The sequence below is a fragment of the Zingiber officinale genome, chromosome 6A (assembly GCF_018446385.1).
Source record: "Zingiber officinale cultivar Zhangliang chromosome 6A, Zo_v1.1, whole genome shotgun sequence".
In the NCBI taxonomy this organism is placed as follows: domain Eukaryota; kingdom Viridiplantae; phylum Streptophyta; class Magnoliopsida; order Zingiberales; family Zingiberaceae; genus Zingiber; species Zingiber officinale.
In genome coordinates, this window is record NC_055997.1 from 36,481,920 (window position 1) to 36,554,008 (window position 72,089).

Here is a 72,089-nt window from a genome sequence, read left to right on the forward strand (position 1 = left end):
AGTATTATGTTGATTATTCTCTTGGCATAGGTATATATATATGTTAGGTGAATGTTGTTTGAGGTGTATTGTCGATTATACCTACGTTGATATATGCACACGGGTTCGGAATGTATTTTTGGAGAATGTATTTTTGGAGGTATCACGTTGAATTATATCTGTGTTATGAGTATGTTTGGTATGTACTAATTGGAGGATTATGTCGAGCATACCTATGTTGTGTGTGCACATGTGCCAGATGTATTGTGGGTATCATTATGATGATTCTACCTATGTTGAGTGTTTACAATATGTCCTTTGTAGTATTGCTCTGTCAACTAATTCTACTATTAGTGGGTGGCCCACTACGATGTTGATAGAGTTAACGATGGATTTGATATGCTTATTGGATTGTGATACCCTTGGCTGTCACAGTGATATGTGGTAGAGTGATCTCATGCAGTCTCTAGTTGGATAGTTAGGTGTCTTGGTCACTTATGAGATGTTTGTGGTGGAGCGTTGCTCCCACTTATTGTGGATTGCTTGTAGCGGAGTATTGCCCCCATATATATATTGTAGATGCATATTACGGATTTGGTTATGGTGGAGCATTGCTCCCACATATTGAGGATTTCTTGTGGTAGAGCGTTGCTCCCACATATGTGGTATTTCCTGTGATGGAGCGTTGCTCTCACACTGGAGGATCTATTCTTTGGTGATTTTTATTGTTGGTGATTAGATTTCAGATTTATTGTCAGGGATCTTATGGTTAGAAATGTCTTTAGTACGGACATTGTGAGTTCTTGATTTTACCATTAGAGCTTGCAGAGCCTTAGATGTTTTCAGGGACTTGATGATTTTGGTATTCGTAGGATGTTTGGATCGGTTTCCATTGTCCTTGTTGACGATGTTGTGATCTATTTCAGATACGAGGTGAGTCACGTACACTATCTTTGCATAGTTCTAGAGATGTTTCGATGGGAACATCTATATGCGAAGTTCAGTAGTGCGTTTTGGGGTTGTCTTCTGTGAGATGTTTGGGACACACGGTCACCAGTAGGAGTATACCGTGGTTCCACAGGAGATAGAGGTTGTTACCGTTGGGAGTAGCCGAAATCAGTGCAGGAGATCTGCAGTCCTTGGGACTGGTAGGATATTACAGACCTTTCGTCGAGGGTTACTCCTGCATAGCTATGTCACTGACACGCCTGACCAGGAAAGGTGTGAAGTTCATGTGGTCCGAGGATTGCGAAACTAGCTTTCAGAAGCTGAAGCGGAGATTAGTGTCGACTCCAGTTTTTGTTTTACCTTCTAGAGAGGACGGATTCGTGCTCTATACCGACGCGTCTTTTCAGGGTTTGGGTGCTGTTCTGATGCAACACGGCAGGGTAGTCTCTTATGCTTCTCGACAGTTGAAGGAGCATGAGAAGAACTACCCAGTTCATGATCTGGAGTTAGCTGCCATCATCTTTGCTTTGAAGATTTGGCGACATCACTTATACGACATTACATTTGAGATTCTCACTGATCATAAGAGTCTCAAATATATTTTCACCCAGAAGGAATTTAATCTCCGACAGAGGAGATGGATGGAGTTCCTGAAGGATTATGATTGTACCATTAGCTATCACTCGGGGAAAGCTAATGTGGTTGCCGATGCACTCAGCAGGAAGTCCAGAGGGACTTTGGCTTGCCACCAGACTTCAGTCACAGACTTGATTCAGGGTTTCTCCGGGTTAGACCTTGAGGAGCAGGGACAGACAGAGCAGGGTATTCTTGTTACCATGGTTGCTCAGTCGTCGATCAGGACGAGGATCCGAGAGGCCTAGGCTGGTGATCAGCATTTGCAGTTTATTGGCAGCCAGGTAGCTTCCGGGCAGCAGACCGAGTTCACACGAGACGAGGAGGGTATTATATACTTCCGAGGTAGATTATGCGTACCTTAGCCTCACCCGGTCTTACAGGAACTACTTCAGGAGGCTCATCGTTCTCGATTTGCGATCCATCCAGGTGGGACCCGCATGTATCGAGATTTTAGGCGTTCCTACTGGTGGAACGGTATGAAGAAAGACATCGCGGAATTCGTAGCTAGATGTCTTGTCTGTTAGCAGGTGAAGGCTGAGCACCAGAGACCTGTCGGCTTACTTCAGCGGATTCCTATTCCCGAGTGGAAATGGGAACACATTACCATAGACTTTATGGTGGGTTTGCCGAGGACACGACGAGGTCATGACGCGATTTAGGTAATCGTTGATCGATTAACCAAATCCGCGCACTTTTTAGCGATCCGGAAGACCGATTTCCTGGATCGATTGGTAGATCTATATTGCCGGGAGATCATCAGATTACATGGTGTCCCTTTGACTATTATTTCGGATAGAGACCCCCGGTTCATGTCTCATTTTTGGCAGAGTCTGCAGCAGGCCTTGGGCACTCAGCTCCGTTTCAGTACAGCTTTCCATTCGCAGACAGATGGACAGTCAGAGCGGACCATACAGACTCTAGAGGGCTTGCTGAGGTCATGTGTATTTGATTTCGGAGGCAGTTGGGAGGACCATTTGCCATTGGTAGAGTTCGCCTACAATAACAGCTTTCATTCGGTTATCCAGATGGCACCGTTTGAAACGTTGTATGGTAGGCATTGTCGGACACCCACCCTCTGGGATGAGGTTGGAGAGGCCCAGCTGTTGGGACCTCATATAGCTCAGCAGGAGGCAGAGTTGGTCCGTACTATCAGACGGAGGATGTCAGAGGCGCAGGGCCGCCAGAAGAGTTATGATGATCGAAGACACATACCCCTGGAGTTCTCTACAGGCGACCATGTATTTCTACGGGTATCACCCACGAAAGGGGTGAAGAGATTTGGCCTTAGAGGTAAGCTAGCTCCGCGATACATTGGCCATTTCCAGATCCTGGAGAGGATTGGAGCAGTAGCTTACTGACTGGCACTACCACTGTCCTTGGCAGGCGTGCACGACGTATTTCACGTATCTATGCTGAAGAGATACATACCCAACCCGACACATGTGCTGATAGATATCTCAGTTCCCGTTCAACCTGACATCACCTATGAGAAGGTTCCGGTACGGATTTTGGACCAGAAAGAGCGTTAGTTGCGGAACAAGACTATCCGACTGGTTAAAATCGGATGGCAGAATCATTCGGACGAGGAGGCTACTTGGGAGCTCGAGGGTACTATCCGAGCTCGATACCCCCATCTTTTCACTTGAGGTATGTGATTTAATTTGTCATTCAGCATTTATACTCTTTACTTGTGGTTAGTATTTGCTGATGGTAGATAACAAAATTTAGGGACCAAATTTTTATTAGTGGGGGAGAATATAAAATACCAGAAAATGGAGAATAATGATAAGGGAATTTTTCAGAATTTTTAAAAAAATTTTGGGAATTTTTTGGAGCTTGTATGGACGAGATTACGGGGATAAAAGTGGGACCCGGGAAAGCCTGTTTAGGCTACCCATTTAAGCGAGGAAAAGATTTATTTATTTATTTTCTTTTCCCTTTTTCTTATTTATTTTCTTTTCCTCCCCGTTACTGTGTCGTTCCTTCTTCTTCTTCTCCGCGCGCCCGACGCCTCACTCGGCGCCATCTCCTCCTCTGCCCTAACCGCACATGGGCGGTTTCTTCTTCCCCCTTTTCTTCCGTGACGCCAAAGCATTCTCCTTCTTTCTCCTCGAGCCGAACCCTTCTTGCCTCTGCCTCCGCCGCTGAGATCAGGACGCGTTGCTCGCCAGTGTGTGTCGCGCCCCCTCCACCCGACGACATCGCCACCCGCAGTGCCACCGGCCGAGCCTTCCTTTGATTACCGAGCAGAGCCCCTTTCTCTCTCCCCTACTGTCATCCTCCTTCCTCTTGTCTCTGCCCGATGAGGCCACCCTGCCCTGTTGCCATTGTCGATTGCCTTTCACCGTCGCCTCGTCGCCACCTCGGTCGGAGGTGACTAGCCCGCGGCCAAGCACGGCCATCCCGCGACCACTGCAACCCTCCCTTGTGCGCTGCCTGGTTGATCGCCGCCTACTTCCTGTTCTTGAGCCGTGCCCTAGATCCGAGCCAACAAGGTGAGTTGGTTGTACTTGGAACGCTTGATTGAACTCTGGATTTTTCCTTCTGATCGGGTCCGACAAGTGTAGGGTTTCAGTGGATCAGTGTTCTGGGTAGTGAGGAGGGTTTCCAGCAATTGCCCTATTCCGGCAGCCCTCATTCCAGCAGTAGACCATCTTTTCGACAGCGAACCCTTCGGACCATATTCCACCAGTAGTTACTTGGTTGTGAATTGAGGTAAGGAGTAGGTAATTGGTCTTGGTTGTAGATCATAGTGAATTTGGATTATTTGATTAGTTGATATTATGTGTTGAATTAGGACTAAATTGGGTAAGTTGCCATGATTGATTATGCTTATTGCAAGTCCTAATTCGAATGGATTAATTAGAATCAATTGAGGAGTTAGATGATCCAATTAGGGTTTATAATTGGATTTGGATTTGTGTTAGCTTCTCGAGGATTTGATTTAGCTAATTTATTTATATGTAATTAGCTAAATCTAGATACCATGTACTACAGGACTTTGATTCGAGACGATGTCTCGACGAGGGATTTGGACCGGATACAATCCTTTCTATTGGAGGCGGATACTTTGACTTTATGTCAGTTGATATGCATAGTAATGTTTTTAACAAATAACAACGATTGTGTTTTTCTTATCTGCTTCGGTTGGTCACTACCTAATCTGTTACATGCTTGTTTGTTTATTTGTTATGCACATTATGTTAGTACCTACCTGATTATACATGCTTATAGGGTCGAGCACATCGCCAGTGACATGTATCTGTACACACCACAACTCATGGGTTAGTGGTATATCAGACAGGTGTGTGGCAGTTCTGCTGTTTGACTCTGTTGGTCTGGTGACTCAGCGTGGTAGCCGGCAGACGGTTCTGCTCTGTTTGGCTCCGCTAGTTTAGTGTAGCAGCGTGGTAGTCGGCAGGCGGTTGGACTCTGTTTGGCTCCATTGGTCCGCTCATGGGTAGTGTGACGCAGCGTGGTAGCCGACAGAGATTCTTCCCTGTTATCGTATACCGGGAGATGAGAGCATTGAGCTCCCCCATTTATGATTTGGGGTAGGAGGATAGGTGTACTCCGACAGCATCCCGTCCACTCGGTCACTCATCAGGAGCAGTGATGGCAGAGTGCACGGTTGTCACAGCCCTACCCACTCGATCTCACCATTGTGTGTGAGATGGCTGACTGACGTCAGGGGTGACCATGACATTGACATCATATGCATGATACATTTATTGCTTGTGTTTGCTGCATTTACTTGCTGCATTTATATGGATGCATATAATTGACATGCATATAGGATTTATGACACTCTCGGTCTGACAACTCTATTGTACTTATACCCTGGTCCTAATTAGTACAGTTTTCTCCTGCTTATTTCAGTTGCATTTACCCTTCTTGTATCAGGAGACTGTACGCATGATTAGTACTGGTTGTTATTTTCTTTATTATGCATATCAGTTGTTACCCGCTGAGTGTTGGACTCACACCCTCCTACGTTGCTATTTTCAGGTTGATGCTGTCCGGAGAGTTCCAGTCGCTAGTCCCCTGCAGTCCACGAGGACGTGTGTTGATCTTGTGGTTTTCTTTATTAGACTATGTTTAGACTTATTCTGTTTTGATACTTTGCATCTTGTATGGATTTTTACTTGTCGATGGATTTTTATTCGATATGATGCTCTACATGCCTGCCTAGACGGCAGAAGAGGTGAGTTGATTTTATCGTCGGATTTGAGCTTTATGGGTGTAGTGGAGTAGGACATCAGTTTTGTGCTTTATGAGTGTAGTTGAGTAGGGTTGTTTTTTAGTCTTCTTATCACTGCTCTAGGTTGTTCACTATTAAACTGCGTGGATGTCTGTGTGATGTATTATTATTATTATTATTATTATTATTATTGTTCCGGCTGTGTTGGCCGATGTATATTTGGCCCTGGGGGCAATGTATAAAGTTTCAGATTGTCATCCGTACAGGGGAGATGTTGTACAGGGGAGATGCTGTCGAAATTTCTTCTGGCAGAGACTCTCTCGGGGCGTGACATACAAACATCTGTCAAGCTTAGTGATCCTGTCCAGAATCTGAGTCAAACGGACCGCTGGGGTGAGGTGGATAGAATGTTGACCGAATCGCGACATCCCGAAGGGGCATATGTTGAGATGAGTTCTATGTAGACCAAGTCGTCAGAAGTCCTCTAGTCAACGCTACCTACAACCAATGACCGGATTGCCCCCGGTCCCTGGAACCCCGATGCTCGAGGCAAATCCAACGAATATATGAGTAACAGGCTAATAATATAATATAATAAAATAAATGAGAGGCGAGTACGAAAAACGTACCATGGCCTAGGGGGGTGCCTTCGGATGGGACGTTGCTCGAGTGGTTGTGACCCGGAAGAGCAGATGACGCCGAGCCAGATGAAGAGCTGGATCTAACGATGAGGAGCCGGACGCGGTAGCACAAAACCTGATGCGACCTCGGCACGCAGGGCGAGTTATGACATCGGCGCGCAGGCCAAGATAAGACATCGACACGCAGGCCAGGATAAAATATCGATCCACAGGTCGAGTTATGACATCGGCGCGCAGGCTGGGATAAGACATTGCCACACGGGTCGGGATAAAATATCGGTCCGCAGGCTGGGATATGAAATCGGCACGCAGGCTGGGATACAACGGAAACACCCAAATAAGACAACGGTGCGAGGATCGGAATGTAGCCTCGGCTCGACGGCAGGAATGCAACAAAGATGGAGCATGATCAGATCGGAGTCCATTGGCGGCGAGGGCCCGAAGGCCCAACTCACACCGAAGGCACACGACAATGCGGATGGTCCGGAGGTGGCCTACGACGAGGCAATAAAAGAGGCAGCACTACAGTGTCCTCGAGGAGATCACCCATGGGTGGCTATGGACGTCGGAAAAAGGGGGGATGGAGGTAGCGCTTGGTTGTCGGCGACTCGTAAGGCGACGACCGATGGAAGCGGCTGGAGGTGCTGGTGCGCTAAGGGGAGATGGAGACGGCGGCAGCCTGTTGGAGACGAGGGAGAAGGCGGTGAAGGCAGAGAAGTCCCCCTCTACTGGTGTTGGTGTCGATGATGCCAGCGACGGTAGAGGCGTGGAGAGGGAGAAGGGGTTGGAGGCGGCTTCGGCGGGACGGGAAGTAGTGAGCCGCTGAGGCATCGTTGGTTGTGTTGGCAGTGTGTGCGACAGATGAGGCTGCGGGGAGAGAGGCAGACCAAAGGTGGGAGAGGGAGGCGACAACCTCCTCCCCTTAACGGCAGCGTGGTCGTTGGCGGCGAGGACTTGAGGGAGAGAGACGATAAGGGGGAGAGGATGATGAGGCTGCTAGTGTGCGTGAGATGAGAGGAGCTGACAGATGATCGGCGGCGAGGGGCTCGCCTGAAGGCGTGCTCTCCTGGCGGCGACCAAATCCTACGAGCACTGCGGCGAGGGGCTCACCTGAAGGCGTGCTCTCCCTTTGGCGGCGATGGCGTGAAAAACGCAGAGGAGAGACATAGAGAGAGAGATGGAGGAGAAAAAGAGAGGAGGGTTGTGCCGACGATGAGGGAGAAGGCGGCAACAGTCGTGACGTGAAGAGGAGGTGGTGGAGTTGGCGTCCTATCCTGGCGGCGGAGAAAACCAGGAGGAAAGAAAGAAATGGCGTCGAGGAGAAGGAAAGGAGAGGAGTGGCCATCGACGTCAGCGAGGAACGGAGTGCGATGAATCCTCCCTTCTAAAGTCTCTTGGTGGCAGATGATCGAAGCCTAAAAAAGGAAAAAAAAACACAGCCCCCCCTTTCTTCAAGGCCTAAATAGTGATTTCCCCAAATTGCCCCTCTCTTCCCTTATAATTCCCCTAGGTCCCTCTCCACCATATCCACATCATAAGCCTCCCCTTCAAGTCTAGTGAAAGGAGGTGCAAGTCCGACTGACTAGACCTAGCCAAATGAAAAATAGAATTGTTATTGACTGCAGAGTCCTATCGCGGGACCTATCATATAACATTGAACGAGTAGTTGTGGCGATGCCGAGTTGAACAGGGGATAGAAAGCTAAGCAGGCGACCGAGCGACCGCTTAAGGGGCGATCAATCGAATAAAAGTGTGTGAAGCTGAACGACGTACGAAATGTCGAGCTAAGTGACATATCAAACGCATGCCAAGTAAGCGATCGATCGAATGCCGAGGGAAACCGAGTGATATTGAGAAGACGATCAAGCGATGCTGAGCAAAGCGATCAGGTGATTATGTAAATGCCAAGTAAAAATAGTTGTCCACTGGGCAGCGAATGCGGGGCAGAACGACGAGTAAACGACGAGTGCCAAACAAAACGACGATTGAGACACGAACGATGAGTGACGGGCATAGCGACGAATGAGGTGTGAGTGATAAGTGAGATGAATATCGACCAAGCCCTATGAGTGTCGAATTGAACGACAATTGAGACCCGCACTTGACCAAGGAGAGAACCCGGTCGGCTAGTCGTTGTGCCCGAGCGAGATCCAAGAAATGTCGACTGAGCACTCAGGAGAATGTCAAGCGAGTGGAAAGACGACGGGGCGCATGGTATGACCGCGTGACCGAGAACATGTTGAATAAGTGACAATAAATCACGACTGAGAAAATATCTACCGAGCAACAATAAATTGCGACTAGGCAATCGAAAAATGTCAACCGGGCTGAGCGGGTCGAAAGTCGATAGGCAAGTGGTGTCAAGCGCACGAGGAAGAAAATGTCGATCAAGCGACAATAATCACGACCGAGCGACCGAAAAAATGTTGACCGGGCCAAGCGGGTCGAAAGACGACTAGCAAGGGGTGCCGAGGGTTCTATCGAAAAAATGTCGACTGAGCGACAATAAATCGTGACTGGGCAATATAGAGAATAATGGGCGAGCAAAGCCATGAGCGTGATCGAGAAAAATATCGACCGAACGACAATAAATCGCGACCGAGCAATATAGAGAGAATGCCGAAGGGTCGAATATAAAGGGTGAGTAGTGTTAAGCGCGCAACTGAGAAAATGTCGACCGAGTAACAATAACCGCTATCAGGTAATAGAGAGAACGCCGAGCGGCTTGCAATCTAATTGCGAGCAGTGTCAAGCGCGTGACCGAGAAAATGTCAATCGAGCGACAGTAAATCGCGACCGAGCAATATAGAGAATGATGAACGAACAAAGCCATGAGCGCGACCGAGAAAAATACCGACCGAGTGATAGTAAATTACGATCGGGCCATCGAATAATGCCGACTTGGATCAAAAAATGCTGAGCGGGTCAAAAGATGATGGGTGAGTGAAATTAAGTCACAATCGAGCAATAGAATAATGCCGACCTGACAATTGAAAAAAAATGCTGACCTGGATCAAAAAGTGTTGAGCGGGTCGAAAGATGATGGGTGAGCGGTATCGAACGCGCGGTTGAGAAAATGTCAACTGAGCGACAGTAAATCGCGACCAGAAAAAATGCCGACTGGTACAAAGCAAACACCCGAGTAGATAGCCAAGCGATACTAATCGGTTGACTAAGAGAAGACCAACCTATTGATCGAAAGAATGTCAAGTGGGCGCGAAGCCTATGCGCTGGATAGACATGGAACCTGAGACCAAATGAGAATGGGGGCATAGCCCGTGGATCAAGCGTGAACACGAGTAGAGCCTGTGGATGGAGCACAAACGGGAGTAGAACAATCAGGCGGTTATGCGAATGCCATGCAAGGAGGAAAGCGGGTATCGACCAAGCATCAAATGTGGGGCAAAGTGATGAGTGAGATGAGAGGGACAAGTTCCGGGCAAAGCGGCAAGTGAGGCAGGAGCAGTGAGTGAAGGGCATAGCAGTGATCGAGACGCAAATGGTGAGTGTCAGGCAAGCGAGTTGCGAACGATGAGTGCCGGGCAGAGCGGCAAGTGGAGAAAATGTGATGAGTGCCGGGCAGAGCGACAAGAGGAGCGAATGTGATGAGTGTCAGGCAAAGTGGCGAGTGAGGCAAGTATGGTGAGTGCCGGGCAGAGCGGAGAGTGAGCAGATAGCCAAGCGATACTAATCGGTTGACTAAGAGAAGACCAGCCTAGTGATCGAAAGAATGTCAAGTGGGCGCGAAGCCTGTGCGCTGGATAGACATGGAACCTGAGACCAAATGAGAATGGGAGCATAGCCTGTGGATGGAGCACAAACGGGAGTAGAACAATCAGGCGGTTATGCGAATGCCATGCAAGGAGGAAAGCGGGTATCGACCGAGCAGCAAATGCGGGGCAAAGCGATGAGTGAGATGTGAGGGACAAGTTCCGGGCAAAGTGGCAAGTGAGGCAAGAGCGGTGAGTGCAGGGCATAGCAGTGATCGAGACGCGAATGGTGAGTGTCAGGCAAGCGAGTTGCGAACGATGAGTGCCGGCCAGAGCGCAAGTGGAGCAAATGTGATGAGTGCGGGGCAGAGCGGCAAGAGGAGCGAATGTGATGAGTGTCGGGCAAAGCGGCGAGTGAGGCAAGTATGGTGAGTGCCGGGCAGAGCGGAGAGTGAGCAGTAAGTGCCGACCGAGCACCAGCGGTGAGCAAAAACGCGAATTGAGAGTGTCGAGCAGAGCTGCAAGTGAGGCAAGCCCCTGGCTAGGGAGTAACCCGATCGACTAGTAGTTGAGCGTGAGAACCTGACCGGGAAGCCGTTGGTCGTGAGAGCACACTCACTTATAACTCACCCTAGGCGAGAGTCTGGAACCCGGCCGGGAGGTCATTGGTCGTGATAACATGCTCGTTTATAACTCGCACTGGGGCGAGAGTCTGGAAGCGTGAGGGCATGCTCACTTATAATTCGCGCTGAGGCGAGAGTCTAGAGCCCGACCGGGAGGTCGTTGGTCGCGAGAGCATGCTCGCTTATAACTCGCACTGGGGCCAGAGTCTGGAGGCGTGAGGGCATGCTCACTTATAACTTGCGCTGGGGCGAGAGTCTGGAGGCGTGAGAGCATGCTACTTATAACTCATCCTAGGGCGAGAGTTTGGAACCCGACCGGGAGGTCGTTGGTCGCGAGAGCATGCTCGCTTATAACTCGCACTGAGGTGAGAGTCTGGAGGCGTGAGGGTACGCTCACTTATAACTCGCACTGGGGCGAGAGTCTGGAGGCGTGAGAGCATGCTCACTTATAACTCGCACTGGGGCGAGAGTCTGGAGCCCAACGAGAGGTGATCTGGAGGCCTGACCAGTACTTGATCTGGAGACCTAACCAGGAATTGATCTGGGATCTGGAGACCTGACTAGGAATTAATCTGGAGGTCTGACCAGGACTTGATCTGGAGGTCTGACCAGGACTTGATCTAGAGGTCTGACCAGAACTTGATCTAGAGACTTCACCAGGAAGTAATCTAGAGGCCTGACCAAGAAGCAATCTGATGTTGGTGCAATATCCCTTAGGTCAAAGTTGACCTGGTTGACCAAGCTTGAGTCTTGGTTTAGGTTTCGATGTTTGACAATACAAGACTTCGATGATATGGACAAGTGCAGGTGCAGTTGTTTATTTGGGGAGATTGTTTGGTGCAATTCCCCTCTGATCAGGGTTTGATCAGTTTGGCTGGAGAAGAGTCAAGTAGGTCAAGGTTGACCAGATACTTGACTGGGAAGTCCTAACTGGGATGTTAGGCAAAATGGAAATCCTGGTGAGTGAAGCCAGGTGAAAATCCTAGTGAGTGAAGCTAGGTGAAAGACCTAGTGAGTGAAGTTAGGTAGAGTGAAAGTCCTGGTGAGCGAAATCAGGCAGAAGAAAATCCTAGTGAGTGAAGCTCGGTGAAAGTCCTGGTGAGTGAAGCCAGGCAGAAGAGAAGTCCTAGTGAGTGAAGCTAGGCAAAATGGAAGTCCTGGTGAGTGAAGCCAGGCACGGGGGAAATCTAGATGGGTCAAGGTTGATCAGTATCTGGTGAAAGTCCAAGTAGGTCAAGGGAGTGAACGGGTACTTGCATGATGAGGAAAAATCCAAGTGGGTCAAAGGAATTGACCGGACACTTGGTGAGGGAGTCCTAGCAGGTCAAGGGTGACCGGATGCTAGGCATGATGAACCAACAGGTCAAGGTTGACTGGATGTTGGTTTGGGGGCTTGGGACTTGGTTTTGGGCAAAAACCAGCAGCTGGATCGATCAGCTGATCGATTGGCTGGAGCCCAATCGATCGACCGATCGATTGGGGTGTCCCCGCGAGAAGCCTTTGTCCCGATCGATCAATGGATCGATTGGGAGGAAATCGCGAGTGTACAGTAGCCTACTTGATCGATCAGTCGATCGATCCAGAGGTCCCAATCGATCAATGGATCGATTGGGAAGCTGCGATTTGTCGCGACAAGCCCTGGATCGATCAGCCGATCGATCCAGGCAAATTCCCAGAGCACAGAGGCGCTCTGGATCGATCAGCCGATCGATCCAAAGCCTCCCCGATTGATTGGGAGCAATTCAATCGATCGGGATCCGACCGTTGGCGTCGTTTATAGCTGCAGGCGTTTGAGAACTTCAGCAAGCACTTATACGACTCATCTCAGATCTTTACCAGTGACTCCACAACATCTCTTGAGGTTCAGATCGCCAGTTCTTGAAGGATCTTGGAGAGACATCCAAGTCAAGAGGCGAGAACACAAGAAGAAGGAAAAGCTAGGGTTAGGGCTTTTAGCTGTAAAACCTGTAAGATTTCTTGTATTTGTTGTTCCCTTTGTGTTCTTCTTGTATTGAGAGATTGTAGAGCTTCTCCGCCTTTGGTAGTTACCATAAAGGAGTGTTATTCATAGTTGAGGGTGTGTGAGTGTGTGGATCCTTGGATTAGTCACCTCCTTTGGAGGTGGATACCAAGTAAATCTACTTGTTAGCTTTGTGTGAGTTGTTTCTTGTTCATTTCCGCTGCACATCATTGAAGAAACAAGCAACGCCGACCACGAGCACGCGACGAGCTATTCACCCCCCCTCTAGCTACTTTTCGGTCCCAACAAGTGGTATCAGAGCAAGGTCACTCTTCACCGGAATCATCGCCGGAAGGGGCAAACATAACAAGCAAAGCTAGAGGGTGAAGAAGTTGGAGCAAATTCATCAAAGTTGAAGAATTCAAAAATCTCAACTTCAAGATGCAATTCCAAGATGGACTTGGATTTGACACAAGGGTGGCTCCACCGTACACATCCACAAGCTTCGATTCTTGGAAATCAAGAATCAAAAACTTTCTTATGATGGAGATAGAGCAATGGTTTGCTCTTATGGAAGGCTTCGAAACTCCAACGAACTCAAAGGGAAAAGTCCTCAAGAAGAGCAAATTGAGCAAAGAGCATATTCAAAGGAGCGAGGCAAATGATAAAGTGACCAAGCTTTTGGTCAACTTATTGCCTAGCCACATTTTGGCTCAAATCGGAAAATTCAACGATGCCAAGGAGCTTTGAAGCAAATTGGCAACAATCTATGAAGAACCCTCCATTGTACCAAATCAAGAGGAATTCAAAGAGGGCGACGCATTGGAGCAATATCAAGAGGAAGAGGACTCCGAGGTTGAGAGATGCTCAACTTCCGAAGAAGAAGTCCAAGAAGCCTCATCTTTAACGGAATGCAATGAAGAGGGCAAGGAGGGAGCATATTCCTTGTTCCATGTACAAGATGAAGATGAAGAAGTCTCCGCCTCTAGGATTGAGGGGGAGCAAATTTCGGTGACACCGGATCAAGGAGAAGAAGAAGAAGCCTCCACATCTGAGTCAAGAAGAGAAGAGGATAAAGGAGCTTCCACCTCCACAAGTCAAGTTAAATCAAATGGAGGAGCATCACTATCGGATCCAGAGGAAGCCTCTACATCCACATCACATGGAGGACCAAGTGCCATCCCTACATGTGAAGGTATAAACATCTCAATTAAAAATAAAAATAATATTATATGTTTTGAGTGTAGGGAGAATGGACACTACAAGAGCAAGTGTCCTAAATTGGCCAAGAAGAAGGGCCAAGTGGCACAAAAGAGCAAGGAGAAGCCCAAGGAGACCATCCCCGGAACAAATAAGAGCAAGGAGCACATTGTGTGCTTCTTGTGCAACCAAAAGGGGCATTACCGAAGTCAATGCCCTAAGGGGAAGAAGGTGGTCAAGGCTCAAGGAGGAAGCTCAATTCAAGGGGGAGCCTCCAAGGTAAAAAAGAAGGTAACTTTTATTGAGCCTACTCCCTTGAATAATGGTAAAAAGCATGCTAACTCTAATTTATATCATTTTAATGCTATTTACCATGAAAATAGGAGGCATGATAAAATTAAAGAAAATCATGTAGCTTATCATGCTAAGATTTCTCAACCTAGGTTTAGAAAGGTAGATAGGAACTTAGGCAAGAACCCTAAGGATTCTAGGTATGTGCCTAAGGAGAAGAAAAATCAAGGTTTTAGTGAAAAACCTAAGGTTGAAGAATTATGGAAGGAGAATCAAGTCTTGAGGTCAAGACTTGATAAATTAGAGAGGAGTCTTAGAAAAATCACAAATATGACACAAGGGTCCAAGAGTCAGAACCTAGGTCTAGAAGTATCAAAATCATCCAATGGTCATAAGGGTTTGGGATACAAACCTAAAACCAAGAAGGATGCAATTTCTTACCATAGGGTTCCATATAGCTATGGAACCAACCCTAGGCCTAGTGGGCAAGCCAAAAATACTAGGGAAGTCATCGCTAAGAGTATTTTTGCAATAAATGTAACTAAGACTTCTAAGAAGTCCAAGAAAGTCACAAAGAATGTCACAAGGGAAGCAATCCCTAAGGTTGACCTAGAAAATGTGACCAAGGCTTCTAAGAAGCCAAACAAGGTCACTAGGAAGGTATCTAGGGAAGTTATCCCCAGTGAATACCTAGAGCATCCAAGGAGCACCAATAGAGTTTGGGTTCCTAGGAGCATCTTCTCTACCCCATAGATGGGTTAGAGAGTGTCAACTCTAAGAAGAAGGGTAGTTAACCCAACTTTGAAGAAATTGACACTCAAGGAGAATTTTCAAGGTTATTATTAACCTTTGAAAATGAAATGAATTTATGATTTACTCTTTGGAAGAGTAATATGTGCCAAAAATTGAGAAGTATTGATCTTATTTTAAAATGACACATATTAGGAAAACATAAGGAAATACCAAGTTGAGATTTTGGTATTTTCTTAGTGCTACTCTTGATGGAAGAACGAAATATGCCAATATTTGAGGAATAAGTTTAATTTCAATTGACATAAGTTAATCAAGAGAACTAAAAATGTCAATTTAGATTTGACATTTACTTGGCACGTTTAGAGGGCAATTTAGGTTTAATTTTTAATTTAGCTAAGGTTTAAGGATACTTAGATAGGTAATTTAGGTATTTTATTTATGCTAACTTGCCATGATTTGCTTGCCCATGATATGCCATGACATCATATTTAGTTTTGTATTTTGCATTCATGCCTTATTTTGAAAAAACACAAAAATATCATGTCATGACATACATACATTATGTAGTTATAGAAAATTTTCTTTCGAAAATTATTTCTTTTTGATGTATGCCATAACATTATCATGCATTATGTTTATTTCCTTAAAATTAATGACAAAAGGCATTTATCAACAAGTATCAACAAGTGACATCCTAAGTGGATGTTCAATATCCACAAAAATGCCTAGATAGATGTGCATGATCCCTAGATTAGGGCAAAACTAATTTTTACATCTCACAAAGACCCATAAGGTGACTTGTATGTGTTTTAGTGCACATTATATACAAGTGAGATGTTAGGATGATGAACAAAACTCAAGATGTTGATTTAGTGCATTCTTTTGAGTTTTAAGTTCATCAAAACACATAGTTATGTGTGTTCCCATCATTGGGAAAGCTAATGTACAAGTCATGTGCATTATGCCCAAGGAACATGGTGGGATATTGGTTTTAAAATGATTTTGGAAAACCTTGGTGAAGGCTATCTTTTGATAGTAATCACCATTGAATAGTAAGACACAAACTTGAAGAAAACACTAAAGTTTTTGCAAGTTTTCAAGTTTGTGTCAATCTTTGAAAATATGATGTATTTTCTTAGAAAACTATTTTTCCTTGAAAATGTATACCCTAAATAATGTCTACACAAATTTTCACGATTTTTGGAATTTTGTAGAATTTTCTAGGGATTTCTGAAGTTGACTGAAATGAAATTTCAGCAACTATCAGACCTTAATCGATCACCCGATCAATTGAAGGGTCTCAATCGATCGAGCGATCGATTGAGAACAGGCTTCTCACGAACAGAAGCCGTCTGGATCTATCCACTGATCGATCCAACCCTCCTGAATCGATCAGTGGATCGATTCAGCATGGTTCGATCGATTGGGACCCAACTCCAATCGATCGAAGTTGCTGATTTTGGCTGGTAAAACCTGATTTCAGCATTTTTGATCCATGGTTAGTCTAGGTAACCATTCCAAACCCTTAAAAGTACATTTGTATACATAGAAAGGATGTTTTTATGTTGAAAACAAGGATGGATTGGTCAAGGGAGACTAAGTAGAAGTTTAGGTTGAGGTTTGCTTCAAATATTGAATATTTGAAGCTCAAAACTTCTAAATTTGGGTTTCCTAAATGTTTAGGTATTCCAAGTCATTGTTGGTGCAATGACAGAAGTTACCACCATGTCTTTAGGGGGAGGGACTCTCTAAAGACATTAAAACTATTTTTCATGAACCTTGGAAGGTGGTTAACCTTCTTTTCAGAACATGCTCAAGGTTGAGTGTTTGAACTTTAATGGGGAGTGGATATCCTCATTGTTCAAGTGGTTTAAGTTAAAAATGCTCAATGATGGGCATTTAACTACATTAATGGGAGAATGTAGGGTTAAGGATAATGAAGGGTATGAGACTTTCATTATCGTGTTGATCACAACGAGTAAAGTTGTGAATAACGATGAGCAACCCTTCAGGGGGAGAGTCTCAAAGGGGAGAGTCTTCAACAAGTGAATTTGTTGATGTGTGCCCAAAGATGGGGCATTTGTTGATGTGTGTCAATAGGGGGAGAATGAAGGGTTTAAGTTAGGACTTCATTACCTAGAGAGAGTTTGCCCTCTTAGGAGGAGAATGAAGGGTTTAACTTATGCTTTCATTACCTAGTGGCATGAAAGAGGTTGAGGCTATGGGATTAGCCTAACTTAAATATGGTATTGTCAAACATCAAAAAGGGGGAGATTGTTGGTGTAATATCCCTCAAGTCAAGGCTGACCTGGTTGACCAAGCTTGAGTCTTGGTTTAGGTTTCGATGTTTGACAATTTAAGACTTCGATGATATGGACAAGTGCAGGTGCAGTTGTTCATTTGGGGAGATTGTTTGGTGCAATTCCCCTCTGATCAGGGTCTGATCAGTTTGGTTGGAGAAGAGTCAAGTAGGTCAAGGTTGACCAGATACTTGACTGGGAAGTCCTAACTGGGATGTTAGGCAGAATGGAAATCCTGATGAGTGAAGCCAGGTGAAAATCCTAGTGAATGAAGCTAGGTGAAAGACCTAGTGAGTGAAGCTAGGCAGAGTGAAAGTCCTGGTGAGTGAAGCCAGGCAGAAGAAAATCCTAGTAAGTGAAGCTAGGTGAAAGTCTTGGTGAGTGAAGCCAGGCAGAAGAGAAGTCCTAGTGAGTGAAGCAAGGCAGAATGGAAGTCCTAGTGAATAAAGCCAGGCACGGGGGAAATCCAGATGGGTCAAGGTTGATCAGTATCTGGTGAAAGTCCAAGTAGGTCAAGGGAGTGAACGGGTACTTGACATGATGAGGAAAAATCCAAGTGGGTCAAAGGAATTGACCGGACACTTGGTGAGGGAGTCCTAGCAGGTCAAGGGTGACCGGATGCTAGGCATGATGAACCAACAGGTCAAGGTTAACCGGATGTTAGTTTGGGGGCTTGGGACTTGGTTTTGGGCAAAAACCAGCAGCTGGATCGATCAGCCGATCGATTGGCTGGAGCCCAATCGATCAGCCGATCAATTGGGGTGTCCCTGCGAGAAGCCTTCGTCTCGATCGATTAGTGGATTGATTGGGAGGAAATCGCGAGCGCACAGTAGCCTGCTGGATCGATCAGTCGATCGATCCAGAGGTCCCAATCGATCAATGGATCGATTGGGAAGCTGCGATTTGTCGCGACAAGCCCTGGATTGATCAGCCGATCGATCTAGGCAAATTCCCATAGCACAGAGGCACTCTGGATCGATCATCCGATCGATCCAAAGCCTCCCCGATCGATTGGGAGCAATCCAATCGATCAGAATCCGACCGTTGGCGTCGTTTATAGCTGCAGGCATTCGAGAACTTCAGTAAGCACTCATACGACTCATCTCAGATCTTCACCAGTGACTCCACAGCATCTCTTGAGGTTCAGATCGCCAGTTCTTGAAGGATCTTGGAGAAACATCCAAGTCAAGAGGCGAGAACACAAGAAGAAGAAAAAGCTAGGGTTAGGGCTTTTAGCTGTAAAACCTGTAAGATTTCTTGTATTTGTTGTTCCCTTTGTGTCCTTCTTGTATTGAGAGATTGTAGGGCTTCTCCGCCTTTGTTAGTTACCATAAAGGAGTGTTATTCATAGTGGAGGGTGTGTGAGTGTGTGGATCCTTGGATTAGTCACCTCCTTTGGAGGTGGATACTAAGTAAATCTACTTGTTAGGTTTGTGTGAGTTGTTTCTTGTTCATTTCCGCTGCACATCATTGAAGAAACAAGCAACGCCGACCACGAGCACGCGACGAGCTATTCACACCCTCCCCCTCTAGCTACTTTTCGGTCCCAACATCTGGAGGCCTGACCAAGAAGCAATCCAAAGGCCTAACCAAGAAGCAATCTGGAGGCCTGACCAGGAAGCGATTTGGAGGTCTGACTGAAAATTGGTCTGGAAGCCTAATCGGAAATTGGTCTGGAAGCTCGACCGAGAATTGGTCTAGAAGCCCGACCGAGAGATGTTAGCGATACTCCGATCTGAGACTGGTGGTGATACTCTAGTCCGAGACCAGTGACGATAGCTCGATCCTGAATGGGGGAGGTGAAGCCTGAAGTCCATAGAAACGGATCCCGTAGCAATATGAGGGAGGAGAACGTTTATCATACCTGACCGCGGAGTGGTGTCGACCGACCGGGGATCTGTCTCAGTCCCTCAACTTCAAAATGGCCGTGAAGTCAGGGAGAGAAATAGTGTCGATCTTGTGACTCCAAAATGTTCGTAGAGCTAGGGAGAGAATCATCCTAACTGTCAAAGGAAGTGAAGCTCATAGCCATACAAGGGAGCAGAGTCCGTAGCATTAAAAGGAAGCCGATCACCATGGATGAAAGGAGCAGGACCTATAGATGTAAAAGGATGCAAAACAGGTGGAGGATGCAGAACATATAGTAATAATAGAGTGAAGCGCCTATAGCAGTAAGAGGATGCAGAGCCTCATGGTAAAGGGTGCAGAGCCTGTAGTAGTAAGAGGATGTAGAGCCTCATGGTGAAGGGTGCAGAGCCTGTAGCGGTAAGAGGATGCAGAACCTAATGGTGAAAGGTACAGAGCATATAATACACCTGATCGGGGAGCTAGGCCCCTAGTCCCTGATCGGAGAGTAAGACCCCTAGTCTGTAATCAAAGAGCGAGACCCCTAGATCCTGATCGGGAAGCTGTACTGCGAGTCACTGATCAGGAAGCTGTGCCCCTAGTGTATGAGCGGGGAGTTGTGCCCCTAATGTCTGATTGGGGAGCTGGGCCCCTAGTGTTCAATCAAAAATCGAAGGCCCTAGTATTTGATCAAGGAACTAGAATCTTACTCTCTTATTAGGGAGCTATAGCAGCCCCTATAATCGTAAAAAGGGAGCAGAGCCTATAACGTACCTGATCAGGGAGCTATGCCAACCGGCTAAGGGTTTGTCTCAATCCCTTGACTCCCGAATACCCGTGGAGTTAGGGAAAAAACATAATGGAAAAACTAACCTGTCGGCCAGTTGAAGCTCCAACTCAATCTCTCAACTCCCAAATGCCCGTGGAGTGAGAGTAGAAGATAATATGTTTGTCGGGATCCTCTGAGACTATGATAATGGTAGAGAACCTCCCGACGTCATCCATCTTCATGTTCTAGAATAGGTGGAGAAGATTCCCACAGAAGGCGCTAAATTGATCCTGTCCGAAATCTGAGTTAGACGGACCGCCAGGTGAGGTGGATGGAATGTTGACTGAATCACGACGTCCCGAAGGGGCGTATGCTGAGATGGGTTCTATGTAGACCAAGTCGTCAGAAGTCCTCTGGTCAACGCTACCTGCAACCAGTGACCGGGTTGCCCCCGGTCCTTGGAACCCCGAGGCTCGAGGCAGATCCAATGAATACATGAGTAACAAGCTAATAATATAATAATGAAATAAATGAGGGGCGAGTACAGAAAACGTACCCTGGCCTAGGGGGGCGCCCACGGATGGGACGTTGCTCGAGTGGTTGTGACTCGGAAGAGCAGATGACATCGAGCCAGATGAAGAGCTAGATCTAACGACGAGGAGTCGGATGCGGTGGCACAAAACTTGATGCGACCTCAGCACACATGCCGAGTTATGACATTAGTGCCTAGACCGGGATAAGACATCGGCACGCAGGCCGGGATAAAATATCGGTCCGTAGGCCGAGTTATGACATCGATGTGCAGGCCAAGATAAGGCATCGCACGCAGGCTAGGATAAAAATATTGGTCCACAGGCCAAGATATGAAATCGATAGCAGGCCGGGATACAACGGACACACCCAAATAAGACAACGATGCAAGGATCGGAATGTAGCCTCGGCTCGACGGCTGAAACGCAACAAAGATGGAGCATGATCAGATCGGGGTCCATTGGCGGTGACGGCCCGGAGGCCCAACTCACACCGAAGGCACACGACAATGCGGACGGTCCGGAGGTGGCCTACGATGAGGCAATAAGAGAGACAATGTTGCGACGTCCTCGAGGAGATCACCCATGGGTGGATGTGGATGCCGAAAAAACGGGGGATGGAGGCAGTGCTTGGTTACTAGCAGCCCGTAAGGCGGCGACCGATGAAAGTTGCTGGAGGTGCTGGTGCGCTAAGGGGAGATGGAGACGGCGGCAACCTGCTGGAGATGAGGGAGAAGGTAGTGACGGCAGAGAAGTGCCCCTCTGCTAGTGTTGGTGTCGATGATGCCAGCGACGACAGAGGTGTGGAGAGGGAGAAGGGGTTGGTGGCGGCTTCGGCGGGACGGGAAGCAGTGAGACGCTGAGGCATCGTTGGCTGTGTTGGCAGCGTCTCTGACGAATGAGGCTGCGGGGAGAGAGGCAGACCGAAGGTGGGAGAGGGAGGCGGCAGCCTCCTCCTCTTAACGGCGGCACGGGTGTCGGTAGCGAGGACTTGAGGGAGGGAGAAGATGAGGGGGAGAGGATGATGAGGCTGCTGGTGTGCGTGCGATGAGAGGAGCTGACGGATGACTAGCGGCGAGGGGCTCAGGCTCTCCCTGGCGGCTGCCAAATCCTACGAACGCTACGGTGAGGGGCTCTCCTGAAGGCGTGCTCTCCCTTTGGCGGCGACGGCGTGAAAAACGCAGAGGAGAGACATAGAGAGAGAGAGATAGAGGAGAAAAAGAAAGGATTGTTGTGCCGATGACGAGGGAGAAGGCGGCGACGACTGCGACGTCAAGAGGAGGTGGAGTTGGCGTCCTATCCTGGCAATGGAGAAAATCAGGAGGAAAGGAAGAAATGGCGTCGTCGACGGAGAACGGAGTGTGATGAAGCCTCCCTTCTAAAGTCTCATGGTGGCGGATGATCGAAGTCCAAAAAAGGAAAAAACACAGCCTCCCTTTCTTCTAGCCCTAAACAGTAATTTTCCCAAATTACCCCTCTCTTCTCTTCTAATTCCTCCTAGGTCCCTCTCCACTAGGGATGACAATTTTCCCCACGAATTTGGGGCCCCGCGGGGAAAACCCGAAATGGGGATGGGGATCCCCGATTTTTCGGGGATGGGGCGGGTTTGGGGTGGGTATGGGAATACTATCCCCATCCTCGAACCCGCCCCGAATATTATTATTATTAATATTAATAAATACTAATATGATTTTTTTAAAAAAATATTATTAATAGTGTTAATATTAATATTAAAATTTTTGAAAATATTATTAATAATAATATTATTGATATTGATATTAATATTAATATTATTATTAATAATTATTATTAAATAATAATAATAATAATATAAATTAATTTAGAAATGGGGCGGGGATGGGGAATCCCCGAATCCGTGGGTTCGGGTTCGGGGAATCTCCGAACCCGAAAAAATGAAAATGGGGCGGGGATGAGAATGGCAAACCCGGCCCCGCCCCGCCCCGTTGCCATCCCTACTCTCCACCATATCCACATCACTTAGTATTGAAGCTTTCTGCTACAATATACATTTGTACTCCTTATTTACTCATCTCTAGTCTACTGCTTCACCTCATTCTCTCAGATCTCATTTTATAATCCTTTTAAACTTTTGCCACAGACTAAAGTCAAGTCAGTATCATCAAGAATGTTGGCGCATTCTAGAAGATGGTAGATGTTCACGAAAGAAAGTTGATTTTCTCGTCATTAAAAAGTGTAGGTGGACACTCTCATGTAGAAGGTGCTAATTAGGTGAATACATAGTTGGCGGGGCAAACGAATCGCCTGTGCCACATAATTAGGTGAATATATTAATTTCATCACTAAAAGAAAATGATGTTTGGTAGCTCAGCTTAAAAGAAAAAGAAAAACCTTTATAGTAACAAAATACTACTACAGACCTCAGCAACAACAGCAATGTTTATGCCATCTATTCTGCAAGCCTCAGAAGGATGACTATTCAACGTGACAAAACAAGTTCAGTGATATGAAATCAATCAGAAACAGTTCGTTTTTTGAAAACTTGATGTCCTGCATAATCTCTAAAAAGCTCAAGCAACAAGATGACCAGGAACATGTTTATCGCCGCTTAACTGATTGTACAACCCGTGGGTTTCCGCACAATTGTGGTCAATAACGCTTCCCTTTGGGTTTAGTTTGTGTGGGCACCATACCCGAGATCTGGTGAACTTCATACAGAAGACCAGCTGAAAATAAGAAGCTGCAAAACATGAAACATAAATTAAACAATGTAAACATGCCTCAAGAGGGCGCAGTGTTCAACAACAGAAAAGGAGACTAGACTACACAAAAAGGTCAATGCTCAATATCAAACCACACAGCTCATGTCATCAACTCCAACTTTAGAGTTGAAAAAGTCAGCCCCGGGACGTACGCAAACGGTGGACACATGACATCTCTGACGTAATGGTCAGGATCGATTCTCAGGAATCTCTCTCTATATCTGTGGAGTCGACACTAAAGGGGCCGTTAAGGTAGCACATTTACCTTTTTTTGTTTTAGAGTTGAGCAAGTCTAACCAGTAAATGTTAGAATTGTTCATTAACTAAAGATGAAAGGAAATTTGCATCCAATACAACATCAATAACAACATATCTTTATCCCATTAGTGAGATAGATTATATAGATAGCTTATATGGAGCAGAGCTAATCTCCCTACTAAATGAATTTGTCATTAGAGTCAATCCCCCTACTAAATGGATTTCATCCTACTTTATCATTGTTAATTAAGTCTTTCTTTTTTAGTGTCACTCTTCCTCGATTAATGTATATATTTTTCATGATTTCACATCGCTTAATTGACATATTTATTAGTCACCTAAATACATCTCCATATCATCTTAAATGCATATCTCGAACCAACTTTTTCTCTAACTTTTTTATTTCTTATCTTGTCTGTCCTTATATGTCAGTAAATTCACCTTAACATCCTTATCTTTGCAACTAGTATTTTTCACTAGTGTTTGACTCATACCTCAATATTCGACTTCATATATTGTATATGGAGCTGCTATGTCATATATTCGACTTAAAGGTAAGTTCTATAAAACCGTAGTTAGACCTGCTATGTTATATGGAGCTGAATGTTGGGCTATGACTCGAGCACACGAGCAGAAGATGAGAGTTGCAGAGATGAGGATGTTAAGGTGGATGTGTGGACATACAAAGATGGACAAAATAAGAAATGAGAGCATTAGAGAGAAAGTCGGAGTTGCATCTATTGAGGGAAAACTCCGAGAGACACGTTTAAGATGGTACGGACATGTACTTAGACGATCAATAAATGCTCCAGTTAGGCGATGTGAAACTATGATAAATATGCATATCAAACGAGGAAGATGAAGACAAAAAAAGACTTGGTTAGTAACAATAAAACAAGATAAAATATATTTAAATATAGATGATGATATAATAGGAGATAGAGCTCAATGACGTAAAAGGATTCATACAACCGACCCCACCTAGTGGGAAAAGACTTGGTTGTTGTTGTTGTATATATTGTAATACATCCCTTTAAACTTTAAAGGTACTTTTTGATTATATAAAACACTTGGCACCCTCTCTCTATTTCAACCATCATTATTTTAAGCTAGCATCAGGTATCCAGGTGACTAATCCTAGGGATGACTAGCCTGGCCACACGGAAGAATTCCTACCAATCACCAATGTAAATCCATAAGTACTCGTAGCGAACAACCCAACAACCCGACATTCCAAGTTTATCATCCCACTAGAACCCTAAACCTTAAACCCATTTCAACCATTCTATTTGTACCATAAGTAAAAAATTGTACTATAAGTAAAACATTTCTATCAGCCTCTCCAACGTTTTGAAAAAAAATGATCTGAGATACTTAAAAATCTCAATTATAAATAAATCATTATCTCTTACGTCTACTACTACTAAATTTAAATTCCATTATTCTGTCTTTATTTTATTAAACTTAAAACCTTTTACTTCCAGTATTTTCGGCTAAGATTCAAGATTAGAATTTATTCTTTCACGTATCTTATCGACCAAATCAGTGTCATCTGCAAACAAGATACACCATAGCAACGTGAAGTTTATATCTACTAAAAGTAGAAGTTTCCATGCATACAAACTTAATTGATAGCAGCTATATTTTTTTACAAAATTATACGAGTCAATAGTACCATGTGGTGATGCAAACACGATGAACTGTAGCAGCAGCAACAAGAGCAACAATTTCCGCCAATGCAACTACAAAGTATGAATGTGTTATAAGACCCAAAAAATGATGTTCGGAGTGGTAAAAGAACAATTTAAACAGTTACTGAACTCACCAGCACCGCATCCTGTCCTTGTTCCAGATGATTCTTGATAGTTGCCAATGAACTGCAGAAACACAATTAAAGTGTCATTCCAAAAAAACACTAGCATAGTATACATGACTTCACACAATCCACAAAATGTTACCACTGAACAATATGCTAGAAGTATATTAACAACCATGGCAGGTCTACTCACATTCTCATCATGTAATTGTGCTTTCACTTATATGACCCTAAAACACTAATCATTAAAGCAGACACTTTACTAAGGTTTTTTAGTTGAAATTAATTGATGCAGCTTCTTCATGATGACATAGGTAAAATTAAGTTCCTTCAATACTCATTTAAACATACAACAACCATCAGTTCTTAGCAGATGATTAGACCATGAAAAAAAGAACAGTTATCCAGTATGCCTAATCACATAACAACAATTGACAAACAAACAAAAGTTCAGCTCCGTCAAGTGTACATCATTTCCTGCACAGAAGGAAAAAAATCCAAAGGTTTAATGCACTCAGGGGAACCTAAATCATTAGTTAGAAATCTACACTTAAAAGTTGAAACAATTTCACTGCTATTTCATCATAAAAGAAACATAAATTATTGTTCATATTCGATAAGAAATGAAACAACATTGCAGAGACACCTTGCATAATATCAAAAAAAAATGGAGTGTTTACCATTCTTAGTTTCTAGAGGCACCTAGCATTGCTACCTTATATGGTATCATAATATCATAAAATGAGAACTGCACAAATAAGATTCACTTCACTCTTCACAAATAGTTCCATGCCAAACATAAGATTTAAGATATTCACAGAAATCAGAATCTTAGTAGAAATATCTTACTGTACTATTAGAACACTGAATTAATCAGAATATTTATTTGGATATTATATTATGAAGTATAACACAAGAAATTTGAGGAATAGTAAGAAATAGTTTTAGGAGCATAGAATATATATTTTTCTATGTAAGATAGATCACTCTACACTTGCAAGCACTAAAATCCCTTCAATATCAAGTAAAAGGTACAAAACTCTCCAAATCTATTATGAACTAATCTAGCATATGAACGAGGAGATCAGCATGGTCATGCATATCAATGCCATAAAAGACAGGAAAGACCAAGACTAATACCAGGATGGCTTATCATAGAGTATTTTCATTCATGATATCAGGTAGTGAAAAGTAAATGAAGAAAACCACTTTGGAATTCTAAACAATAAACGAAAAATATATGAACTTCTTCACAGTTTTCTGTAGTAAAAAACAAAGACAATTTTTCAAAAAGAAAACTAGTAACTCACCGTTAGCATCAAAAGGAATAATAGGGAACTAACAAAACCCCCAAGAATTGTCAACAACTCAGAGGATGCCAATTTCTCTCTGTACATTTCCAGAAGTGAGAGAATGATGGCAAATGAAAGTAACGAGTAGAGCATAGATCTCCCCGTGGTGGCCATAGAGTCAATCCTTTCAAGAATAAGTTAAATGAGAGCAGGACGTAACAACATTTCATGTATAAACAAATGCATGGAGAACACTAATAACATCTAAAAGAGAATTTCAGAATTACATGTATCAACAACTATGATCTTGCATGCCTCAACAAGTTTAGATATCAAGAGACAGAACACATGTCAAGTTGCCAGCAGTGTTTAATTTGAAAGAAGGTCAACATTCAACTATCGTTTAGTTGAAATCATACTTCTCCTGATCTCTCCAGGGCTTTATGGCGTTAAAGAGATTTACTCCAAAACGAAACACGTCAAGCTCCTTTTCTTTTTCGTTACTGACATCGGTAAAGGCAAGCTCTTAGATGCTAATTTAGCGTTGGTCTGACCGATTAGTTAAATCTAATAAAAACGACGTAATGGCTCAGGAGAAAACTTGAGATATAAAGAGATCGAACAACTAGGTTGCGACACTAAACGCATCAACGAAATAAATTCGACAAACATAAAAAAATTGGATATGACAAAAAAGAAGAAGCATTTTTACAGGCAATTTGGATGCGCCACCAGAAAACATCAGCGAGGTCAGATCAGGAGCTGAATGAACACGAGGAAACGCATAGAGTCGGAAAACTCATCGTACCTTTGCTTCTTCGGCTGCCGCGATGGTGGCCGGAGGAAACCGAGAAGGAGAGGAGAAGCTCGATGAATAAGGACTTAGGGATTTTACAGGTTGATCAAAGAGGGATCGGATCTACACGGCAAAATTCAAAACAAAATTTTTCATTATTTAAAAAACTTGTCAGAAGTGGGATTTGAACCCACGCCCCGTTAGAGGACCAGAACTTGAGTCTGGCGCCTTAAACCACTCGGCCATCCTGACGAATTGTTTTTTTTCTTAACTAAATATAATATGAATGAAAACTTTAAGCTAGCCAACTAACCTTTTTTTAAACTTGCTACCTTCACAAAGCATCCGATTCTTCTTTGATTGCTCGCAATCTTCTTCCTTTACGATCTCCCTCATCATCTTCCTCCTTCTCCCATCGCCCAAATACTCGACTAATATGGATCTCCTGATCAAACCCAACCCCACGTCCAAGATCCACATCGAGGTTTGCATGATCTCCGCCCGCGGCCTCCGGCGCCGCCGCTCCACCTTCCTCAAGCCGCAGTGGTTCGCCGTCGGGTGGGTCGACCCCGACGAGAAGTACTGCACTAGGATCGATACCTCCGGCATCTCCAATCCCACGTGGAAGACCAAATTCTCGCTCGCCGTCGGAGACGCCACCATCTCTGGCGAACTGGCAGCCTCCCTGACGGTGGAAGTCTACAAGAGGGAGCCCATTTTTCTGAGGGAGAAGCTTCATGGTGTCGCGGTGGTGCCGTTGAAGGAGTTCATGGTCAGATTCTTGAGCCAAACAGAGTCGAATCCGATGGTGGAGAGTTTCCAGCTGAGGAAGAAGAATTCGGAGGAAAGCCGTGGATTTGTCGACATCTCTATCCATATTTACCGGAAAAGCGAGCAAAATTATCATCGAAGTATCCGTTGCAAATTTGCATTTCACTTTACCTTCTGGATTTTATTTTTCAAAATGTAAATTTAAAGATTGATCCTTTCTCAATTTGCAGCCACCGATGGAGATTTCCCATACGCAAATGATAGGGACGGAATCACAATCGCCATCGGAGATGGCCCGACCTTACCTTTCCCGGCCCATCCACAACCTCTGAGCTGCCGGCCTACCACTCCTCCACCGCCTCCGCCGCCTTCTAACGCAGGATATTTACCGTCGTTGTTCCCGGGAGCAGCAGCTCCCCCGCCGGAGACTTACGTCAGTCTGCCGCCGCAGGGGGCGGTGAGACATGGGGGTGGAGCGCCGTCGGGGTTCGGGATGGGACTCGGAGCTGGCGCCTTGGCAGCCGGAGCTGTGATCTTCGGGGACGACTTCATGTCGGGTTCCCCTTTCCCGGCTGGGCTTCACGGCAGCAGCTTGACTGTATCGGCTGACGGAGATGCTCTGTTCTGATGTATATCGAATTGATAGATTAACGGCTTCCAATAAATATTTATAAATAGAAGGCTGATTTTAGACAAAAGGTTCCATGGATCATTTTTTTTTCACAAATCACAAATTATATATATATATATATATATATATATATATATATATATATATATATATATATATATATATATATATATATATATATATATATATATATATATTTATATATATATAGGATATAATATTTAGATTAAATGAAATAAAAAAAAATACTATATATATATTTATATATATATAGGATATAATATTTAGATTAAATGAAATAAAAAAAAAAATACTATAGGTGCTCACCGATACAATGTATCATCTATATATAATATATATTGCACATCTTATCTTGCACACCCAGGAGCACTATGTGTATTTTTTATTAAAAGCTTATTTAGGGTGGAGGATATAGTATTTAAGTTGAAGTAAGTGAATATATATATATATATATATATATATATATATATATATATATATATAGTAAAAAGAATAAAAATAGTAATATCTTATAATGTAAATAGTATCGGTACATTACTGTTATCATTTACTATAATTCCGCACTTCCCTATTACTTACTTTTATTAACTATTTATTGTTACTATTCACTATTACTATTCACTATTAGTATTTAATTTTTAGTATTTACTTCAAACATAGTTCAGTATTTACTACTTAAGTTCTTACACAACTTCTAAGAAGAAGCATAATTTAAATAATGGTATCAGAGCCCTAAGATCCTCTAGGACCTTTTATGAACAAAATACAATTTAAAAATACTCATTATGAAGAAGCCATTTAATTCTCTCAACAATTTACCAAAAATAAAGACACCGATTACAGTAACGCGACACTAGTAAATCCAGGAAACCAAATATTAATATAACAAAATAATACGATATTGACACTACTTCCTTACATTATAGGCTCACGGTTTTAGAAACTCAACTTCTCACCCTGGAAAGCCATATCTATAAAAACATCCATACAAGTGATGTTAAAGAAACCCTAGAAAGTATAAATAAAGACCTTAGTAAATTATCTTTAGGAAAAATAATTACCCGACAACGACCTACTACTTATAAGTTCCTCACATACAAGACACAGGACCTCATTCCAAATGGATCTACGAACAAAAACACAAGTTGAAAGTTTTTCTGGATTATCACAAACTTTAAGACAATCAAATAAAAACTTATCTGTGATTCAAAGAAGATCATCAACAAATATTGCTACTTATCAATTAGAAGAACTAATAGATATTGAACATAATTTGGACACCTTTTCTAACGAACAACTAAATACCTTAAATCCAAGAAGAATATATAATCAAGGACTATTATCCTTTTCTACATCACTCTATAGACATCATAGGACACAACCACTTTATTTACCAGATGGAGGTGAAGAAAGATTTAATATAATGACTGAAGAATCGGCACGAACACTTCTACAAAGAAAACACCACTACATACATCTAGGACTAATAGTATTTGGACTAAGAGGACTTACTAGAAAAAGTATAAGAGCCAAAGTATTTTTAGTTCTTTACGACTCAAGATTTTCTGACAATGACAAGGCAGTTATTGGACTTATTGAAGTAGATATGAATAGCAATTTAGGAGTTACCTATTTCTGTCCAAACTTCAATATGACAATCCCAGACTTTATAGAACATATTAACATTTCAGTACAAGCCAGAGGATATGGAGACTTTCAAAGACATAATATCCAAATAGACATAATCTTTCTAGGAAAACCAATAACAAATATTAACAATAGTTTTAAAGTTCAAATTACTAATATCATTGAAACCCTTACTACAAAAGGAATTTATTTCTTAAAACCCAAGGACTTTTCATCTACTTTATTTGCCGGATTAGATTGGACTATTAATTTGGAGTTAAGCACTAAACCACAAATTTTGCAACCAACGGAATCCATTTTTATAAAGATAGACACGGTAGCTCCATAGTAAGATTTCATAATTACAAACCCTCAACATCACAAGAAGAAGATCATGAAGAAAATCAAGATAATATGAACTTAATGAACATAGAATATAGTACACTGGAAACTAATACCAACAACATTGCTGAAGATAATTATTTATTTTACAATGACCTAAATGAATATGTTTACATCCCATTTGAAATAGCTACTTATTTTACTAAAGAAGATTTAGAAGAATTAGAAAAATTTGACCTCCTACACCATAAATTAGAACCTGACTGGATGTTATATTTTGATGAAGATCACAATATAATTGCTAAAAAGCAAGATTACTTTTCAACAGTAAATTTAATGAATCCAACTGAATCTAGTAGTACTAGTAATTTCAGACCACAACCATTACAAGTAAGATACCCTGAAAGCTCTATGAGCACTACAAGAAAAATCCTCATAGACATCGGTGGAACAACAACGGTTTTAAGCAAAAACCGATGTCTTTGAGTATTTTACACCAGTTTTTCCAAAAACCGATGTTTATGAGCGCTGATTTTCGCTCATAGACATCGGTTTTTTAGCCGATGTCTATGAGCACTTTTTTTTTCGTTAATAGACACCGATTTTAACAACGGTTTTTAAAACCTGGTGTCTATGATAGATAAAATAATTTAATTTTTCCACCCATACTTAGCCAAAATGTAACGACCACCCTTCTTACTACTACTACTACTCTCTAAGAGTGACCGTTACTTATCTACTACTTTACTTAACCGGTTTATTAAGAATCTCTAGGAAAACCCTACCGAAAAATTTCGACAGAGTCTCCCCTGTACCGATGACCATTTCCCATAATACAAGCATAATATACTCAGCCACAGGCGGCTGGAACATATATCTTCACAACCACGCAGTATAATATCACAAATAAAAGAAAGAAACTACCCTATCAATAGCAAACATCAATATCACTCCATCAATCGAACCCAACTACAAACGCGGAATAAACTTAAATACAATATTGACTCATAATAGCATTAAAAGAAAACTAAAGAACTCTAAACAGAAATGTCTTAATAATTCCTTAGCAAACTCTTGATCTCCCCATAGTCCAGCCATCACACACCTTCATCACCACCACCTTGTCGCCTTTCTTGCTAAATCTTTTCCTTTCCTTTATCTGCAGTAGGAGGAAGTGCAGTCTATAAGCATAAAGCTTAGTGAGCGCTATCTACTCACAAAAACTCGATATGCATGTATATAAATAAAAACATGCTAAAACTGAATGCTAACATATAAAACTACTCATGCTCATATATAGCAAAGGAATCATGCTAACTGAAATACTAAACATGTGTAGTTTATCATGCTCATAAACTAATAAAAGAAGCATACTAAACATGTAAAACTACTAAACATGTAAAGATATTAAACATGTAAAACTACTGGACATGTAAATCTACTAAACATGTAAAACTACTAAACATGTAAAGCTAAACATGCTCATAAGAATAAAACTATAACAGCATGCTGAAAGCAAATAAAACTAAACATGCTGAATAATCTAATAGCAAGAAACAAATAGAACTACTACTGCATGCTTCAAATAACAAGAAACTAAACTTTCTAATTCTAAACATATTTGAAGCTTGTTTCATTTGTTTCAAAACTTATACTTTAATACTTCAAAATAATAATAAACTTCTTTTGGGCCCGGCATTGTACCAACTTTTTGTGCGCATCCTTAATAAGAGTCGAGGTAGCTAATCCCGAAACTACTAAGGAACTTCTAGGCCTTGTGCCTAGGGGCATCTTGGAGCCCATCCCTTGGACCTTGTGTCCGGTACATGCCCTTTAAAAGTAAAATACTTTCTTTTTAACTATAACTTCTTTATACTTGCCCTTACTTGGCATTTAAGCAAACACCTTGTGTGCGCTTTTGATATTCAATCTTCTGGAATTGAAATCAAGTCTAAACCTTAGTCTTTCTTGCTTATAGTTCTTAAAGATAGAAACTCATGCTTATGTAATAGCAAAGAAACTAATAATTGCATGCTCAAGATATACTATCTGTAATTAAACAGAAACAAACTGCTTTCTGAAAATTAGAGGCTGTTCGTGCTTAATAACTAGCAATGAAAACTTCATTCTTGCTGGAATAACAAATAGGAAATCTCATGCTTACTGGAATAACTTCATACTTCAAAAGAAATCCGAAACTCGACACAAATTGTTCATGCTTGTTAAAATGCAAGGTACCCAAAACTAAAATACTGATGTTAAGGACTATTCTTGCTCCTTAAGTGCAAAGACAAGAAAGCTGTAATGCTAAACTCATTCTAACTAAATAAAGATTGTTCTTGCCTTTAAAACAGCAATAAAAGATCTATCCAAATATATTAAGGTACCAAGTTGTGCATGCTCATTAAGGAAACTACACTGCTGTTCATGCTCAATTAATAGCAAGGAAGAAAAATCAAGAAAATCAACACTGCAAGCTAAAGGCCGGCTGCTCATTCTCATGCAATAGCAAAGAAAGAAATTTAAAGATATCAATGTTGCAAACTAAATGGTCAGCTGCTCATGTTCAACTAGTAGAAACCGAAACCACATGTTAAACCTAAACAACTTATTAATTTATCTCAGATTTCAACAAAACTAAATCTGCACTTGTAAAGGCTGTTCATGTTCGGAATTTACAACAAGATTTCAAAACTGAACTTTCAAATCAAGGTTACTCAAGCCTAATGCATGGCACAAATCCAAATCCGTACCAATCCGATTTGCACAGCAAGGTCACAAACCCGAATTGCACAGCAAGGTCACAACAGAAAATTCTAACTCTAACTTGAATTTCTAATTGCAAGGCATGAAGGAAATCCAAATCATATGCCTAAACTAAACAATTCATTCCTTTTTCTTTGAGATCCCCGGCAGTAAGCACAAAACCATAATCTTTACAACCTAAAATCCGAAAGTCATGAAAACAAATCAAAGCTCGGAACTACTCTTACTGCAGGTGAGAAGCAACTCACCTCGGTTCCTTGGACTCACAGCCGACGGAAAGAAATTCTAGGGTTCGGAGGAGCTTGATCTCGGCGGCTCCCTTGAGTTCCCGAGCTCCCTTCGTCGCGATGACCACGTACAGGTGAAGGCCGGCCGGAAAGAGCCCTTTTGCCGGCGCCGGAGACGAAGCCCTAACATGGCTCTGTTTCGCCCGAGCAGGAGTCGCGCGACGTCGCGTGTGAGGAGAAGAGGAGAGGGATCGCGTGATTAGGTCACGGGAAAAGGAAATATAAACTTATCCCATAAGTTATTCTCGGTTCCAACTATAACTTAAATATTATCCATTCTTTCCTTAATTAACAAAACTCGCTGGCACAGCTGGTTAACCGATTTTTAACCGAAACAAGAGGTCTCGGCTTCAATCCCTCAGCCGTGCATTTTTTCCAATTAATTCACTAATCCTTAACTATGCTATAAACTTAATTCTCACCATAAAAGATTAACAAAACCGTGTAGCTCAGCTGGTTGAGCCGGTTTTGCTTGGGTCAGTCCGACCCGAGGTCGTGGGTTCGAATCTCACCTTCAACGTTTTTTTTAAACTTCTTTCTTTTTGTCACCCTACTAAACGACCTCCAAAAATTACGTAAAAATACTCTAAAAATTTCTAAAAATCTCTAGAATATTTTAAAAGTATTTCCAAATATTTTCATGGACTTTTAGAACTTGAAATAGGGAAAATTGAGTCATTACAATTCCCCATACCTTATAAAAAGTTCGTCCTCGAACTTAGAATAGTTCTGGATACTTCTGTCTCATACTGTCCTCCCGCTCCCAAGTGACTTCCTCGTACTTCTGGCTCTGCCAGATGACCTTTACTAGTGGTACTTCTTTATTTCTTAGTCTCTTGACTACTCTGTCCACTATCTGTGTAGGTCTGCTCTCATAACTCAGATCCTCTTGGATCTGCACTGACTGAGGCTGAATCACTTGGCTCAGGTCGTGGAGACACTTCTTTAGCATGGAAACATTAAATACATTGTGTATTGCTGACATGTCTTGTGGTAAGTCCAGCTTGTAAGCTACTTTCCCAATCCTTTTTGTGATCAGGTAAGGTCCTACATAACGAGAACTTAATTTGCCCTTCTTGCCAAATCTCATCACTTCCTTCATAGGAGCGACCTTGAGAAAGACTGAATTCCCTACTTGGAATTCAAGTGGCCTACGGCGTGTGTCAGCATAACTCTTCTGTCTACTCTGGGCAGTCTCAATTCTCTGTCTGATCTTCTGAATAGCCTGAGTAGTCTCATCTATCAGCTCCGTCTGAATGCCCAGTTCCACTTCCATTTCTTTTCTCTCACCTGCTTCTTGCCAGCAAATGGGTGATCTGCACTTCCTGCCATACAATGCCTCATAAGGAGCCATCTTGATGGTGGCCTGATAGCTGTTGTTGTAGGCAAACTCAGCTAAGCACAGATACTTGCACCAACTTCCCTTGAAATCTAGTGCACAAGCTCTGAGCATATCTTCTAGAATCTGATTTACTCGCTCTGTCTGTCCATCAGTCTGTGGATGGAAAGCTGTGCTGAACTTGAGTTTGGTGCCTAGTGCATTCTGAACACACTCCCAAAAGTGAGAGGTGAAGCGCCCATCTCTATCAGAAACAATAGATTTAGGAACTCCGTGAAGTCTGATCACCTCTTTAACATACAGCTGTGCCAACTGCTCTATAGAGTGAGACACCCTGATGGCTAGAAAATGAGCAGACTTGGTCAATTTGTCCACTATCACCCATATCGCATCATATCCATTTGTGGTTCTTGGGAGACCTACTATAAAGTCCATGGATATGTCTTCCCACTTCCACTCTGGTATTGGAAGAGGTTGTAGAACTCCTCTCTGGTGTTCTGCTTTGACCCTCGACATGTCAGGCAGGTACTGACATATTTAGCTACATCTCTTTTGAGTCCGGACCACCGAACCTTCGTTTCACGTCTTGGTACATCTTGGTAGAACCAGGATGCATGGAATAAGGTGTACTATGAGCTTCTTCCAAAATTTTCTTTCTCACTCTTCATCATTGGGAACACAAAGGCGACTCCCGATAAAGAATTCCACCATCTGATACTCGAAACTCGAATTTCCTTCTTCCCGTATCCCTTGCTTGATCTTTTGGATATCGGGATCTCCACTTTGCTTTCTCTGTATATCCTCGAGTATGGTTGACTCTAAGGTCAATGCAGAATTGCCCATAAATAATTTCAAGTCCGAAATCTGATAACTCCTTACGAGTGGCAGGGCTAATGATGACAGGGACATCGGGGATGCACTGGATTTTCTGCTTAGTGCATCCGCCACTTTATTAGCTTTACAGGTGGTAGAGGATTTCACAGTCATAATCTTTGACCAACTCCAGCCACTTACGCCTCCTATGTCTCATGTGAGTGAAGAAGTACTTAAGACTCTGGTGGTCTGTGAAGATTCTGCACTGGACTCCATACAGGTAATGTCGCCAGAGTTTCAGTGCAAAGACCACAGCTGCCAGCTCAAGATCATGAGTGGGATAGTTCTTCTCGTAGTCTTTGAGTTATCTGGAAGCATAAGCTATAACTTTTCCTTCCTGCATGAGTACAGCTCCTAAGCCCATCTTGGAAGCATCACTGTAGATGTCAAAACTCTTGTCACTCTCTGGAACAGTCAGAATGGGAGCACTGGTCAGTCTCTTCTTGAGCTCTTGGAAACTCTGCTCACATTTGTCTGACCATTCAAACTTCTTGTTCTTCCTAGTGATGACTGTCAGTGGAGAGGCTATCCTAGAAAAGTCCTCCACACATTTCCTGTAGTACCCAGCTAAACCAAGGAAGTTTTTGATCTCCCTGGCATTTTTAGGTCTACTCCAGTTGTTGACCGCTTCTATTTTGGCTGGATCCACTTGGATGTCTTCTCTAGAAATAATGTGACCTAGAAATGCCACCTGATCTAACTAGAACTCGTACTTTGAGAATTTAGCATAAAGCTGCTTTTGCTGCAGAGTCTGCAGTACCATCCTCAAGTGCGTGTCGTGCTCCTCTGGGGTCCTTGAATAAACCAGAATATCATCGATGAATACGATGACAAATTTGTCAAGATATTCTCTGAACACTCTGTTCATTAAGTCCATGAAGACCGCTGGTGCATTAGTCACACCAAAATACATGACTACAAACTTGTAGTGTCCGTATCTGGTTCTGAAAGCTGTTCTGGGTATGTCTCTTTCTTTCACTTCCAACTGATGATACCCAGAGCACAGGTCTATTTTAGAGAACACTATTGCCCTTTTTAGCTGATCATATAGATCATCTATTCTGGAATGCGGGTACATGTCCCTAACTGCTACTTTGCTCAGCGCTCTAAAATCTATGCACATTAGCATGGATCCGTCTTTCTTCTTAACAAACAACTCTGGAGTTTCCCGGGGTGAATGACTAGGGCGGATGAAACCCTTGTCAAGTAACTCCTGAAATTGTTCTTATAACTCTTTTAGCTCTGCTAGAGAAATTTTGTACAGAGCTTTTGAAATTGGCTCCACTTCTCTGTTGGGAGGTAGTCCAGGTAGCCCTTCTGGAAATACTTCTGGATACTCACAGACTACTCGAACATCTTTCTGCTTGGGTCTTTCTTGTTATCTTTGTCCTTCCAGTTCTGATTACTTGATTGGGTTCTCTGTTTCCCCCCTGTCTTGTCTTCTATCTTAACTAGCTTGTGTTGCATTTGTTGTGCCTTGTTGCTGTTCAGATAGTGCTCACCAATGCCCTGCTGACCAGCTCTTCACCAATCTATGGTCGGTGAGTTTCACTACTCACATTAGGTGTTATTTCTGGTCTCAGCATTAGGAGCATCAGTCTGACTCGTTCTTTCACTGTACTTACTAACTCTAGGCAAAGGTGAGCTAGCCTGTTAAATCTTTTAACCGCTTCTTCTACTGGTAGGTCACCTGGTCTAAATTCTATTAACTGCTCATAATGTTTATTGGTGATCCGTTGGCGGAAGAACTCTTAGTACAACTCTATCTCAAAGTCAACCCAGCTCATCTGGTTGACTGCTCTCTTACTCTTAACTCGCTCCTACTACATACAAGCATCTCCAGATAGGCAGAAAGAGGCACACTTAATGGTATCAACCTTCTCGACTTCTGGTCAGTCAAGAAGCTCCATTGTGCTCTCAAATGTCTTGAACCAAGTCTGGGCATCCCAGGGCTCAATCGTGCCTGAGAATCTTTCTGGTTTCAGCTTCAGTCACTGGATGAGGTATGCTTATTGTCTTCTAGGTGTTGTGGCGACTTCTAGGACAACCGCTAGGACTTTAGCCACCACTGGGGTCTCCACATTAATGGTTGGGGAAGTGGGAGGAGCTGGCTTCTGATTGGTCATTCGATTGGCAATCACTTGCTTCTACTCGCTACTTGTCTCTGAAGTTGAGTAACAACTTCAGAGAGAATAGACCCAGGGGTTCTGGGCTCTTCGTTCTCCTGATCTTGGTTCTCAGTATAAACGGTACGGGGATGTCCTCTTCTTGACATCCAATTATGCAGAGGAAAAAGACTAAATAGCTTCTCTAACCCTTCTAATCATATATATATATATGAATAAAGAAAAGGGAAACAAAATCTTCTATCTTACTTAAGCACCAAAAAAAATAAGTACTCTATACTGCAGTTAATAATAATAAAAGCAGAATAAAGAAAGAATTTAAATACTTTCTTACTTGGAGACGGCAAGGATGATGCTGATGTGTGTGTGATGCTGGAGAATGGAACCTGCTCTGATACCAACTGTAACGACCACCCTTCTTACTACTACTACTACTCTCTAAGAGTGACCGTTACTTATCTACTACTTTACTTAACCGGTTTATTAAGAATCTCTAGGAAAACCCTACCGAAAAATTTCGACAGAGTCTCCCCTGTACCGATGACCATTTCCCATAATACAAGCATAATATACTCAGCCACAGGCGGCTGGAACATATATCTTCACAACCACGCAGTATAATATCACAAATAAAAGAAAGAAACTACCCTATCAATAGCAAACATCAATATCACTCCATCAATCGAACCCAACTACAAACGCGGAATAAACTTAAATACAATATTGACTCATAATAGCATTAAAAGAAAACTAAAGAACTCTAAACAGAAATGTCTTAATAATTCCTTAGCAAACTCTTGATCTCCCCATAGTCCAGCCATCACACACCTTCATCACCACCACCTTGTCGCCTTTCTTGCTAAATCTTTTCCTTTCCTTTATCTGCAGTAGGAGGAAGTGCAGTCTATAAGCATAAAGCTTAGTGAGCGCTATCTACTCACAAAAACTCGATATGCATGTATATAAATAAAAACATGCTAAAACTGAATGCTAACATATAAAACTACTCATGCTCATATATAGCAAAGGAATCATGCTAACTGAAATACTAAACATGTGTAGTTTATCATGCTCATAAACTAATAAAAGAAGCATACTAAACATGTAAAACTACTAAACATGTAAAGATATTAAACATGTAAAACTACTGGACATGTAAATCTACTAAACATGTAAAACTACTAAACATGTAAAGCTAAACATGCTCATAAGAATAAAACTATAACAGCATGCTGAAAGCAAATAAAACTAAACATGCTGAATAATCTAATAGCAAGAAACAAATAGAACTACTACTGCATGCTTCAAATAACAAGAAACTAAACTTTCTAATTCTAAACATATTTGAAGCTTGTTTCATTTGTTTCAAAACTTATACTTTAATACTTCAAAATAATAATAAACTTCTTTTGGGCCCGGCATTGTACCAACTTTTTGTGCGCATCCTTAATAAGAGTCGAGGTAGCTAATCCCGAAACTACTAAGGAACTTCTAGGCCTTGTGCCTAGGGGCATCTTGGAGCCCATCCCTTGGACCTTGTGTCCGGTACATGCCCTTTAAAAGTAAAATACTTTCTTTTTAACTATAACTTCTTTATACTTGCCCTTACTTGGCATTTAAGCAAACACCTTGTGTGCGCTTTTGATATTCAATCTTCTGGAATTGAAATCAAGTCTAAACCTTAGTCTTTCTTGCTTATAGTTCTTAAAGATAGAAACTCATGCTTATGTAATAGCAAAGAAACTAATAATTGCATGCTCAAGATATACTATCTGTAATTAAACAGAAACAAACTGCTTTCTGAAAATTAGAGGCTGTTCATGCTTAATAACTAGCAATGAAAACTTCATTCTTGCTGGAATAACAAATAGGAAATCTCATGCTTACTGGAATAACTTCATACTTCAAAAGAAATCCGAAACTCGACACAAATTGTTCATGCTTGTTAAAATGCAAGGTACCCAAAACTAAAATACTGATGTTAAGGACTATTCTTGCTCCTTAAGTGCAAAGACAAGAAAGCTGTAATGCTAAACTCATTCTAACTAAATAAAGATTGTTCTTGCCTTTAAAACAGCAATAAAAGATCTATCCAAATATATTAAGGTACCAAGTTGTGCATGCTCATTAAGGAAACTACACTGCTGTTCATGCTCAATTAATAGCAAGGAAGAAAAATCAAGAAAATCAACACTGCAAGCTAAAGGCCGGCTGCTCATTCTCATGCAATAGCAAAGAAAGAAATTTAAAGATATCAATGTTGCAAACTAAATGGTCAGCTGCTCATGTTCAACTAGTAGAAACCGAAACCACATGTTAAACCTAAACAACTTATTAATTTATCTCAGATTTCAACAAAACTAAATCTGCACTTGTAAAGGCTGTTCATGTTCGGAATTTACAACAAGATTTCAAAACTGAACTTTCAAATCAAGGTTACTCAAGCCTAATGCATGGCACAAATCCAAATCCGTACCAATCCGATTTGCACAGCAAGGTCACAAACCCGAATTGCACAGCAAGGTCACAACAGAAAATTCTAACTCTAACTTGAATTTCTAATTGCAAGGCATGAAGGAAATCCAAATCATATGCCTAAACTAAACAATTCATTCCTTTTTCTTTGAGATCCCCGGCAGTAAGCACAAAACCATAATCTTTACAACCTAAAATCCGAAAGTCATGAAAACAAATCAAAGCTCGGAACTACTCCTACTGCAGGTGAGAAGCAACTCACCTCGGTTCCTTGGACTCACAGCCGACGGAAAGAAATTCTAGGGTTCGGAGGAGCTTGATCTCGGCGGCTCCCTTGAGTTCCCGAGCTCCCTTCGTCGCGATGACCACGTACAGGTGAAGGCCGGCCGGAAAGAGCCCTTTTGCCGGCGCCGGAGACGAAGCCCTAACATGGCTCTGTTTCGCCCGAGCAGGAGTCGCGCGACGTCGCGTGTGAGGAGAAGAGGAGAGGGATCGCGTGATTAGGTCACGGGAAAAGGAAATATAAACTTATCCCATAAGTTATTCTCGGTTCCAACTATAACTTAAATATTATCCATTCTTTCCTTAATTAACAAAACTCGCTGGCACAGCTGGTTAACCGATTTTTAACCGAAACAAGAGGTCTCGGCTTCAATCCCTCAGCCGTGCATTTTTTCCAATTAATTCACTAATCCTTAACTATGCTATAAACTTAATTCTCACCATAAAAGATTAACAAAACCGTGTAGCTCAGCTGGTTGAGCCGGTTTTGCTTGGGTCAGTCCGACCCGAGGTCGTGGGTTCGAATCTCACCTTCAACGTTTTTTTTAAACTTCTTTCTTTTTGTCACCCTACTAAACGACCTCCAAAAATTACGTAAAAATACTCTAAAAATTTCTAAAAATCTCTAGAATATTTTAAAAGTATTTCCAAATATTTTCATGGACTTTTAGAACTTGAAATAGGGAAAATTGAGTCATTACACAAAATTTACAACACTTCCCTCCAAACCTAAACCTATATCGCGCCATCCTTCCCCTTGCTAGATCGACGCCCCTTCCTCTCCCGATCAAGATCAACACACGACTCCCTTGTGAGGTCTGTGGAAAACGACTACATCCATATCCTCTTTCCCCTTCTCTTCTCCTCTCCCTTCCGTCTTTGCCCTCTTGCGGGTTGCTCCATCTCTTAGGGTTTCCTCTCCTCATGCTTTCTGGTTTCTCTGTTGATTCGTTGACGGCCTTTTCCCCATAAATCGTCTTGATTCCGTTGCTGTTTTCGCTGCTGGTGCTCGGATTTGGCTCCTCGGGGCTGCTCCTTCGTCGTCTGCACATTTTGCACCTCGCCTAGGGATCTTTCCAATGACGACATCCTCGACCGCTTCCGCTCTCATTCTTGCCATCATCCTTCTGCTTGTCGCCCCCTTGTCACCTGGGAACTGCACATCGACTGGAGAAGGTAACGCTCTCTTCTTCTCTTTCGGTGGGTCGGGGAAAAATCGGAGCTTCGCCATAGAGTTTGCCCTCTATGGCGATGCTGAGATGAATAGCTCGGAGGTGAGGGTGACGCGTGTGGTGTACGAGAGCTCCGGGCTTATGATTTACTGGAAACCAGTCAGATTCTTCAGCACCAAGCCCGGGTTCTCTTCTTCCTTCTCGTTCTCTATTTCTCCCGGCAATGGAAGAGGCCTAGCTTTCTTTTTATCTTCGGTCAGCGTTACCTTGGAACCGGCGAATGGCGACTGGTCTAGGTTATCGACCAGTGTCGTTGCAGTGAAGTTCGTGACGGCAGCAAGCCTCGTCAAAGTCGATGTTGGCGGAGAACTTTTGACAAAAAGCAATAATCTTTCCGACGATGGTTTTCTTCTCATCCTCAGCAGAGGAGAAAGATTGCATTCTTGGATTGATTACGACGGAGAATCGAAGAGAATAGAGGTCAGGCTTTGCTAGGATAAGGATCCAAAGGAAGAGGCCCCTTCGATCTCTCACTCTATCGATTTGTCTTACATGTTGTGGAGGGAGGCGTCCTGGGTGGGTTTATCTTCCTGGAGTGGCAATTCTAGTCATGGCAGTAGCATATACTCGTGGAATTTTACAGAGAAGAGTAAGCTCTGTACTTGCACAATTCCATTTTATTCTGCATAATGCTTAGCAGCTTCAGGCATTCATATGACTGATGATGAAAGCAAATTAATTGTTCTATAATATAAGTACAGGATTGTTATATCAAAAAATTCATGCTAAAAAAATTTAGTAAAAAATATTTATGGACTCAGTGCATCTTTTTTTAACTAATAAATTGTAAAATAGTTTCCTTGTTTCCCATTCTTTAGGTTATCCTTTGATTGTTACTGCTTCATGGCATCATGAATGTTTTGTTTGGTCTATTAAGTTGTTTGGCTGTGGTTAATTTCAGCTCCTGTTTGAAACAAGAAAATGATTTTGGTGCTGAGTGAATAGGAGAAATACTAATATACATATATCCTGATTATATTTGCCCCTTTCATGGAAATTACTATATATTTCTTGTTCCTATTTAACTTTTACAATTCATTTCTGATTATTTTTCATTGTGCGTTGTATTTGTTTGCCTAGTTCCTGTTTGCTACTTTGTAGACAAATCTTAATTCTTAATCAGGATCGGACAGGATGTGCTGCATGATGTATTTAAAAGGATACTTCTTTCATAATATAGTGATATTCATCGCCTATTCTCATAGAAATTGTTTTGACAGGATTTGTGACAGAGCAGGAGTCCATGTCCATTGATGTAATAAGGAAGGCATACCAAGCAACAGAAGAGGGGTTTATTTCCTTGGCGACCAAACAATGGCCTGTGAAGCCTCAGATTGCAGCTATTGGCTCATGCTGCTGTTATTTCCTTAGTGACCAAACAATGAGAAGTTTCAATATAATCAATTTGTTGCAGCCAAAAGGTTGATGCAGACCAATGCAATATAGAATAACTGAAATTCTATGATGAACAATGGAATTCTCATCATCGATAACAGAAATTAAAATTGCACTGGCAAACTAATATCATAGGAACTAATTCACTTACTGAGAGCTTAGAACAAACATCTTAATTACCAATAATTTTAAGTTCAAAAATAAAATTTCCGTTACATATGATCATGTTAAGTGGTGCATCTATATGCTGTATTTCCAAAATAATAAAGTGACTTGAAGCTTAACTTGTAAAGTTTCTGAAACAGCAAGAATAGAGTTAATAAGGATTCATCTGATTAATGCTGTAAAAAATCTTTCACTTCTTGTATGAATGCAGTCCTTTCACTTTGATCCCTCAATTTGTTATCAAGATTTTGAAGAGAGCTATGACCCTTTGTGCTAAGGCTTATGTGTATAACACATCTTGTCAACAAGTGTCTCCTTTATGTTATGAAAGAATATTCAGCATGTAGTTTGAAATAATTGAGACTTTATAGATTTTAGTACCATTTCCTTGATCTAGGGTTAGAACTAGACTAATGGCAGACAATAGTCAGAGTTACTTAAGTATTGTTCTTGCTCATCATAATGTGCACACTGCACTATCTATGTTTTCCCCTTCATTCGATGTAATGAGTTCTCTATTGTCTATGATCACATGGTCCTTTATTTGTACTGTTTATTAATATAAGTTCTTATCTCAGTATCCAAAGTAATGAATAGATCAATTTCATAACAACATTTTTCTTATCTAGAAATCTCATTACTTTTTTGCCTGTATAACTACTTACCATTGTGTCCTATAACAACCAGTGAATTACTACTACTTTAGTTTTCATTTCTTATCAAATTTGCATCAAGTTACCTTGTTTATTTTTTTGGATTTGTTTACCAGTTTAGGTGCTGGATTGAGGCACAGAATTTCGATATTCAGTTTCTTATTTCTTTTGGCGAATTTGAATCAGGATAGGATACAAATTGCTAGTTCTTTCATACTCATGAAATTCAATGCATGGCTACATTGTTTATTGTTGAATCTCATTGTCCCAGAATATCACTTAGTATTAGTCACTTTGTTAAGATTAAGAGAATTATACTTTTCAAGTAACATTTATTTCTTCTTTGTCATCTATTACCAACATATTTTTTGTTTTTATAACTTTTGTCAAAATGAGTAATTTAACATTTTTTGGGTATTGATTTTGTTTTCTTTATGTGCTTATTTCTTAATAATTTTTCTCATTGACCAAGAAGTTTTTGGACATGTTATTTTACTTTACATTATTCCTATTTCTTTCATTAGATGTTGAGATTGTGGAAATTTCCTATGCAGCGTCTTTCAGATATTTTGAAGGTAAATGGATGTATTCAGGAACTCCAACTAAACAGTTCAGGTATTGGAGATGAGGTTGTTTAATTTTACTTGTTGTAAGTTCCGGTTGTTTGTTTCTTGAGGAAGAAAATGATTCTTGATTCTGGTAAAGTCTGAATGTTAAATATGTTATGTAGGGTGCAAGGGTTATTGCAGATATGCTGAAAGAAAATCAAACTTTACGTGTACTGGAACTTAACAATAATATGATTGAATATTCTGTATGACGTTATTCTTGGGTAATCTTTCATGTTTTTTTAGAAATTCCTAGATCTTTTACACTTTGTTTATGGTGTCCTTACTCCTTATACCTTATTTCCATGTGAAATTTTATAGGGTTTTGCAAGTCTTGCTGGAGCACTAGTTGAGAATAAGGCAATTCGATCTATACATCTCAAGCTAATAAGACTTACACACACTTAGATTTTCTATCCATGCAGTTCTTTCTTGCAGATTTAATTTCTTCATCAGATTTGTTGGCTTTCCAGTATTTATTGATTGTACTACTTGTCAGCAATTATGTAAAACTATATTTCTTCTTGTTTAGGAAAAATAACACTTCTAGATATTGGCAACAATGAGATTGGTCCCAAAGGCGCCTTTAGCATCGCTGAGTTTGTTAAGAAAACTAAGTCCTTGCTACGGCTGAATCTTTACATGAATGACATTGGCGATGCGGTGTGGTTATTGACTATTGTTGCTTTATGCTCTGTTGCTTCACTTCTGAAACATAAATTATCATCTAAGGTGCATATATATATCTCATTGGAAATCATATAAATGAATTGATGTTACTCATCTTTATTGCTGCTGAGGAATTTATTTACTTTCCATGTACTCTTAGTGATAAAAGTGAATTTATTATTTGTAAACTAAAAGTGAATTTATTTACTTTTCATGTACTCTTAGTGGTAAACAGTTATGCCATTTGGGTCGACTACTAATGAATTGAATTTGAAAGATTAAATTGCTGTTTATGTAGTTAGATTAAAATTTTTGGTTTGGATTATATTAAGTTCCCAGGAATGATAGATCTATCACTATATGATGTGGTTGAGATAAATGATGAATATTTTTCTTTTTAAGCATTCCAATTAGTCATCTTGTTACCTGGTGCTCTTACTACTTTTTCAACTATGATTTTTAGTCTTGGTTTACTAATATATTATTTATGTGTTTTTACAATTTACAAATCTCAAGTACTCCAGAGTTGAAATTGATGAAGTGCGGTTCGAGTGGGCTGAATGCATGCTAGATTACATTTGAAGTGCGGTTCTACCTTGATGTGTTATTAAAAGAATGTTCTACCTTGATTTTGATATCTATTAGCTAGCTTTTGATGTAAAAAGAATGTTTGAGTATTTTATGGATACTGTTGTAAGAAGATTATTTATATAATTTGTGAATATTTGTGTATTTTATAGATATTGTTGAATGAAGAATATTTGTATAATTTGTGAATATTTGTATATTTTTTTATTATTGTTGATTTTTCATTGTTTCGGAAATTAAATTTGTGCTGTTTAAAAATATACATATTACATCAGTTTTCCACCACTGCAAAATCGGTGTTATTAACTAATATTACATCGGTCATTTACCGCTGCCAAAACTGGTGTTATTAACATACAATATTACATCGGTTTTACACCGTTGATGAAACAGTGTCGTTAAGTGATACTACACCGGTTAATAACCGATTCGAAGACCGGTGTCGTTAAGTGATACTACACCGGTTTTAACCCGATGTCTAAAATGACAGACTTTTAACATCGGCTTCATAGACATCGGTCGAAAATGAAATAGACACCGGTGGAAAACCGATGTCTATGAGGGTTTTTGTTGTAGTGGAGAACTATGGATTATGGAGAAGGGCATCCTCCAATAACAAAGATTACCCCATATACTAATAATAATCCTTTACTAAGAACAATAGGAAAAAGGAGACCACCTGAAATTACTTATTTTGGCAAAAATTCGGTCTTATTAAATATTGGAGAATGCGATGAACCACAATTCTATGATACTTATTTAGAACAATGGATAGTCTCTGTTAAAAGAGATTATCAAGCCAGGCATGAACTGGACATAGAAACAGGGGAAGCCATGATAAGAGTAGGAGAAAATTACTTAAGGTGATGTTGCCAGGGCAACATGGGAAGCTTATAAAACCATATATCCTGAGGAAGTAGCCAGGATGGTCTCACAAGGAAACAACATACTCAACTTTTGCTATACAATTCATAGGTTATTTACTGCTAGAGACGCTAATACTGGATTAGATATAAGACAAAGAGAAGCTATGAGGGACTTAGAACAATTACAACTATTTAGTTGGAACTGGATTAAACCTTTTTGTAATGACTTCCTAGCATTAACAGCAGTTTCAGGAAACTATTGTAACCCAGAGCTAGGGGAAAGACTCTTTAGCAAACTTCCAGGAGACCTAGGAAAGGAAATACATAAGGCTTGGACGGATATGAATGTAGCACCACAATACGACAACATTAGAGTGAGAATCCAACATATTATTTCCATACTCAAAGAAAAATGTACCTATATCCACATACAAAAACAACTCAAAAATCAACAATATGGATTTTGTAGCCAAATATATACCCCTCAACAATATGGCCTCAACCAACCTAGGCCAAGACTAAATCATTCATCAAGAACAACAAGAAAATCGGTATTAAGGCCCAAGGCAATAAAACCCAAAAGACCTACTATGTTAGAAAAAGTAGAGAAAAGAAACCCTATCTTAATAAAGAGAAATATGTGCAAAAATTTAAACCAAAGAAGACGTATGCTAATACTATCACATGTTTTGCTTGTAATGAACCAGGCCACTTATCTTCTGCCTGCCCAAATAAAAAGAATTTATATACTAGAGAAGCAAAGCTAGTGACATGTACAAATCTTGATTTAGTAGAAGTATAATCAGATGTTTCTGATACATCCTCCATCTACTCTATTGTATCTGTAGACGACATAGAAGAGGTTATTCCTCCCTCTGACTATAGTCTTGTAAACTCCTTCTTGTAACCTTCATTCCGTTGGTTGCAAAGTTTATGGTTTAGTGCTTAGCTCCAAATTAATAGTCCAATCTAATCCGGCAAGTAAAGTAGATGAAAAGTCCTTGGGTTTTAAGAAATAAATTCCTTTTGTAGTAAGGGTTTCAATGATATTAGTAATTTGAACTTTAAAACTATTGTTAATATTTGTCATTGTTTTTACTAGAAAGATTATGTCTATTTGGATATTATGTCTTTGAAAGTCTCCATATCCTCTGGCTTGTACTGGAATTTTAATATGTTCTATAAAGTCTGGGATTGTCATATTGAAGTTTGGACAGAAATAGGTAATTCCTAAATTGCTATTCATATCTACTTCAATAAGTCCAATAACTGCCTTGTCATTGTCAGAAAATCTTGAGTCGTAAAGAACTAAAAATACTTTGGCTCCTATACTTTTTCTAGCAAGTCCTCTTAGGCCAAATACTATTAGTCCTAGATGTATGTAGTGGTGTTTTCTTTGTAGAAGTGTTCGTGCCGATTCTTCAGTCATTAGATTAAATCTTTCTTCACCTCCATCTTGTAAATGAAGTGGTTGTGTCCTATGATGTCTATAGAGTGATGTAGAAAAGGATAATAGTCCTTGATTATATATTCTTCTTGGATTTAAGGTATTTAGTTGTTCGTTAGAAAAGGTGTCCAAATTATGTTCAATATCTATTAGTTCTTCTAATTGATAAGTAGCAATATTTGTTAATGATCTTCTTGGAATCACAAATAAGTTTTTATTTGATTGTCTTAAAGTTTGTGATAATCCAGAAAAACTTTCAACTTGCGTTTTTGTAAAATACCGAACCAGATAATAATTAAATGATAAGATTAATGGGCGAATAGTCTTATTGGAATTTTTAGAAATTTTTCTGGAATTAATCAGAGTTCGTACGATGTGGTTAATATGGATGCATTACTGGGCTTGAGAAAAAGCCTGTTTGGAATACCTATTTATTAGGGAGTTGATTATTTTAATTAACCTAAGGTTTATATTAATTACCCTAAGTTTTATTACTCGTTCCCTAAGCCCTCTCATCCCCGCCGATCTCCTCTCCCTAGCCCTCTCTCGTGATTCTTCTCGCTCGATCGCCGGCCACCCGCGAGTCCATCGCCGACGGAGGTTTTTCCCTCCAACGTGCCTCAGCCGACTCCTCCCCGAGTCCTCACGCAACGCTGCCTCCTTCTCGCGACGCGCACCGTGATGTGCTCTCGATAGCGGCCGACCACTGCCGCAACCTCGCGATTGCCAAGCCATGCGACCGCCGCCTCCGCACGACCGTCGCCTCCTCGCGGTCGCACTACAACAAAAACCCTCAAAGACATCGGTTTTCCACCGATGTCTATTACATTTTCGACCGATGTCTATGAAGGCGATGTAAAAGGTCTGCCATTTTAGACATCGGGTTAAAACCAGTGTAGTATCACTTAACGACATCAGGTGTAAAACCGATGTAATATTATATGTTAATAACACCAGTTTTGGCAGCGGTATACGACCGGTGTAATATTAGTTAAGGACACCGATTTTGCAGTGGTGGAAAACCGATGTAATATCAGTATTGTTTAACGACACAAATTCGATTTCCGAAATAGTGAAAAACCAATATTATCACCAAGCAAATCATAAAATTAAGTTAATATTATTAAATCACTAAGAAAATCACAAATAAAAATGCACCGATGTATCTAAACACACCAAGTCAATATCCATATAACCAACACATAAATATTCTTCTTACAATATAAAAAGATAATAGATATTGTGCACATCAAGTCAGTATCTATAAATTACACATAACTATTCTTCTTACAACATCAAAAGGTAATAGATAGTATACAAATATTCTTCTTATTGGTGCCAACGTTATCCTTCTTGCTCTGTACAGAGATTTAACTAAATCTTCCCCAGTAGTTTTATTTGTTAATAGACAATTCTCTTTATCTATTACTGGATGGGCACCTCTGCTTGTTTGATGTCCTGAGGATGTCACTTGATTGGTGATTCTTTGTAAAGGAGGCCTCCATCTTAAAGGAGCCATTGGAGGCTTTGGGAACTTTGCAACATCCTTCATGGTTGTCCTCTCACCATTTAATTGATTCTCCAGTTCTCTTACCTAAATATAATAAAATAGTCAATATGGATATAAAACATTTTGTTGCTTACATAAGGGAAATTAAAGATGCTGTAAATTCTACTCAAATAGAGATTGAAAATGATATAAGTAACCTTTTGCTGGTAATTTTTACTTGTTTGCTTAGCTTCTTTGATCTGCACATTTGAAATAATCTGTTATAAGGAAACTTGTATTAGAACAATCTACTAATAATGTGTCCTATTCTTCTACAAAACAAAACTGTTATTGTCTTTTCAGAAAATGGGATAATATGAAAGAGTACCAAAGAATTAACAAGAGATTAATAGAAGTGAACTGATAAGAGTTAAGACTACTGATTTACGAAGGAAAACATACTCATACAGAGGATCCAAATGCAGAAAAATAGGAATAAGCATTACAATAGAATTCTTACAAACACAGGAAAATAGGAACAATAATTAAAATTGAATTGTTAATCACATCAAAAGGTCCAAACCAATTCAAGTTTATCCAGTACTGAATTTATTCCTGAGAACTTAATATATGCCAAACTAGAAATTATTACAACAAAGTTTTCTCATAGTTGCAATTTAATTAATCAGTACTTGATGGAGGTTCAATCTTTTCATATTCAGAATATCATTCAAACGTCCTGGTGTAGCAACAATGATATCAGCATAACAAAGTTTTCTCATAGTTTCTTGTTATCTTGAATTTCCCATGACAGGTACTCAGCATAACCATCTCATTCCACTGTAAAACAATGACATTTTCTAAAGCATAATGGCTGCACATGGTTAGTCCCAAGACATCTCTCTATGGTCTCATGGCATAAAATGCTAACTAGTCAACACTAATTTCAAACTTTATCCTCTTCGAGCTAGGCTTATGAAATCATTTCTAAGAACAAACTCGACTAATTCAAGACTGTTCTTTCAATCAGACATAAACTTTGTAGAACTAGAGGAAATCAAATGAAAGATCAGATCATAAACCCCAAGCGCAACAACTGGAGCAATGAATATCTAAAAGGGATCTATCTACTTGTTCATCTCAAATAAGAGAAGTTCAAAGACTACATAGAAACACATCAAGCACAAGGGGAAATTTGACCAGCCAAGCCAAATTACCCATATGTTAAAAGCTACTGATAATAATCCCTAAACTATTCAAGTTTAAAAATCTAAATCAGATTGAGTAACTAAAAAATAGATATTGCAGCACTTTCATTTTGTGAATTTAAAAAAAAAATAAAAGAGACATCATTGAGGAAAATAAAAAAGTAAAAGGTGTTGATTACAAAGAAACTTACTAAGACTTGTAAAATATCTTCACAAGCTAATGCAACATCCAGTAGAAGAAGGCATACACAGAGAGCTATTTGCTGCATATATAGGAAAAAATAGCAAGGCAGAATAAAAAGAATCATCTTATCAATAACTCATAAGATGATTAAATTAAGGCATACCTCTTTAATTGGCTCGATATTCTGGAATAGCTTTTTGAGAACAGATAATGAATGTGCATACTCATGGATATGGTAGAGAATAATTGCCTGTGAAGAACCAAATTAACAAAAATACTAAGAAGAGAGTAATTTATTAACTCATTCACTAATTATGGAAAGAAAAATTTTGACAAAATGTGTTGAACTACATACAATATTCAACATTGTTATTGAAACATCAAACTCTTGGGCATGGACAACTCTACTGCTATTTATAGCAACACTTTGATGAATTGAAGTACTATTAGCTTTAGACCCTGAAACCATATAGCCTAGGCAGCTATTCTCAGAGTCAATCTAGTCCACAAAAGTATGCGCAAGCTCTTCACTCTGCTCCTATAACCAATATAGTTATTAATCAAAGAGTGCATGTAAAATATCTTTTCAGTTGCAAGAACAATGCTAGTTTAAGAAATCATAGAATATTGACTGAATGAATAAACATGGATTAAATAACCAGAGTTCTAATACATATAACATGCAGTCATAAAACATCCATTTACAATCTAAATGCTAAAACAGAAAAGAAACTTATCATAATAAATCAAGGGGAAGTAAACTTTTAGAAACCTTTTCAACCCAGGAATCTTGATAATCCACAATAAATGGGCTTCTTACTTTTGAAATTAGCTCCATCTGCAACAGTGGAAAAGATAAACAAAATGAATAAATAGCATGCAAACACTTTACAGAACACATGCTATTACGAGCATATGAACAAGATGGCTATTGACTTTTTTTCTATATAGATGAGGTAGCAAGCAAACAAAGCGACCATAAAGAACAAATTTTGACTTGAGATAGCTATCATTTGAGTATCCACATTCAGTTATGAAATGGCAGTCAACATTTAAACCTGGCATACCCACGAGTTCCAGAAAAATTATTTTAAAGGCATACCATAAGACCTGAAGAAAACAAATGTCGTGTACAACATCATAATGAATGAAGAAGGCTCAAACTTGAAAATATCAATTATCTATGGGGTTAGGGGTCTAATAATTTCTAAATAGTGATCCAATTTCAATGCAATAACCATCACAATTCTAAATGAGTCATCAAAGGAAAATAGTCTGATAGTATGCAAATTTTGCTGAAGATTAGGATACAGGCTCAGCCATGAATATGCTCAACATGGGCCAAGTAAAAGTGCTCACTTCCAGATGAGTTGACCGACAGGACTTGTTGGTTTGGCGTGCCAAGCGTATCTTTTTCAAGACATACCTGTAGTATAAATGGAAAGACTAAGATAGAACCCAAGAAATGAGTCAGACAAGAGAAAGGAAGAGAATGATATGGAGATAGAGAAAGCAAAGAACTACAACAGTAGAAAAGATAGATCACAACCCTCACCTCTTGTTCTCGACCTTATGCTTCACCAGTAGAGCTGACCCAAATGCACCTTTCCCTATCTGCTCCAAAACCTCATACTGCTCCATTTCACAACCAGTCTTCACCCAGGTCATCTATATTAACACGACCCTTTTCTCCTAAGACGCGGTGAAATCAAACCTTTCCTTACCAAACTGCAACCAAACATTCCAAGAAACCCTATATTATAGACTCATACATCATAAATGAATTTAATGTGCTAACAACAACCAATAAAAGCAGAGATCAAAAATTGACCCGAATGTGGGATTCTTAACAAATCGAGAAGGGTAACAAAAGGGGAAAAAAACCTCCCACACAAAATGTGCAACAAAAGGACACATATCAAAGCTCTAACAAGCATTTCTACCAACGATTAGCAAAGAACGTGGAGCACGGAAGCAACGTTGTTACCTGCATTGTTCGTGGGAGATTGAGTTGGATCTAACAATCATCAACTCTTTCTGCTGCCCTAACAAGCTGCCAGACCTAAAATCCACAGCAAGAACCACAACATCGCCGCAAATCAAACAAAAACCCCAGCTTTCTCTCATAAAATCACCATATTGGAAACTAAAAAAAATGGTTGATTCGAAAATCCCAACAAAAAGATCCAACTCGACCATCACCTCCATAATGTAGCTCCACGATAACCAACAAAAGCAAGACATAAAAGCAAACAGATCGGGCGGCTCCAACCTTAGCTTGAGGACCTGACCAAAGGTTGCCGTCTCCAACAAGCCTTAGCTGCTAAGTCTCCACTAAGTCTTCAGATTTCGACGATAAACATCAAAAAGTAAGGAGAAGCAAGGGAGAAGCAAGGGCGGAGAAGGGCTCCTCTTCTTCTTACTCGGAGGGAGGAGTTGGAGGAGAGGTGTAGTTGGACGAAGCAAGGGGCGTCTTGATCCTGATCGGGAGAGGAAGGGGACGACGCGATATAGGTTTAGGTTTGGAGGGAAGAGTAAAGTGTTGTAAATTTCGGCTAAGTATTGGTGGGAAAATTAAATTATTTTATTGTATCATAGACACCGGATTTTAAAAACCGCTGTTAAAATCGGTGTCTATTAACGAAAAAAGGCGCTAATAGACATCGACTTAAAAAACCGATGTCTATGAGCGAAAATATGTGCTTATAGACACCGGTTTTTCGAAAAATCGGTATAAAATACTCAAAGACATCAGTTTTTGCTTAAAACCGTTGTTGTTCCACCGATGTCTATGAGGATTTTTCTTGTAGTGTCGCTGCCTACACGCGACAGCCGCATCCTCGTGACCGCCGAGCTGTGCGACCGATGTCTATGAGCGAAAATATGTGCTTATAGACACCGGTTTTTCGAAAAATCGGTGTAAAATACTCAAAGACATCGGTTTTTGCTTAAAACCGTTGTTGTTCCACCGATGTCTATGAGGATTTTTCTTGTAGTGTCGCTGCCTACACGCGACAGCCGCATCCTTGTGACCACCGAGCTGTGCGACGTCCGCGTCCGCAGGACCCGACACCATCTTGTTAGCAAGAGGTTGCTGCCATCTCACAACCACCGCCCTTGCCACCCGCGCCTTTGCCGCAAGCCACCACGGTCAGATGTCCTGTAGTCCTCGCGTGCTCACGTCGAAGTAGCCTCGCCACCGATGTGCTCCACCTCCATGGAGTGCTGCTGTGCCTCTGGTGCCCAGCGCTGCCGAATGATCCAACCACGACGTCGACAAACCCATTAATTTCGAGGAGTTCAAGGCCATGTCGTGCTTGCGTTGCTCTTGCCATCGAAACCCACGGTAATAGAAATACTAGTCAAATTAAAAGTATGCTTTTATTAATGCAGGATCTGTTGAGGAGTAGAGGTTGTCATGTTTCGGTTAATTAGCAAGTTATTAACTAACTGGTTTAATTGGTTAATTAATTGGGTGATTGATTGAGATATGAATTTATCATATGGTTAATTATGATAATAAGGAATTGATGAAATTGATTAACAGTAGATGAGTTAATTGAATAATAATTGATTAACTACTCATATAGGTAAATGTAAGTATATTGATTTATGGATTAATGTTTGAATAACCTGTTCAATTGATTAATTGATTTGGGGATCAGCTAAAGGTAAACTAAGTAGTTGGCCTAATTAATTTGATAGTTAACTAAATTATTTGATTTACTTAGGTGTAGGAGCAATTAAAGGTTACCTAATAATTAATTAGTAGAGTCATGGAAGATGGGTAGATTGATTAGTATGTATATTATAGATCCTTAGTTTTGCTTTATATCTTGTATTTGTAGGATTCGAGTTGAATGTGATCTTTTGGACTTGTTGCAGACGATTAACACGATCTACATATTAAGGTGGGTACTTCTTACTTTGTCTCTTTAGTTCTTTGAACTTTGTGCATGAGCTATTTTTGGATAAGGACCGTTTTATCTTGACTCCACTCTTATTTTCTTGCGCTTGATACTTCCACTCAAACCTTTGAGTTATTTGTTTCTATATCCATACAGTCTTTTGTTGTCATCTATGATATTTAGCAATACTAGATACCATGTTTGCATATTTTGATTGTTGTTTAGTTATGTTTTGTATTGAGCATACTGGTTTCCTATAGCATACCTGATTCTTGTTTATATATATATATATATATATATATATATATATATATATATGATGACTGTTGCATTTGGTGCATCATATCATGGTAGGCATGTCAACCACCAATTCTCCCTTGTGGTCGAGAGAGTCGTTGACCAGGGCCGCATCCTCGGCCACTCGATAGAGTGGTAGCTAGAGTTGATGCCGCTTGTCCTGTCATGCCGCACTCGGCCACTTGCAGTTGGTGGTAGCTGGAGTTGCGAGCAGCAGGGACCTCTTTCGCTGTGTAGCTTAGCTACTCAACACCTGTCCATCCGGTCACTCGAGAGTAGTGGTGGCCTTTTGGTGGTACAGTTGTCATTGATCCGACCTCTCGACCATACAGGGGTCGTGGTGCAGAGAGGTGGGCGGGGTGACCATCCGTGCATATGCCGTTATTATACTTGCTTTGGCTGTTGTAGTTTACATATGCTGTTATTGCTTACTTATGTTGCTGTGGTATATTTATGCTGTCGTTGCTTCTTGTTGTTGTTCACTTATGTTGATATGCTGCCTTATGTTGAGATATGCTCTCGTTGTAGGTGGTTAGACCTTGGGTTATTTATTGGAAATGTTTATATACCTTACGCATTTTCTTTGTAGTTATGAGTAGTACTGTAGCTGATTAGTTCTACTCCTGACCTTATGTTACCTAGCCTAGGATATGGTTTCAGGTATGAGCATACATCTATGATTTTATTATAGTAGCTGCTATCCCCTTTATGAGACTGTATACTGTTGGCTTATTCTCTATTTATATGTTATGTTCATGCACTATCTTTCCTTACCCGCTGAGTTCTAATACTCACCACCCCGTGAAATGGTTTTCTTTCGCCAGGTAGCAGTAGATGATTCATGGATGCTTGGAGAGATGCCGGCTGCCAGTCCTGGGTCCTGCGTTATATCGGTTTTACTTTCGCTTTACTTGTATTTTTAGTATATTGGTCTGTGTTTGGAGTTTGATTCGTAGTGTTTTGTTTTTGTGATCTTGTGGTTGTATAAGCCTAATTGGCTAGTAAACTTTAGTCGTGGATTGTGGGGTTTCTCTTCGTTTTTCCGCTGTGCTTATTTCCAGCCGTGTGGGCTGTGATTTAACTGCGTGGTTGTGTTTATTTCATTTTTGTCCAGCCAGGTAGGCTGAGTATATTAAACTGCGTGGTTATGTTGTTTCTATTGTGTATATATTCTAGTCGAGTGTGGCTGATGTATATTTTGTATGTAGTAATGCTTCAGATTGTCACCTGTACAGGGGAGATGCTGTCGGATTTTTGTCTGGCGGGGACTCCTCTCGGGCATGACAGTTTTTGTTCGTATATCCATTTGGAATGAGGTCTTGTGTCTTGTATGTGAGGAACTTATAAGTAGTAGGTTGTTGTCGGGTAATTATTTTTCCTAAAGATAATTTACTAAGGTCTTTATTTATACTTTCTAGGGCTTCTTTAACATCACTTGTATGGGTGTTTTTATAGATATGACTTTCAAGGGTGAGAAGTTGAGTTTCTAAAACCGTGAGCCTATAATATAAGGAAGTAAGTACTGTCAATATCATATTATTTTGTTGTACTAATATTTGGTCTCCTGGATTTACTAGTGTCACGTTACTGTAACCAGTGTTTTTATTTTTGGCAAATTGTTGAGAGAATTCAATGGCTTCTTCGTAATGAGTGTTTTTAAATTGTATTTTGTTCATAAAAGGTCCTAGAGGGTCTTAGGGCTCTGATACCACTATTTAAATTATGCTTCTTCTTAGAAGTTGTGTAAGAACTTAAGTAGTAAATACTAAACTATGTTTGAAGTAAATACTAAAAATTAAATACTAATAGTGAATACTAACAATGAATAGTAATAGTAAACAGTTAATAAAAGTAAGTAGTAGGGAAGTGCGGAATTATAGTAAATGATATCAGTAATGTACCGATACTATTTAAATTATGAGATATTACTATTTTTACTCTCTTTTTTTTTTTACTCTGCTTTCTGTTCTTGTTTGTTTTCCAGGGAGCCTCACCTGCTCAGGATCTCACCATATAATCAATGCCCTGGCTTCTGTGTAAGATTTTGGGTTAACGATACCCTTCTTACTTAGCCCGCACAAGTCTTATATGATTTTGGTTATTCCTGATACAGTTACCGTTTACCGATTGGTTACTAGGATAAGGACTGAGGAAAAGAACCAAGAAAAGATAGGCAAAATATCTTATTTTTACCGAACTCAGTTTATCATTATAAAAGCAAGCATAGATCTTATTTAGTGGAGAATTTTACAGGGAATTACAACCATAAACTAAGAGAGTTATATATTTTTACATAAAGACTTCTTACAAAAGAGAACTTACAAACACACTTGAGCACACATGAAGAGCACTGGGGAATTTTGACAATTGCGATGGTAGTGAGGGAGAGGGAAGTGGATGCCCTGAAAGGAGAGGTTTGGGGGTCTTTTATAGGCAGAGGAGGAGGTGCTTGCTTAGAGTAGAAGGAAAGCAGGGAGAGAAGGGAAGAGAGGTGGCCGTGAAAGAGAAGGCTGGGTGGAGGACAGGTGGAAAGCAAAAGTAGGTTTAGTGAGGGACAGGTTGAGTGGACATATTATTGGAGGAGTGGAAAAAATGTCATGGATGACGATTTTAGATGTTGCTGTTTGTGAATGGAAGGAGATGTCATGGATGACGCTTTTTTTTTTTTTTTGCAAAGTTGTCCTTTAAGTCTCCATTAGGTTGTCCAGGTTGTTGTCTCCTATCAGGTCCAGAGAGGGAGTTTGTAAGCTTCCTGCTAAGTCTGGCTGCATACTTCTGTGGAGTGCTGCTCTGTATGCTCTAGCAGAGAGAATTGAGCTGGCTAGTCTCTTCTAACAATATCTTTCAGGGAGCCTCACCTGCTCAGGATCTCACCATATAATCAATGCCCCGGCTTCTGCGTAAGATTTTGGGTTAACGATACCCTTCTTACTTAGCCCGCACAGGTCTTATATGATTTTGGTTATTTCTGATACAGTTACCGTTTACCGATTGGTTACTAGGATAAGGACTGAGGAAAAGAACCAAGAAAAGATAGGTAAAATATATTATTTTTACCGAACTCAGTTTATCATTATAAAAGCAAGCATAGATCTTATTTAGTGGAGAATTTTACAGGGAATTACAACCATAAACTAAGAGAGTTACATATTTTTACATAAAGACTTCTTACAAAAGAGAACTTACAAACACACTTGAGCACACTTGAAGAGCATTGGGGAATTTTGACAGTTGCGATGGTAGTGAGGGAGAGGGAAGTGGATGCCCTGAAAGGAGAGGTTTGGGGGTCTTTTATAGGCAGAGGAGGAGGTGCTTGCTTAGAGTAGAAGGAAAGTAGGGAGAGAAGGGAAGAGAGGTGGCAGTGAAAGAGAAGGCTGGGTGGAGGACAGGTGGAAAGCAAAAGTAGGTTTAGTGAGGGACAGGTTGAGTGGACATACTGTTAGAGGAGTGGAAAAAAACGTCATGGATGACGTTTTTAGATGTTGCTGTTTGTGAATGGAAGGAGCTGTCATGGATGACGTTTTTTTTTTTTGCAAAGTTGTCCTTTAAGTCTCCATTAGGTTGTCCAGGTTGTTGTCTCCTGTCAAGTCCAGAGAGGGAGTTTGTGAGCTTCCTGCTAAGTCTGGCTGCATACTTCTATGGAGTGTTGATCTGTATGCTCTAGCAGAGAGAACTAAGCTAGCTAGTCTCTTCTGACAATATCTTTCAGTTTTCTTTGATAATGTTGCAACAAGGTTGTATGTTGTGTTTTAAAGGAGAAAGGGAAGAATTGTAACAACCCAAATTTCCTCATTTCGAGTCCTAATAGTAATTATAAATATTTATAAATACTTTAGAAATATTCTAGAGATTTTTAGAGTATTTTTATGAAATTTTCAGAGTTCATTTGATATTTTTACCAAGAGAAACAAAGTTGAGGCAAAAAGAGGTTGGACCGAGGTTCGAACCGGAGACCCCTAGTTAAGCATAAGTCTTAAGTTGTTTCGGATGACCAGGAACCCAACAGGGCCGTGCTGATCAAATAAAGGGTGAAAGAAATTTAAGCAGTTGTAGATAACGGAAAAATCTAAGTATAAGAGGGATAAGTTAAGAGAGGAGTTGAGGTTTTATTTTCCGTGACCTAAACTTCTCCTTCTCTCGACTGCACGTGCACCATTCCCTGCTTGGGCGAAAACGAAGAAGGAAGCTAGGGCTTCATCTCCGGCGGCCGGCCAAGGACCAATCCGAAGGTTTCTTCACATCCTCACGATCCTCTCGGCGAGGAGAACGCGTAGACGCGAGAGCTGACGGAAATTTCGAGCTATCCGAAACCCTAGAAGCCGATTTCGGTTGTAGGTTCAAGAACAAAGGTAAGTACTTCTCACCTGCAGTAGAAGTAGCTCTTGGAGTCTTGTTTCTTCTTATTTCTTTTCGAAGCATGCTATAAGGAACGACGCTTTTGAGCTTGCTGCCGTGAATCTCAAAGAAAGAAAATGATTGGTATAGGTTAAGCATGTGGGTTGTTTTTCTTCAGGCCTTGTAATTAGAAATTCAGATTTTGAGTTAGATCTTTCTGTTTGTGATCTTAATGGGCATGATCGGTTCATATGGAGCTTTACAGGTTTCGAATTTTTTGCTGTTAGGCAATGAACAAGAAATGGTTTAGTTTTCTTGAGCATGTAGGTTTGGTTTCGTGGTTACTGCAATGAACGACTATGTGTAGCATTTCGGTCTATTTTGTTTTCCTTGCCGTGGCACTGAGCATGAAGAACGGTTATGTTTTTTGGTTCCAGTAGCAATTTCTTTACTAGTTACATTGTGTATAAACTGCTATATATTTTGTGAGTATGCAGTGGGTTTTGCCTTGGTTTTGGGTGCATGTATCATGAACAGATAGCTTTAGTTCTTAGTTTTTAAAGTATGAAACTTAGCTTTCTACAGATTTAGTTTCGTGTTGAATTATTGAGCATGAATAGATTGTATTATTGAGTAGTTATAAGTAAGAAAAGACCAAGGATTTAATTAAATCCCAAATTTCAGAAATTGGGATCAAACGTACACCAAGTGTTTGAAGAAATGCCGAGGCATTCCATTGTGGGAGTATTTAAAGATAATATGTATTTTATTTGAAAAGGCTAGTACCTGACATCCGAGGTTGTCGTTAAATAATTCCAGGTAACCAATTCCGAGGTCTTGGCCCTGGTAAGATCAAGGTCTTTACCCTCGTAGGACTAGTGGCTCGCTACCTCAGTTTCTATTAGGGAGCGCGCAATGGTACTAAGCCTGAGCCCAAGAGATTATTACTATTTTGAAGTATAAGAGTATAAGTTTTGGGAACAAATGGAATAAGCTTCACATAGGTTTAAAAAATCAGCAAGTTTAGCTCTTTTATTCTATCATGGTGTTTAGATTCTTCTTATTGTTATTTGTAAGCATGAGCAACCTTACATGTTTAGCATTTCAGTCTGTTTTGATTCCTTTGCTATTAGATGAGCATGAGTAGTTTCTTTTAAAGCATTCAGTTCCTAGATTCCTTGTTGCACACATGCATATCCGAGTTTTGTGAGTTAGATAGCGCTTACTAAGCATTCGCTTATAGTTGCATTTCCTCTTACTGCAGATAAAGGAAAAGGAAAGCTACAGTGAAGGAAGGCGACAAGGAGGTGTGGGATGTCTGGACTATGGAAGCCTTGGGACTTTGCTAAAGAATTTATTAAGATTTTGTATTTAGATTGGTTGTGAAATTTAGGTGGATTAAGTCCTTCTTGTATTGTTGGAATCATTCTTTCATGTTGATGGTTTATTTATAGAATGTTTTTATGTATTTAGAATTCTTCCATTTAAATTTTTATGCACATTAGTTCCATTATTTGAGTTGTATCACTATCGCATGCATGTGCAGATTGATATATTTAGTTGTGAACAAATGCTTGAGTAGGGTGTTGAGATGAGTCATTTATGTCTTCTGCTGCTAGTTAATTGTATGTTTCGAGTTTTCAAAGAGTTCTAAGTATTACTATCAATATGTGGACGACATTAGTTAAGTAAAGTTAATAGTTAAGTAACGTCCCAACCTCACAGACTAGTAGAGAGGAGGGTGGGGTCGTTACAACCTTTTTATTGTAATGACCTGGCCCTTCGGCCTCTTGGGCGCCCTTGCGGCAACCCAACTGGCGGCCCCTTATGTCGTCGGCCCATTTGGCGACCTCTATGTCGTCGACCGACGACACCTCCTGGCTAAGTACTAGAGTTTATGAATCCTGGTAGCCAAGTGAGCGACGCTCACTTGGCTACCAGGATTCATAAACTCTAGTACTTAAGCTTGGAGGTTTAGAGTTCAAATCCTGGGGAAGGCAAAAATCCACTGGCCAGGGGTGGAAAGTCCTAGTGAGTAACGACACGGCCGAGGGTCGTCGGTCGACGACATAGAGGTCGCCAAATGGGCCGACGACATAAGGGGCCGCCAGTTGGGCCGCCGCAAGGGTGCCCAAGAGGCCAAAGGGCCGGGTCGTTACAAGAATCTAGTGACCAACAAGATCAAGAAAACTAGCCTCACTTGGCTGGTCAAGCCCTATAACTGAGGACACTGAGATCCCACATGATCTCATACTACCACAACAGTTACTTCAAATAATAAATACCCATAAACCCAATTTAGACTCTCTCATTTCTAGACTAGAAAAACTAGAAATTATTGGAGACAATCCTATAAAATATTGAGACCGAGACAAAGTTTATTGCAAACTATCAATAATTAATCCAGACATTACAATTAAGGCTTAGGACTTAAAATATACAAATTGGGAAACTGAAGAATGTAAAATGCACATTAATCAACTCTTAACCTTAGGAGCCATTCAAAGGTCCACATCTCGACACCGAAGTCCAGCCTTCATAGTTAATAAAGGATCAGAACAAAAATGTGGCCAATCTAGAATGGTATTTAAGTATAAGAGACTTAATGATAACTGTCAAGAAGATGGTTATAAAATCCCTGACAAAGACCAACTCTTAAATAAAATCCAAAACTCAAAATGGTATTCTAAATTTGACATGAAAACAGGATTTTGGCAAGTCAAAATGCACCCTGAGTTCATTGAATGGACAACCTTTTCCTGCCCTGAAGGACATTTTGAGTGGCTTGTTATGCCTTTTGGCCTAAGGTAGCCCCTCAAATATTCCAAAGGAAAATAGATGACATCTTTCGAGATGTTTCTCTCTTCACCTGTGTATATATAGATAATATTCTAGTTTTTTCTAAAACTAAATAAGAACATTATGTAGGACCGTTAGATTCGATAGAGGGGGGGGGGGGGTGAATATCGATTCGAAAATACAAAGTATACACGCAGCAGAAAAGTAAATGACCACAGTTGTTTTTACTTCGTTCGGAGCCTGTGACGAATCCTACTTGAAGGCTCGTGGTCCTTGACCACTTTCGTTGGGCAATCACTAGCAATTCGAATATAATTACAAGATGAAATACAGGAAATGCTAATGAAACAAAGTAATACCGACAAGGATTTTAACTAAAAACCGAAGGAGCACTTTGTCGGAGCTTTGTTGGCGTCGCAGCAGAGCAGCAGGACCAGCAGTAGAAGAATTCTCAGATTGATGATTGATGCCTTGAAGCTCCTGCCTGGGGCTTCTTTTATATGTTGTTCCGGGCGCCTGGAATGTGACGTAGCTGCTCAAACCGTGATGCTCCACGTGGCGACGACTTGGCTAGATATAATTTGCCTTCCGGGCGCCCGGATGGGATCCGGGCGCCCGGATCCTGTAACGACCCACCTTCTGGGTACTAGGCTGTAAGGCGAATCGCTACAGTTGTACTGTACTGACTATGCGGAAAACTGATCTAATTTGAATTTTTATGCTACTGATATTTGATCTAATACATGTTATTGGTTCTACATGTGCTAAAGGATGTGATCTAAGGGATACCTGGTGTATCCTACATCCCCTACGGTCAAAGAGCTGGACTGATAAGTTTCTTGGACGAAACCTGAGCTTGGTTGGATCGATCCGTGGATCGATCCAGGATGCTACTGTGCTCAGGTGGTAATCGGGATCGGTCGGCTGACCGATCCAGTGGCTCACTGATCGGTCGGCTGACCGATCAGTGAGCTCTTCTGTACTCTCTGCTTCTGGATGCGGCTGGATCGGTCTACCGACCGATCCAGGAGCACACTGATCGGTCAGCTGACCGATCCAGTGGCTCACCGATCGGTCGGCAGACCGATCAGTGAGTTCCTGTATTCCCTGCTAACTCTCTGTTCGCGCATGGATCGGTCGGCTGACCGATCCAGCGGTACAACCCACCCTCTGATCGGTCTGTAGACCGATCAGAGTTCTGATTTCACCTAAAACTCTGATTTCAGCACTTATTCGTGCCGAAGATCTCACATAACAACTAACTAATGCATAATAAACATTCCAATAACATATATCTAACATTCCAACGTGACATGGAGCATGGTTCATCAACTCATAACCTTTAACTACTAGAAATGCATAAAAACCAAAGTATAAGAAAATGTCTTAAGGAAGAACTAGTTTCTAATTTGCTAAACTCTCCAAGGTCTTTTATTCCAGTTCCTGCCACACACACCATCCTTTGCATTGTCCTCCAGCTCCCTCTGCTAGTCCATCTTTTCTTTACCTTTATCTGCAGTATAAGGAAAAATAGTATCTGTAAGCTTAAAGCTTAGTAAGAAACCATCTACCTCATAAAAACATGCAAACGATGCAAATATGCTTTGGAAATCATGTTATTTGAAAACATGCATTGAGCTTATTAAAGCATGGCATACTGAAACATGGTATAAACACTGAAACATGGCATGCATCATAAACTAAGCATATAATCATATCATAGCATCAACTAGAATAAACTATGCTGAAAACCGAACTGAAACTGAAACTATACTTGAGCTAAACTAGTGCTGTTCTGATGCTATAGTCACATATCTGAATAAACTTTGAAAGCTAATAGATATAAGTGAAAATACATAATCATGCTGTTTGGGCCCGGCAACTGTACTTGCTGTGCGCGCATCCCTAACTAGACCCGGGTTTGCAAGTCCCAAATTTAGTAGGGTTAACTAGGTTATCTAAACCTAGGGACGACTGTGGGAGTCCAACCCAATGGATATCTGATCCAGTACAGTGCCACTGAAAATAAAATACTGAATATAGCTAACTGTTTTACTTGCTGTTTCTAGGTTATCTGAACCTAGAGCTAGGTTATCTAAACCTAGAGGCGACTATGGGAGCCCACCCATTGGACCGTAGTCCCATATAAGCTAAAATAAACTGATTTGCTATTTTAAATGCTTCTAATGCATTTAACTAAGCTATTAAAATGCCTAAGTTGTATTTTTTTACTGATCTAGTTACTTTGTCGAACACCTAGTGTGCCCCAACTCTCCTCTTTATTAGGGAGATCACCTTTAGGCACCCGACAACGTCTACAACCCCAAACTGAAGAGGGTAAACGTGTCCGACCCATCTAAAGGTGCTCAACTAAATCCCTAAGCCTGCGAGGAGGGTTAAAAACACCCTACATGTCGACAAAACCTGTATAAAACTAAACTAATGCACAGAAAATCCAAACGGAGCTATTATACTGCAGGTGAGGGGTTTCTTACCTCCTGTTTGTAATTTCTTACGATTCTATTCGCTAGAATTCCGGTGGAGATGACCTTCTCGACGATCCAATCACGTCTTCGCGTTCCTCTCGCGGAGAAGAACCTCTTTCGTGTTGGAGTCGTCGCCGGAAGATGAACCTATGGACCTTGGGCTAGGGCGCCGAGAGAAGGAGAGGGAGAGGTGTGGGCGGCGGTGAGGTTTTGGAGAGGAAGAGTTGCGTGAGGTTTTTGTGAGGAGGGGCTGCCGAACCAAATTAAACCAAACCCAACTTAAGTTCCTAATTTATATTAAGTGGATTATTGAACCCAACTCTAATATAAATATAATTGGTTCCTCTTTCTTTCAGCACGGCCCTGCTGGGTTCACTGGTTTCTAACATTATCCGCAAACCATAGGTCTCGGGTTCGATTCCCGCCTAAGCTATTTTGCGGTTCTAATTATTTTTGCTACTTCCGCTACTCGGAAAATTCCGGAAAAATATCTAAAAATTCCAGAAAAATCATAGAATATTTATAATGCAGTTTCGAGAATTTTTGGGCGTTACAGATCCCCTTCGGGCGCCCAGACCACTTTGTTCCAGAAAACTCCCTTTTCCTGCAAAACAAAATTAGTCTGAGGCAATATATAACCTGCAACATAGATTGTTAGCACATTTTATAATAGTATGAATTAGCACAAGTAGTATGACTTAGATTCCATCTTTCCGAGACCGGAATTTAGTCACGATCTCGACTTAGATATCCGAAATGGATCTAAGTCGGATCGACGCCTAATATTCCCTTCCCGGGAACGCGTCCTCGCAGTCACTCCCCTCTAGTGACTTACCTTACTTACCTGCCAGACGTCCGGTCAGCCTGTCGACCCGTCTGGACTTCTCGCCAGCTATCCGGTCAGCCCGTCGACCTAGCTGGACTTCTCGCCATGCATCCGGTCAGCCCGTTGACCCGCTTGGACTTCTCGCCAGCTATCCGGTCAGCCCGTCGACCTAGTTGGACTTCGTGCCAGACATCCGGTCAGCCCGTCGACCTGTCTGGACTTTTCCTGCACACTCGATCAAAGTGTCAGATAACAACAAAACTAACTTAACCTATTTGTCATTCATCAAAACCTAGGTTAGACCGTTAGTGCTACCCGCACCAACAATCTCCCCCTTTTTGATGGAATGACAACTTGGTTAAGTTAGTGAAAGAACGTAAAAAATAGGTACATCGGTTTTAAAGTTAGTTTTAGTGTTTTCAATTTGGTTTATCTAACTTAACCGCCTAACCCTCCCCCTTTGGCATTCATCAAAAAAACAAGGGTAAATAAAGTGTAGGGTTACTATAAAACAGCTGATCTTGAAAAATATCTGAGTTTGGTTCAACATTCAAAGTAAAAAATCAAAAAAAATCAAGTTGACTTGGGGGAGACAAGGTGAATTTTGAAAAGTATAAATTTTAAAGTTGATCAAGTTTTAACTTTTCAAGCGTGTAAAATTTTAAATCAGGTTTTTCAACTTTTCAAAAAAGATTTTTTTCGGTTTAAGTAACATTTAATTTTCAACAGGTAAATTTTCAACTTCAATTTTTCAAAACAAAGCAAAAATTAAGTAAGATTAATTTTGCCAAAATAAATTTTAAGGCTAATTTGATAAAAGCTAAATTTGGAAAGTTTAATTTTCAATAGTCAACTTTTTAAATCAGGTTTGAAAATTAGGTGGAATTAAACTTCCACGTTTTTCAAACACTTAGTTAAATTTAACTTTTTGTAAAACATAGATCAATTTTAAAAAGCATTTTTTTTAACCACACAAAATTTTAATTAATTTCTCCCCCTGAACTTGATACTTAAATTTAACCAGCTGTCTAACCAATTAGGTACTAACTAACTATCAGAAGATAGTAGCTTTCACTTGGTTAGTCAGATTAAGTTGATTATAATCAGTCAGTGTTTGACTTGACTGATGAACTTAATCTGATTAATATCTGAGTTGTATTTAACGTCCAGACTTATGCTGATGCACTGAAATAAGCATCTTAAGTCCAGACAATTGGCCTATGCATCTCACCCCTTTCTATGTTTGTCAAACACAAGCAAGGTAAACCTGAGGTGTTGGTGAGATGCTCAAAAACTAGTCCTATGGGTACATGTTTTCTAGGATTCAAAACTAGTCTAAGGCCAAAACTGTTTTTAAAAATCTAAAAATGGAAAGTTTTGAAAACAAACAAGTTTAACTTATAATTTGATAAAACCATTTTTGAAAGTATTTTTGAAATTTAAAATTCCTAGTCTATTGAGCACATCCCTAATTTTCGACGTAAGTTGCTAAACTCACTTTCAGGGAGTGGTTTTGTGAAAATGTCTGCTAAATTTGATTTGGACTCAATGTATTTGAGTTCAATATCACCTTTAGTAACATGATCCCTGATAAAGTGGTGCCTAATTTCAATATGTTTGGTTCTTGAATGATGCACAGGGTTCTTGGTTAAGTTAATTGAACTTATATTGTCAATTAATACTTTTACATTTGTGATATTTAAGTTGAAATCTTTTAGAGTATGTATCATCCATAATAATTGTGCAACACATTCACCTATACCTATGTATTCTGACTCAGTTGTAAATAGAGCAACACAATGTTGCTTTCTACTAAACCAGCTAACAAGTGATGAACCTAATAATTGGCATTCACCACTTGTGCTTTTGCGGTCTAATTTACATCCAGCATAATCTGAGTCAGAATACCCTACTAGTTCAAAATTATTGGTCCTAGGATACCAAATTCCTACATTTGTTGTTCCTTTAAGATATCTAAAAATTCTTTTAACTTGTGTCAGATGGGATTCCTTAGCACAAGTTTGGTATCTAGCACACATACTAACTGCAAATAAAATATCAGGTCGACTTGCAGTTAAGTACAGTAGGCTACCTATTGCACTCCTATAATATTTTAAGTCAACTGATTTTCCATTTGGGTCATTATCTAAGATTGTGTTTACTGCCATAGGTGTTTTTATTTCTTTTGTATTTTCCATTCCGAATTTTTTAAGTAATTCTTTAGTGTATTTGTGTTGATAAATATAATTTCCTTCATTTGTTTGTTTGATTTGTAATCCTAAGAAATAAGTTAATTTTCCTACTAGGCTCATTTCAAATTCTTTTTCCATTAGATTAATAAATTCCTCTAAAAAATTTGAATTCGTTGAACCAAATATTATATCATCTACATATATTTGTGAAATAAATATGTCTGTATTTAATGATTTCACAAACAAGGTTGGGTCAATTTGACCTTGGTTGAATCCTTTAGATGTTAAGTAGGATGTTAGCCTTTCATACCATGCCCTGGGTGCTTGTTTAAGTCCATTTAACGCTTTCTTTAACTTAAATACATAATCAGGGTGTTCTAGACTTTCAAACCCAGGAGGTTGACCTACATAAACTTCTTTTTTAATTAGTCCATTAAGAAAGGCAGACTTAACATCCATTTGGTATAGTTTGAATCCCTTATGGGCTGCATAACTTAGTAACATTCTAATGGATTCTAATCTGGCTACTAGGGCATAGGTCTCATCATAGTCAAGTCCTTCAACCTGACTAAACCCTTTGGCAACTAGTCTAGCTTTATTTCTAGTAATTTCCCCAGTTTCACTTAATTTGTTTCTAAATACCCATTTTGTTTCTATTATTTTCTTATTCTTAGGTGGTGGTACTAGGTCCCAAACTTCATTACGCTCAAATTGGGCTAGTTCTTCTTGCATGGCTATAATCCAGTCTGGGTCTAGTAGGGATTCATCCACAGTTTTGGGTTCTATTCTTGAAATCAGGGAGATTTGACTCAAGTTTCTAAAAGATGATCTGGTTTGAACCCTTAGGTCTAGGTTACCAATTATTTGATCAGTTGGATGGTTGGGATTTACTCTTGTAGTTCTAGGGGGTTCATTTTCTTGATGTTGTTCCTCTTCTTCATGACTTAGAGTCTGGTTGGTTTCTGGAACAAATTCAGATGGTTGTGTAAGTTCTAAGTCTTGTTTAGTTTCTTCAAATTTTACATTAGTTGTTTCTTCAATTTTTAAGGTAACCTTATTGTAAATTCTATAGCCTCTACTATCTAGGGAATATCCTACAAAAATTCCATTTTCAATTTTAGAGGAGAATTTTCCTAAGTGTTCTCTTATATTTAAGATAAAAACTGGGCACCCAAATACTTTAAAATATTTTATATTTGGTTGTTTATTATAAAACATTTCGAAAAATGTTTTGTTATGGGTTTTATTTATTGTTGTTCTGTTCTGTACATAGCAGGCTGTACTAACGGCTTCTGCCCAAAAGTATTTAGGTAGGTTATACTCATTTAACATTGTTCTAGAAGCTTCAAGTAAGGTTTTATTTTTCTTTCTACAATCCCATTTTGTTGGGGGGTTTTAGGGCATGAGAACTCATGATGGTAACCGTTTTCAAGACAAAAACTGTTAAAGTTGTGATTTTTAAATTCTCCCCCGTTGTCACTCCTAATTCTTTTAATTTTAATATCTTTTTCGTTTTCAATTTGTTTGCAAAAATTTGTAAAAATTTCAAAAGTTTCATCTTTATGTTTTAAGAATTTTACCCAAGTAAACCTAGAATAATCATCTATAATTACTAAACAATATAAGTTTCCATTTATAGATTTGACTCCATGGGAGTCAAAAAGGTCTAAGTGTAGAAGTTCTAATATTGAGTTAGCTTGTGGCTGATTTGTTTGTTTGTGAGTGGATTTAGTTTGTTTGCCTTGTTGACAAACATTACATATGGTTGAATCTAAGTTAGGTAATTTTGGTAAGCCTCTCACAAGTCCATTTAGTTTACTTATATTTCTGAAGTTGGTGTGAGACATCCGCCTATGCCATAGCCAAGTTTCTTCTTTTTGTGTTAAATAACATTTAATGGACGAAATGGTTAAGTTGATGGCATAGATGTTGTCTTTTCTAAAACCTTTTAGGCTTATGGTAGGATTATTTAGATGTTTGATTAAACACTCTGTGGATAGAAATTTAACCTTATACCTAGTATCACACAATTGACTTATACTCAGAAGATTATATTTAAAATTTTCAACAAGTAAAACATTTGTAATTATAAAGTCTAATTTTAATTCAATATTACCTATACCAATTACCTTGAGTTTGCCGTTGTTTCCAAAGGCAACTGTTCCTAAGCTTTTGTAAGTGAGTTGAGTGAACTTGGTGTGATCTCCAGTCATATGTTTGGAGCAACCACTGTCCAAAATCCACTTGGTTTCCTACAGTAAGTAGGATTTAAAGTTAGTCTTTTTGAGCAGACATTATTTAAGTTAAGTTTTAAAATTTTGAAATTAATTTTTAAGTTCAAAATTAAAATTTTGAAATTAACTTTTAAGTTTAAAATTTTGACATTAATTTTTAAGTTTAATATTAAAATTTTGAAATTAACTTTTAAGATTAAAATTAAAATTTTGAAATTAATTTTTAAGTTTAAAATTAAAATTTTGAATTTAATTTTTAAGTTTAAAATTTTGAAATTAATTTTTTAGTTTGAAATTAAAATTTTGAAATTAATTTTTTAAGTTTAAAATTTTGAAATTAAATTTTAAGTTTAAAATTAACTTTTAAGTTTAAAATTAAAATTTTGAAATTAATTTTTAAGTTTAAAATTAAAATTTTGAATTTAATTTTTAAGTTTAAAATTTTGAAATTAATTTTTTAGTTTAAAATTAAAATTTTGAAATTAAGTTTTAAAATTAAAATTTTGAAATTAACTTTTAAGTTTAAAATTTTGAAATTAATTTTTAAGTTTTAAAATTAAATTTTGAAATTAATTTTTAAGTTAAAATTAAAATTTTGAAATTAATTTTTAAGTTTAAAACTGAAATTTTGAAATTAATTTTTAAGTTTAAAACTAAAATTTTTGAAATTAATTTTAAATTTAAAATTAAAATTTTGAAATTAATTTTTAAGTTTAAAACTATAATTTTGAAATTAATTTTTAAGTTTTAAAATTTTGAAATTAATTTTTAAGTTTAAAATTTTGAAATTAATTTTTAAATTTAAAATTTTGAAATTAATTTTTAAGTTTAAAATTAAAATTTTGAAATTAATTTTTAAGTTTAAAACTAAAATTTTGAAATTAACTTTTAAGTTTAAAATTAAAATTTTGAAATTAACTTTTAAGTTTAAAATTTTGAAATTAATTTTTAAGTTTAAAATTAAAATTTTGAAATTAATTTTTAAGTTTAAAACTAAAATTTTGAAATTAACTTTTAAGTTTAAAATTAAAATTTTGAAATTAACTTTTAAGTTTAAAATTTTGAAATTAATTTTTTAAGTTTTAAAATTAAAATTTTGAACCTTATTCATCTCACCCGATTTATATTATCAATCAGGGAATCATATGATTTTGTGAGATGAAATTAGATTTTTTTTTTACTTATGGAGTTTTGGTTTAACTTGTGTTAGATTCAGATTTAGCTTTGGTCTCCACAAATAGGCATTCTTCGGATAAATTTCTAAGCTTGGTGAGTCACATGGACGTCATTAGAAGTAACCAACCTTTCGAGATTTTCCGAATAGTCCTATCCACGGAGCTTAGTACTAAATCTTGGTCTAACTGATTAGGATCCATTTGAGGGTAGCTTCGGTTAGTTCCACTTGGCCAAATGCACCAGATCGAAGCCATATCTTTCTAGACATGCGATGCCCAAGCTTTCCTAACGTACTATCATCCAAAAATTTCACCAGTACCATGATTCAAGTTAAACTTGGTCTCTAATCCTAATTACCCTGCCGGGTTAGTTTGTTTTGGGTTACCCTGTTGGGTAAGTTAGTTTTGGAGGTGCCAGCTATTCTGGAGCCTCCCCCTGAATTATTGGCCATTAATTTAAATTTTGGTTTTAGGTTTGTGTCGATTCTTTTTATAGTTATGGTTA

The 72,089-nt window shown here is 39.9% G+C and overlaps 4 protein-coding genes and 1 non-coding gene across 5 annotated transcripts; 3 read left to right on the forward strand and 2 right to left on the reverse strand.

Annotated features, from left to right (window-relative positions):
- Positions 1-22,737: 22,737 nt before the first annotated feature.
- On the reverse strand, positions 22,738-27,454 carry LOC121996283 (protein KRTCAP2 homolog). The gene is made up of 5 exons (XM_042550198.1): positions 27,302-27,454; positions 26,512-26,677; positions 25,211-25,262; positions 25,061-25,127; positions 22,738-23,105 (listed from the first exon to the last, which is right to left on the reverse strand). Exons 2-5 carry the CDS (start codon positions 26,665-26,667, stop codon positions 23,015-23,017), a joined length of 366 nt encoding a protein of 121 aa, XP_042406132.1. The 5' UTR covers positions 26,668-26,677; positions 27,302-27,454; the 3' UTR covers positions 22,738-23,014.
- A 4-nt stretch (positions 27,455-27,458) lies between these two features.
- On the reverse strand, positions 27,459-27,541 carry TRNAL-CAA. The gene has a single exon. It is a non-coding gene; the product is annotated as a tRNA-Leu (tRNA).
- Positions 27,542-27,632: 91 nt separating this feature from the next.
- On the forward strand, positions 27,633-28,735 carry LOC121993879 (protein SRC2-like). The gene is made up of 2 exons (XM_042548149.1): positions 27,633-28,200; positions 28,291-28,735. The coding sequence occupies exons 1-2, from the start codon at positions 27,726-27,728 to the stop codon at positions 28,686-28,688; spliced, it is 873 nt and encodes a 290-aa protein (XP_042404083.1). The 5' UTR covers positions 27,633-27,725; the 3' UTR covers positions 28,689-28,735.
- Positions 28,736-41,907: 13,172 nt separating this feature from the next.
- Positions 41,908-42,495, forward strand: LOC121994755 (L-type lectin-domain containing receptor kinase VIII.1-like). The gene has a single exon (XM_042548683.1). The coding sequence runs from the start codon at positions 41,908-41,910 to the stop codon at positions 42,493-42,495; it is 588 nt and encodes a 195-aa protein (XP_042404617.1).
- Positions 42,496-44,654: 2,159 nt separating this feature from the next.
- On the forward strand, positions 44,655-45,325 carry LOC121993880 (leucine-rich repeat-containing protein 74B-like). The gene is made up of 3 exons (XM_042548150.1): positions 44,655-44,902; positions 45,004-45,087; positions 45,203-45,325. The coding sequence occupies exons 1-3, from the start codon at positions 44,798-44,800 to the stop codon at positions 45,287-45,289; spliced, it is 276 nt and encodes a 91-aa protein (XP_042404084.1). The 5' UTR covers positions 44,655-44,797; the 3' UTR covers positions 45,290-45,325.
- The last annotated feature ends 26,764 nt before the right edge of the window (positions 45,326-72,089 follow it).

Bases quoted from the DNA above. Each gene is read 5' to 3' on its own strand.
- LOC121996283 (XM_042550198.1), bottom strand. From the start codon at position 26,667: ATGGCCACCACGGGGAGATCTATGCTCTACTCGTTACTTTCATTTGCC. The intron at 25,263-26,511 runs GTGAGTTACTAG...GTGTTTCTGCAG, and splicing joins TATTCCTTTTGATGCTAACG to TTCATTGGCAACTATCAAGA. The intron at 23,106-25,060 runs GTACTATTGACT...CATGTTTTGCAG, and splicing joins CGTGTTTGCATCACCACATG to CTTCTTATTTTCAGCTGGTC.
- LOC121993879 (XM_042548149.1), top strand. From the start codon at position 27,726: ATGGATCTCCTGATCAAACCCAACCCCACGTCCAAGATCCACATCGAG. The intron at 28,201-28,290 runs GTATCCGTTGCA...CTCAATTTGCAG, and splicing joins CGAGCAAAATTATCATCGAA to CCACCGATGGAGATTTCCCA.
- LOC121994755 (XM_042548683.1), top strand. From the start codon at position 41,908: ATGACGACATCCTCGACCGCTTCCGCTCTCATTCTTGCCATCATCCTT.
- LOC121993880 (XM_042548150.1), top strand. From the start codon at position 44,798: ATGTTGAGATTGTGGAAATTTCCTATGCAGCGTCTTTCAGATATTTTG. The intron at 44,903-45,003 runs GTTGTTTAATTT...TATGTTATGTAG, and splicing joins GTTCAGGTATTGGAGATGAG to GGTGCAAGGGTTATTGCAGA. The intron at 45,088-45,202 runs GTATGACGTTAT...GAAATTTTATAG, and splicing joins ATAATATGATTGAATATTCT to GGTTTTGCAAGTCTTGCTGG.